The following is a 72089-nucleotide window of genomic DNA, read 5'->3' as shown; positions in this document are numbered from 1 at the left end:
TGCAGGGTGCCGCTTCCAGATCTCGAGAACGGCTGGGCCGATTGTGCTCAAATTTGGCACATCGCTAGAAACCGGCCAGTAGGGTGCCATGCACAAGTCAGTTGGAGGTACCCCCTCGAAATTTCGCACGTGCAAGACTCACCCCCTCGCTCGCTCCGTTAGTCGCCCCAAAAGGCGCTATACTGGTAATACCGGGTTGGTTCGTGTTAAATTATGTCTTGCTGGAGCGCAAGGCGTTGTTCGCTGACCGATGGGGTAAAACGCCCCAGTAGGTCGCGGGGCAAAAAGTCCCATGGGGCGTTTTACCTCATGTGTTGTTCGGACTATCCACTTCCTAATGTTCGGTAGCTGGCGAACAGCAAGTTTCTATGCATTTATATGTATTTTTCTCAGCAACTGTATGGCAAAGGAAGTGTATTGTTAACCCGCGCACCGACGGGGGGGGGCGGATATCCGCCCCCCTGAGGTTTTTCGCGAATAGCGGGAAAACCGCGGCGCGTAGCGCCGCGAAATTTGGTATGACTATTCCCTCATCAATTTTACACATGGTGTGCAAGTTTGAACCTCCTACCTTTCAAGGTCAGGTCACCAGGTCACTTTGAATGACCCAACCTCAAGTCACTTTTTTGCAACTTTGTCACCGTGCCAGAGCTACAGTAGATGTCGGAGGCCTTTGAAAGTCGCAGGATGTTATTAGGTCATTAGTAGCTACAATTTGTATATCTCGGAATTTTGATATCGGTGACCTAAGGTCAGGTCAATTTCGCGACCTCCCCATTATAAGTCAATGGGGGAAAAATCAACTCCCTGTTTTTACCACTAAAACGGGTCGGAATGGCCCCAAATACCATATATGACTTCATATACGATCAACCTTCACTACCTTGAGGTCTGTTTTGCTGTTGGGCAGCTGTGAGGTCATGTGACGTCATCAAAGGTCACCAAAGGTTTTTGGCCAATAACTCCGTACAGGAACAAGATACAGACGCGTGGATGGTCTCATTGTGTTCAGCTCGTCAAGACGCATCGAATGATATATATGATGACCTCGAGGTCACGTGACCTGAGGTCAACCTTTGACCTTGACCTTTCGAGGTCAACATATATATCATTCGATGCGGATTGACGAGAGGATCACGATGATGCCCTTAGTTTGTTCCTATCTTGACTAATTCGAAAGTTATTCGAGAAAAACTCTCTCCATATCCAGCGCCGCCATTTTGACTTTTTCGACCCCTGTGACGTCATCTTTGACCTGACCTGAAAATGACCTTAGTAAAAATTGTAGATCTTGACCGTGCGTATCCGATGCCGTTTACCGCTTGTCGCTATCTTGCTTCGTTCTCGAGATCTCAGGGGGGGGCGGTCATCCGCCCCCCCCCGTCGGTACTAAGTTGGCGCAGACCCCCGTCGGTGCGCGGGTTAACTGATTTGCATTGCAATAATTTATTATTTGGCCTTATGAGGCACGTGAAAAACCTGCTCATACAATAGTGTCATAGCTGAACACCTGATAGGATGGAAGGTGCTAACTTCAGTGCCGTGCCTCCAGCGGTCTAACGGACCTCTCATATAAGCTTTAGCCAACTACCATGTTTAATATCTTTAAGCTAGACTCTAGAGTATGGGGCTTCTTGCCTCAGACCGTGGGGCGTTTTGCCCTGGGGTTGGGGCAAAATGCCCCATTTGCAGTTGCTTCACAAATCACTTCCTAGCTGGGAGTCCTAACATAAGTGAATGAATTTGACGGGTGGAATTTAAAGTAAAATGTCCAAAGAACACATTGAGCACAAATTTGGCCTTCCAGGTGATGTAGAACAAAATTTAGGTAGGCCTATGTAGCAAAATAAATTATCTGGGGCGTCTTGCCCAAGGTCATTACCTTGCGTCTTTACCCTACTTTATCCTACGTACATTTGCTATATGTCCTTTTGTACGTGACGTACTTTTGTCCATACGTTTACGTACCTACTTTATACCCTACGTACTTCTGCCATACGTATTTTAGTCCGTGACGTACTTTTGTCCATACGTACTTTTTACCCTACGTACATTAGCTATACGTACTTCTGTCCGTGACGTACTTTTGTCCATACGTTCTTTATACCCTAACCCTACGTACTTCTACGATACGTACTTTTGTCCCTGACGTACTTTTGTCCATACGTACTTTTTACCCTACGTACATTGGCTATACGTACTTTTGTCCCTGACGTACTTTTGTCCATACGTACTTTATGCTGTACGTACTTCTGCGATACGTACTTTTGTCCCTGACGTACTTTTGTCCATACGTACTTTATACTGTACGTACTTCTGCGATACGTACTTTTGTCCCTGACGTACTTTTGTCCATACGTACTTTATACTGTACGTACTTCTACGATACGTTCTTTAATCCTACGTACTTTTGCTTACGTACTTTTGTCCTACGTACTTTAGCGATACGTACTTTTGTCCGTAACCCCCCTGCAGAGGATCCACTGGCTTGGCTTCAATTAGCTGCGCCAAGTGTGCACTATGCACTCACTGTCCTATTGGGATCTGATACCGTCCTGGGCTTCTCGGGGTCACTCGGAGCCACAATCGCATGCCAGCTTCACAGGGCCCCAGCCACAACAGCACATAGGGGAGACTCGGGAGGTATGGGATGGGCCCCCTGGAGGTATGGGCCATCGCAGTTTTGAAGAAGCGTTGCGTATTTTTACACATTTGCCGGCGTTAACTGGTAGCAGCCATTCCATTATACACGCCACGCGATTTTCAAAATCTTCCTCAGTCTTCTTTGGCAATGAGCGGTGATAAAACGTTTTTGCCCTCTTCGAGTAAAATACGGTAAATACAGAAAATTCGTAATAAATTTGAACCAAGCTCGTTTTATGATGTCAGACCATCGCTAACATAAAGTTTAAAGCGTGGAAATTATGACTGGATAGACAATTTGAAGCTTTCTTGCAAGATTATGAGCTTAGATGCTACGCACATTCTGGCGTCCTAACCGGGAGGTTCGGGCCACCCACCCCGTTGATCCTAAATAAATAAAAAGATGGTTTCATTGAATGTCCCCGTCAGTAAGTTTTATTTCTGTCGCGCAAGGTCGAAAATTTAGCTTCAAATTTCATTCGAACAGAACAGTGGCGGCGGAAGGTATTCTAGGATAGGGATGCAAACGATATTGAAGCGCCCCTTCCCGCTGGGCGCCCCTTACCAGTCAGAAGTGCTAGTGTGAGGCCCTGAGAGACGCCAGTGAGGTTCCTCACAGGCGCCGTTGTGGGCCCTTAGAGACACTGGTGTGGAGCCGTCACAGACGAATGTGGGGCCCAAAGAGGCTAGAGCTGCTGGTCTGAACTCTGAACCCCTTACAAGCCGGCAGGGGGCTCTCAGAGACCAACAAGGGCCCTCAGGCCAGCAAAGGGCTCCCATAGGCCGGCGATACCTTCAGAAGCTCTGTGGGGTCCTTAGAGACCGGCACAATAATTTCAGACGCCGGTGGGGCCCTCAGAGTCGCCGATGTAGGGCATTCAAAAGTCACCGGTGGGTGGCCGTCAGATGCGCTGGTGTGGGGCCCTCAGAGGCGCCGATGTTGGGTCCTCAGAGCCGCTGATAAAGGTCCTAAAGAGGCACGGTGTGGGGCCCTCAGGAGTGCCAGCGTGGGGCCCTCAGAAGCAGGCTCAGAAGCAGGCAGAAGGCTCTCAGAGGTGGCAGTGTGGGGGCACTCAGAACTAAGCGCCGGTGTAGGACCTGCACAGTCGCCGGTGAAGCCCTTCACAGGCGCCAATGTGGAGTCCCTCAGAGACACAGGGCCATCAGAGGCGCGAGCTGCTGTTGTGGACCCTTCATAAACCGAAAAGGGGATTTCAGAAGTCGGTGGTGCCTTGAGGAGCCCTGTGGGGTCCTTAAACACCGGCATGGTTTTCTCAGATGCTGCTGGTACCCTCCGAGTCACCAGTGTGAGGCCGTCAGAGCCACTGGTGTGGGGCCCTCAGGACCGTCGATACCGAGGGCCTTTAGAGACACTGGTGTAGGCCGTCAGAGTTGGGGGGGGACCCTCAGATACGCCGGTTTGGGACCTCATAGGCGCCGGTGAGGGCCCTCAGAGTCGCCGTTATGGGCCCTCAGAAATTTGTGTGGGGCTATCACAGGCGGGTTCGAGGCCACTAGAGGTGGCCCGTAATAGGCCGGTAAGGGCCCTCAGAAGCCAGCTAGGGACACTCAGAAGGTGGCGTAGGGCCTTTATGGAGAACTTAGTGTGGCTACTCAGGAGCCCATGGGATGTCCTTACGAGCCCTGTGGGGCACTTCTGAGTCGAAATATGACAGAAATATGGTCAGTAAACCCTCAACGGCCAATTGGCGCCACAGGGCCCCTCGTGCCCGTGTGGGGGACCTTCGGGACCTGTTAAGGCCCTCAGAGGCGCCGGTGAGGGCTATCAGTCGCCATTACGGGGCCCTCAAAGAAATTGGTGTGGGACCGTCACAGACGGGTGTGGCCTGGGGCCCCTAGAGCTGGCCCCTAATGGACCGGTAAGGCCCCTCAGGCTGGTTACTGGTTAGGACGCTCTGGCCGGTAAGGGCCCTGAGGCCGGTAAGGGCCCTTAGAGACCGCTGAGGCCCCCCCGCTTTCGACGCCCATGGTCAGATCCCATTGCAATTGAACTCACCTGAATGAAGTGAACTATTGAAGAGTGTGCCTATCATTTATCAATCCGGTGCGTAGTAGCAAAGTCAAACTGCCAGCAGCGGACTGACCACCCATCTTACGCATGCATATCTACCGCATAAAGTACCAGTATCTCGAACACCAGAGCTGTGGCGTGTTCTCTGCGTCTGCCCCTTATAACGTGTAGTCAGTTGACTGCTGATTATTGTTCGTATTTCACAAAGCGTAAGAATTTGACACACAACAGCGACACAGTAAATGCCCTCAAGTACTCACCTCTGGCTCCCGAAACACAAATGCCGCTCTTCCCTTGGCATTTGATGCCGCCCCCGGAGGGAGTTATTTCCAGCCCATTTTTTGAGGAGTGATTACGCCCCTGTTTCAGCTTGATCGGAGGTGTCCCGAATCTGGGCTGAATCCGGGCTGAATCTGGGCTAAATATGGGCTGTCTTGATGGACATCGGGGAGCTCGGCTGCGGGTTGTAGTTATGGATTTATATGGAACGTGGTTCAGATTTGCCGGACGGCGTGGAATCTTCGTCGTCTGCGGTCAGTGGGTGGGCCACAATCTGCTGTGCAAATTTGGGCCACGTGACCTTTGCTGACCTCTGTAGGTTAAATGGCTGGGAGTGCCGACGAATGACTCGGACTGTGGATTGACCCATGTCATGGCCTACATTATGTGCGAGTTTCAGCTTGATCGAAGGTGTCCCGAATCTGGGCTGAATCCGGGCTGAAACTGGGCTGAATATGGGCTGTCTTGATGGACATCGGGGGCTCGGCTGCGGGTTGTAGTTACGGATTTATGGAACGTGTTACGTGATTCAGATTGGCCGGACGGCGTGGAATCTTCGTCGTCTGCGGTCTGAGAGACATCGAACGCGGGGCTATTGTCTACACCAGACAATCCAATTAAACCTAAACCTAAACCATATATGAAGGAGAACTTTTCATCCATGCTGTAACTCTCCTTGCAGTAAATTAGCAATCTGCAGATGTCCGTGAAGTTAGCGTCAGCAACAGCAACGAATACAGCGTCGGATTCAGAATCGCTTAAAAAACTCATATTTGGTCAATTGGGGGACGGGGAGCAAGAATATGACCTTTATTTGGCCCTAGCTCTTACCCCTTACCCCTTAATCGGCCCTTAAAGGAAGGGGCGCGTCAAAAGTGCCTCGAGGGTTCGTCTGATCGCCAAAATAAGGGTCGCAATCGATTCCCCGGGTCAATATCTAGCTGCAGCCTCGGGTTCCAGATGTGTGCAACTTACCCCTTACCCCTTAATCGGCCCTTAAAGGAAGGGGCGCGTCAAAACTGCCTCAAGGGTTCGTCTGATCGCCAAAATAAGGGTCGCAATCGATTCCTCGGGTCAATATCTAGCCGCAGCCTCGGGTACCAGATGTGTGCAACTTACCCCTTACCCCTTAATCGGCCCTTAAAGGAAGGGGCGCGTCAAAAGTGCCTCAAGGGTTCGTCTGATCGCCAAAATAAGGGTCGCAATCGATTCCTCGGGTCAATATCTAGCCGCAGTCTCAGGTTCTAGATGTGTGCAACTTACCCCTTACCCCTTAATCGGCCCTTAAAGGAAGGAGCGCGTCAAAAGTGCCTCAAGGGTTCGTCTGATCGCCAAAATAAGGGTCGCAATCGATTCCCCGGGTCAATATCTAGCCGCAGCCTCGGGTTCCAGATGTGTGCAACTTACCCCTTACCCCTTAATCGGCCCTTAAAGGAAGGGGCGCGTCAAAAGTGCCTCGAGGGTTCGTCTGATCGCCAAAATAAGGGTCGCAATCGATTCCCCGGGTCAATATCTAGCCGCAGCCTCGGGTTCCAGATGTGTGCAACTTACCCCTTACCCCTTAATCGGCCCTTAAAGGAAGGGGAGCGTCAAAAGTGCCTCAAGGGTTCGTCTGATCGCCAAAATAAGGGTCGCAATCGATTCCCCGGGTCAATATCTAGCCGCAGCCTCGGGTTCCAGATGTGTGCAACTTACCCCTTACCCCTTAATCGGCCCTTAACCCGCGCCCTGGTGGGGTCTGTTTATAACGCGACCTGGTGGGGGGGGGGCTATTTTTTGCCCCCCCCCCCTCGTATCTCCGAAACTACTGGACGGATCTGCAAAATTCAAACGGTGTTCGATAGCCCTGTCAAATTTGTCGAGGGAAACTAAATTTTATTGACCTCGGGGTCACCGATGACGTCACAGGTCAGGTCAAAGATAAAATGTTTCACCGTTCACGGGGCTTCTAGGGAAAGCGCTATAACACCGAGTAAAACGCATTTTGTCGAAAATCAGCGATAAGACGTCAGTTGTCTAGTACATATGTTGCTATTAGAGGTCACTGGTCATACCAGGTCAGGTCACAGGTCAGGTCACCAAAGGTCACCAAGGGTCACCACATAAACCCAACTTTACTAAGGTTGTGCGATGCATGTTTTATGGCCAGTTTTTCATTTCCAACCCAATGGTGTTGGTTATAAGACCATCAGGTACGGTTTAGGTCAATTTCTGGTGGAGGTCAGGTCAAGGTCAGGTCAAAAAAGGTCAAATTTCAAAGTTGATATTTTTGCATAAAATGGGTATCGATTCGATGCAGCTCGTCACGGGGAGTCTAATGGTGGTCTTTGTTTTGCACTACAAGGTCTAGAATTGCTAAAAATTGAGTTTGAAAATTTGACGTCATCAATTTTGAACAGTTTTTTCGCTATAACTTCGCCAAAAAAGAGGTATCAATCTAAAATTTGGTATGTGGATGGAAGGCGGTAAGGACTATCACATATATTCCGGTTTTTGCGAAATTCAAAAAACTTTTTGGATTTTTTGACTATTATATCCCAAAAATCTATTTTTTGATTTTTGGGGGTCAAAATAAAAAAAAATCAAAAATCCGAGATAGCAGTTTCGTAGCCCTGTCAATTCTACAGCTTTTATGTCCTAAACATTTTTCTGTATTTGCAAAGCTATAGGCCTGACAGCTCTTCCCGCGAAACCCTTTTTTGGGTCGAAAACGGCAGAACATGACGTCACTCTGACGTCATTTCCGGCCAACCTATCATAGCTTTTGGAAAAATTTTTGGTCACAATGTGTAAAATTGATGTCCGGGAGGGTACTGAAAGTTTGGTGACGATCGGCGCAGCGGTTCTGGAGATATATCGAAAAGTCTGGAGGGGGGGCAAAAAATAGCCCCCCCCCCCCCACCAGGTCGCGGGTTAAAGGAAGGGGCGCGTCAAAAGTGCCTCAAGGGTTCGTCTGATCGCCAAAATAAGGGTCGCAATCGATTCCCCGGGTCAATATCTAGCCGCAGCCTCGGGTTCCAGATGTGTGCAACTTACCCCTTACCCCTTAATCGGCCCTTAAAGGAAGGGGCGCGTCAAAAGTGCCTCAAGGGTTCGTCTGATCGCCAAAATAAGGGTCGCAATCGATTCCTCGGGTCAATATCTAGCCGCAGCCTCGGGTTCCAGATGTGTGCAACTTACCCCTTACCCCTTAATCGGCCCTTAAAGGAAGGGGCGCGTCAAAAGTGCCTCGAGGGTTCGTCTGATCGCCAAAATAAGGGTCGCAATCGATTCCCCGGGTCAATATCTAACCGCAGCCTCGGGTTCCAGATGTGTGCAACTTACCCCTTACCCCTTAATCGGCCCTTAAAGGAAGGGGCGCGTCAAAAGTGCCTCAAGGGTTCGTCTGATCGCCAAAATAAGGGTCGCAATCGATTCCCCAATCCCCGGGTCAATATCTAGCCGCAGCCTTGGGTTCCAGATGTGTGCAACTTACCCCTTACCCCTTAATCGGCCCTTAAAGGAAGGGGCGCGTCACAAGTGCCTCAAGGGTTCGTCTGATCGCCAAAATAAGGGTCGCAATCGATTCCCCGGGTCAATATCTAGCCGCAGCCTCGGGTTCCAGATGTGTGCAACTTACCCCTTACCCCTTAATCGGCCCTTAAAGGAAGGGGTGCGTCAAAAGTGCCTCAAGGGTTCGTCTGATCGCCAAAATAAGGGTCGCAATCGATTCCCCGGGTCAATATCTAGCCGCAGCCTCGGGTTCCAGATATGTGCAACTTACCCCTTAACCCTTAATCGGCCCTTAAAGGAAGGGGCGCGTCAAAAGTGCCTCAAGGGTTCGTCTGATCGCCAAAATAAGGGTCGCAATCGATTCCCCGGGTCAATATCTAGCCGCAGCCTCGGGTTCCAGATGTGTGCAACTTACCCCTTACCCCTTAATCGGCCCTTAAAGGAAGGGGCGCGTCAAAAATGCCTCAAGGGTTCGTCTGATCGCCAAAATAAGGGTCGCAATCGATTCCTCGGGTCAATATCTAGCCGCAGCCTCGGGTTCCAGATGTGTGCAACTTACCCCTTACCCCTTAATCGGCCCTTAAAGGAAGGGGCGCGTCAAAAGTGCCTCGAGGGTTCGTCTGATCGCCAAAATAAGGGTCGCAATCGACGCGCCCCTTCCTTTAAGGGCCGATTAAGGGGTAAGGGGTAAGTTGCAAACATCTGGAACCCGAGGCTGCAGCTAGATATTGACCCGATGAATCGATTGCGACCCTTATTTTGGCGATCAAACGAACCCTTGAGGCACTTTTGACGCGCCCCTTCCTTTAAAGACCGATTAAGGGGTAAGGGGTAAGTTGCACAGTGGCACACATCTGAAACCCGAGGCTGCGGCTAGATATTGACCCGAGGAATCGATTGCGACCCTTATTTTGGCGATCAGACGAACCCTTGAGGCACTTTTGACGCGCCCCTTCCTTTAAGGGCCGATTAAGGGGTAAGGGGTAAGTTTCACACATCTGTAACCCGAGTCTGCGGCTAGATATTGACCCGAGGAATCGATTGCGACCCTTATTTTGGCGATCAGACGAACCCTTGAGGCACTTTTGACGCGCCCCTTCCTTTAACCCTCGCCCGCACATGCCATTTTCCCATCCTAGAACGCACATGGGGGGGGTGGTTGCCACCCCCCCCCCACGCCATTTCGTTCCTGTTGGAGATAGAGCTTAGCGGTAAAGACCAAAAAGATTCTTTGGGAAGAGACGAATCCAATGATACCCAGTTTTACCTTCTCAGGTCAGTCATTGACCTTCCAGGTCAGGTCAAACTAAAAAATGTTGCTGTTTTAGGTCACCGTTGGATATCAAGCGCGCTGCTTGTCATATACCGATGGCGATGCCGTTTTCTGGTGCCAAGCCAGCTAGAACCTCTTTGTCACACTACCCGACCAGGTTTTTGCTGCTGAGGTCATCTCAGGTCAAGTTAGGTCAAGGTCAATAATATGTGTTTGTATGTTTGTGTGTGTGTGTGTGTATACTGATGTGTGCACCGATTGTTTATGTGTCCATATTACATGAAATCATGATCTGAGAAGTTTTACCAAAAATGTAGTCAAAAAATTTCAAAAAAAGTAAATTCAGCTTGCCTAAAACGCAATTATCTTAGATGACCTAGGTTGACCTTGACCCTGACCTTGACCTGTGTACATCGTCGACCAACATGTTTCATGATAGGTGGGAGGTAGGATTGGCATAAAAGGCCGAAATCAAGGTGTTAAAAGCTCACAAGGCCCATAGCCAACGCAAGATGTTGAGAATTGGCCATTTGGGTCATGACATGACCTGAAAAACAAGGTCATATCTCCGAAACCAAAAACCACAGAAACTTGAAATTTTCAGTGGACATCAAGAAAGGATAGAGGAGCAGCTATACGAAAAATCAGCTTTCTAGCTCCAAAAATGTTGAGTGCAGAGCAGAAAGACTACCTGGGGGGGGGTGGCAACCACCCCCCCCCCATGTGCGGGCGAGGGTTAAGGGCCGATTAAGGGGTAAGGGGTAAGTTGCACACATCTGGAACCCGAGGCTGCGGCTAGATATTGACCCGAGGAATCGATTGCGACCCTTATTTTGGCGATCAGACGAACCCTTGAGGCACTTTTGACGCGCCCCTTCCTTTAAGGGCCGATTAAGGGGTAAGGGGTAAGTTGCACACATCTGGAACCCAAGGCTGCGGCTAGATATTGACCCGGGGAATCGATTGCGACCCTTATTTTGGCGATCAGACGAACCCTTGAGGCACTTTTGACGCGCCCCTTCCTTTAAGGGCCGATTAAGGGGTAAGGGGTAAGTTGCACACATCTGGAACCCGAGGCTGCGGCTAGATATTGACCCGAGGAATCGATTGCGACCCTTATTTTGGCGATCAGACGAACCCTTGAGGCACTTTTGACGCGCCCCTTCCTTTAAGGGCCGATTAACCCGCGCCCTGCTGGGGGGGGTGTTTGAACACCCCCCCTGTGGTTTTTCGCGAATATCTCAAAAACGGCTGCGCGGAGCGCCGCCGTTTTTGGTACACCTTATCATACATCAATTCTACACATGTTGTGAAAATTTCAGACCAAGATCATTCAAGGTCAGGTCACCAGGTCACTTGAAGTGACCTCACCTCATCAAAACTTTCAATGTCTGTCATAGCTACACCGAGTGACCGATCGCTTTGAAACTTTCAGCGATTGCTAAGAGCAATAGCATGTACAAAATGTATATCTCAGAATTTTGATATCGATGACCTAAGGTCAGGTCAATTTTGCGACCTCCCCATTATAAGTCAATGGGAGAAAATTGAAATACGCCTCTTTTGGATGAAAGACATTATAAACACTCCCAAACACCGAATTACAAGTGGTTTAGACACACTGAACTTGAAAATGGTGTCCGTGACCCTTGTTTATGCCCTGAGGTCATCTTAGGTCACGAATGGTATCTAACAGTTTTTCGCAAATAACTTTTGATAGAGGCATGCTAGAGCGATGAAAACGCCTTAGATGTGTTCAGCTCGACGATACGGATCGACTGATATGCAACATGACCCTTTCCGGTCAGGTCATGACCTTGGCCTGAGGTCAAATTTTCAAGTTGACCTTTCAAGGTCAAGTTATAGTTCATTCGATGCGTCTTGACGAGAGGAACACGATGCCGGTAAAAGTAAGCTCGTACATGGCTTGGGTCAAAAGTTATTGCAGAAAAACTTTTCGAAAAAATCGGTTATTTTTGCAGTTTTTGCCCCCTGCAGGCAAAACCGTTGACGTTAGGTCAAATCTGAGAGAATTACTCAGAAAGGGCGTTAATAGGGCTATCGAATGCGCTTTTCTGCGGCGCTGTAGCTCTATTGGTTCCCGAGTTATGCGTTGGCTTCTTGGAAATTTTCGACATTGGACCTGGAAATTGGCGAAATTTTGCCTTCAATGACCTCTGGTGACCTGACCTTTGACATGACCAAAAAATTGACCGAAGTGATTTCGTCATTATTTTTGACGCTCTTTCGAACGCCGCCTTCCGCGTATCGCTACGTGGCCCAGGAGCCGAGTTACAAGGGGGGGGGTGTTCAAACACCCCCCCCCCCAGCAGGGCGTGGAAATCCAGGACCCCCAGCAGGGCGCGGGTTAAGGGGTAAGGGGTAAGTTGCACACATCTGGAACCCGAGGCTGCGGCTAGATATTGGCCCGAGGAATCGATTGCGACCCTTATTTTGGCGATCAGACGAACCCTTGAGGCACTTTTGACGCGCCCCTTCCTTTAAGGGCCGATTAAGGGGTAAGGGGTAAGTTTCACACATCTGGAACCCGAGGCTGCGGCTAGATATTGACCCGAGGAATCGATTGCGACCCTTTTTTGGCGATCAGACGAACCCTTGAAGCACTTTTGACGCGCCCCTTCCTTTAAGGGCCGATTAAGGGGTAAGGGGTAAGTTGCACACATCTGGAACCCGAGGCTGCGGCTAGATATTGACCCGAGGAATCGATTGCAATCCTTATTTTGGCGATCAGACGAACCCTTGAGGCACTTTTGACGCGCCCCTTCCTTTAAGGGCCGATTAAGGGGTAAGGGGTAAGTTGCACACATCTGGAACCCGAGGCTGCGGCTAGATATTGACCCGGGGAATCGATTGCGACCCTTATTTTGGCGATCAGACGAACCCTTGAGGCACTTTTGACGCGCCCCTTCCTTTAAGGGCCGATTAAGGGGTAAGGGGTAAGTTGCACACATCTGAAACCCGAGGCTGCGGCTAGATATTGACCCGAGGAATCGATTGCGACCCTTATTTTGGCGATCAGACGAACCCTTGAGGCACTTTTGACGCGCCCCTTCCTTTAAGGGCCGATTAAGGGGTAAGGGGTAAGTCGCACACATCTGGAACCCGAGGCTGCGGCTAGATATTGACCCGAGGAATCGATTGCGACCCTTATTTTGGCGATCAGACGAACCCTTGAGGCACTTTTGACGCGCCCCTTCCTTTAAGGGCCGATTAAGGGGTAAGGGGTAAGAGCTAGGGCCAAATAAAGGTCATATTCTTGCTCCCCGTCCCCCAATTGACCAAATATGGGTTTATTAAGCGATTCTGAATCCGACGCTGTATTCGTTGCTGTTGCTGACGCTAACTTCACGGACATAATCTGCAGCTGTCATCTGCGTATTTGGAATTTCCGACCTCGACGAGCGTCTGTGGTAGAAAACCACCACTTTGGTAGGGGAAACTACTGCTGTCTGCTACTGTTTGCACTGCATGTCTCGCTGTAGTTGCGACCGATGCGACATCTATGCAAGTCAGCAAGGGTAGTGGGTACGTACCTTAGCGATATACGTGGCGTAGGAACAGGGGGGGCCAGGTGGGCAAGTGCCCACCCACTTTTCGAGGTGGGGGGGCCAACCATGTGTTTTGGCCCACCCACTTTTTACTCGAGGCCCCTCGTCTCGATTTGAGAGGACGTCGTCACCTTCCAGAATAAACAGACTCGGTAAAAATAAGTTCCACGAATCTCCACGCACGGACTCCAAGGGGCCGTGATGGATCCAAGGAGGCCCTCTGTTCATACTTGTCAGTCGAAGCCCCTGAGACTGATGGCCTGAGAGGCCCTAGTGGATCTGAGGAGGCCCCAATATCCACACTGGTCTGGGGAGGCCCCTGACACTGGCGGTCTGGGAGGCCCCTCTATCCACACTAGTCAGAGGTCTGAGACTGGTGGTCTGGGAGGCCCCTCCATCCACACTAGTCAGAATAGGCCCCTGACACTGGCGGTCTAGCCGAGGCCCCCTACCCTCACTAGTCAGAGGAGGCCCATCTATCCTCAATAGTCAGAAGAGGCCCCTGAGACTGATGGTCTGGAAGGCCTATCCATCTACACTGTAGTCAGAGGAGGCCCCTGAGACTGATGACCTGAGAGGCCCTTATAATCACACCAGGCAGAAGAGGCCCATGAGACTGATGGACTGAGAGGCCCTTCTATTCATACTGGCCACAGGAGACCCCCAAAACTTTCGGTCTGGGAGGTCCCTCATTCCGGCACCAGTCAGAAGAGTCCCCTGAGACTGATGGCCTGGGAAGTCCTTATATTCACACTAGGCAGAGGAGGCCCCTGAGACTGATGGTCTGAGAGGCCCTCATATTCACACCAGTCAGAAGAGGCCCCCGAGGCTGATGGCTGTGAGGCTCTTCTGTTCATATAACTGGCCACTGGAGGCCCCTGAAACCGGTGGTCTGGGAGGGCCCTCTATCCACACTAGTCAGAAGAGGCCCCTGAGACCGATGGTCTGAGAGGCTCTTATATTCATACTGGTCACAAGAGGCCCCTGAGACTGATAGTCACAGAGGTCCACTCCTAATGAATCTTAGGGGGGGCCTCTATCCACATTTACACTTTTCTAGGGAGGCCCCCGAGACTGATGGTCTGAGAGGCCCTTTTATTTATACTGTCCACAGAAGCCCCCTGAGATTAATGGTCTGAGAGGCTCTTCTATTTATACTAACCAGAGGAGGCCCCTAGGATTGATGGTCTAACAGGCCCTTCTATTTATACTAGCCAGAGGAGGCCCATGAGACTGATGGTCTGAGAGGCCCTTCTATTCAAACTAGGCAGATGAGGCCCCTGAGAATGATAGTCCGAAGAGCCATGCGGCGGCAACTGGCCGTGGCCATATTTCGGCTCGGTAGGGCCCCACAGAGCTCATGAGAGCACCTCAAAGGCTCCTAAGTAGACACGCTTATCCCCATAAGGGTGCCACGCCGGCTTCTGAAGGCTCCTTGTAGGCATCTAAGGGCCCTTTCCGGCCTCTAACGGCTCCACCCGCCTGTGATGGCTCCACACCAGTGTTTATGAGCGCCACACAGCGGCAACTTTGAGGGTCATACTAGTGTCTCTTAGGGCCCTATATCGGTGGCTCTGGGGGCCCCACACCGCCGCCTCTGTGGGCCACCACACCTGTGCATCTCAAGGCTCTATAGGTACATCTGAAGGACCCACACCGACACCTCTGAGGGCCCCACACCAGTATCTCGGAGCTCTGAAGGCCCCACACCGGTGACTCTGAGGACTCACCGGCTCCTGAGAGCACCATGTTGATGTCTAACGGCTCCACAAGGCCACTGAAGGCACCACACAAGCTCTCACTGAGCTCAATGTCCATGTACCGGCCTCTGAGGGAGTTAAGCCAGCGCATTCATAGCTCCACACCAGCAATTGTAAGGGCTTCACACTCAAGTATCTGAGGGTTCCACACCGGTGTCTCTAAGGGCCACATACCGGCATCTCTGAGGGCCCCATACCGGCGTCTCCGAGGGTCCACATCTGGCGGGCACCCATCAGCGACTGAAGGTCCCACACTGTCGACTCCGAGAGCCCCATCTGCGTCTGGGAGCACCATGCCGTCTCTAAGAACCACAGCGGCTCCTCCGTACGAAAGATGGGCGTCTGCATGCCAAAGGGAGCGGTTCTGAGACAGTAGGGCACCTACGTGCAATAGAGGGGCGCCTATGAAGCCCATAGGGGCGCCTCAATGCGAAAGAGGGGCGCCTCTGAGGCCTGCATATATGGGCGTCCACATGCAATAGAGTGCAAATTGCAATTGAACAATGCCATGGGGGTGCATTCATAAGAAACAGGGGCGCCGGCATGGCAAAGAGAGGTGCCTTCAAGTGTCCATAAAAGAGAGACGCCTATGATAAGCGCACATTGTATGCGACACCGGGGCGACTGTGGGACATATAGGGATGTCTCTAATGACTATACATAGGGCGCTTATATGCCAAAGAGCTAATGGGGGCACCTGGGAAACGAGAAAGACATTTGTGTAAGGGTTTTCAGGGGTCATGCGCCGTTTGCGGCAAAACGATTCTAAAAAAAATCGGAGGGGGAATAAGTTTTAAAAATGGTGCGGACTTTCCACACTGTTCGCTTAAGCGGTTACGCCCCTGGGTACATCTGCCCGATCTCAGAAGCTAGATTTGGAGGTCATACTTGAAAACAGCCAGCAGGACGAGGCAAAAGTTGGAGGCCCCTGAAAATAGGAGGCCCCTGGAAAAGGAGGCCCCTTGACAGGGTGGCCCACCCACTTTTCATGACGTTCCTACGCCCGTGTAATTTACGTACTTTTCGATGCGTATTTTCGTCTTTGACGTACTTTTGTCTAGGTATACGTACTTTGTACTGTACGTACCTACCTCTGCGATACGTCTATCTTCTGTCCTTGACGTACTTATTCCATACGTACTTAATACTCGACGTGCTTTTGCGATACGTACTTTTGTCCTTGACGTACTCTGGTCCATATACGTCCTTTATGCTGTTCGCACTTTTACCGGTTTTACGATATGTGCTTTTGTCCTTGACGTACTTTTGTCCATGCGTACTTAATAATGCACCTATGTATAAAGTACGTCAAGGACAAAAGTACGTATCGAAGAAGTACGTATACGTACTTCTTCGATACGTACCTACTTTTGTCCTTGACGTACTTTTATCCATTCGTGCTTTATACTGTACGTACATTTGTCATGCGTACTTTTGTCCTTGACGTAGTTTTGTCCATGCGTACTTAATACTGTACGAACATTTGCGATACGTACTTTTGCCCTACGTGCCAGGGGCGTCGCCACAGATTTTCGATAGGGGGGACGGATCGGCCGACTAAAAACCCAAAATTAGGTATCGTTACCGTACTTTTTCAGGCCGATGCATTATCTGTTCAACGATACTGGGCTGAATTCCTACGCGGTACGCGTCTGAAGTCCTATTCATTTTTACACGGTTAACCAGAGCCTCCGGTCTTCTATCAGGGTATAATTGTTGACACATGCTGTCAATCTGATAGTTAACTGTTATCAGACATGTGCATGGATCCGAGTGATGGATCTATGATCTCAGTGGATCTCGAAGCAAAGCACAGGTTGGGATCTATGATCCCACCGGATCCGGCGTGAAAAATACATCTTGGATCTATGATCTCATATGATCTGACGATAAATTTAGAACATGGATCTATGATCTGAGTGGATCCCACCATGCACCACATTTGAAACCATGTTTTAAAGGGTTTCTATGCCAATAAGTGGCACAAAACTATAGATTATGACGTGCGATCACATAAAATCACTAAAACAGAACGTTTGTGAGTTGAAACAAGTGCTTTTTTGAGATATATGTGTCGACAAAAAATAAGTGAGGATCTATGATCTCACTGGATCTCAAGCAAAAAATGAGACTCGGATCTGTGATCCCTGCGGATCTCTCGATAAATTACAAAGCTGGATCTATGATCCCGTCGGATCCGAGATCAGGATCCGTGGGATCAGATCCCAGATCCATTTTCTCGGATCCATGCACATGTCTGACTGTTATGTTAATGTATATCATCATACGTGGTGGTTGATTTAGGTATTTGTCACAACTCTGAACTCATAATCTCCTTTGGTCTCCAGTATGAATGGGCGGCGCGGGTCGGCGCGAAGCGCCGCGAGATTTTCGACAAGGTCGGAAATGTATATGCATAGGTGTCGCTACAATAGCTTGACATGCAGTGCAAATTGTAGCAGACAGCAGTAGTTTCCCCTACCAAAGTGGTGGTTTTCTACCACAGACGCTCGTCGAGGTCGGAAATTCCAAATTCGCCTCGTGACTCAGAAGTGGCTGACATCTGGTGGCCGTTTCCTGAACTACTATAGGTAGGATCCGGCGGCCGCTCCGCAGGCAGAGCGGCCGGTCTAATCTCACGAGACCTCGGATTTCCACTGGCGGTCCCAGGGGGGGGGGGCCACGGGGGCCATGGCCCCCCCTTTGGTGCTGAAAGGTGGGGCCATACTATCTTTTGGCCCCACCTTTCAGATCGAACAAAAGTCCTAGAAAGCTTTTTGTATGTTTCATTTTCTTTCTTGCGCCATCAAAGGACGTAAATTTCACTCATGGAGTGGGCTCAGTTTCGCATTCTGTCAATTTTGCGGTCAGCGTCCCTGGCACCGATTCACGAGTATGGCCGGATCTTATATGGAATATCAGCGTGGGTTTACTTGAGGCTCTCGTATGCCCAGCAATGGCTGGCATGAAACCCTCTTCGGCAGTGCCGGGTGGGCCCTGCCAAATGAGCGTGGCTCTTCGACATGCTAAAGTAAGACCTCATGGGTTGATGCTGCGCACCTCAGAAGCCCGGTGGTGACGCCGTATGCTGGCTTGGTTTCTTAAAGATTAGCGTGGGACCTCCGGGGCCTGCATAGAGTTTGCATGAGCTAGTAGGTATGCAATCTCAGAGGCCTGTGTGTAATGTGTACACGGTGGCGGTCGCGGGGGGGGGGACATCAGGGCCATGCCCCCCAAAGGCCAATAAAGAGGGCTATCATATCATTGCCCCCCCCCCTCAAACAACCGATGGGCCCCCATAGGTGTATGGGGCCCTGGCCCTTATTCGATCGTCACGAGGCCTAAAAAAAAAACCACTCCCAGCTATTAATATAGCTCCCACACCGGTCTTTGAGTGCCCTACACTGACCTCTCAGAGAACTTCAGTGGCGGTCAAGCGCCCATGTTGGCCGCCAAGAGCCCACGTCGACCTCTGAAGCCCCACATCTGGCCTATGAGGGCCCCTAACCGGCCTCAGGGGCCCCAACCGGCGTCTGAGCGTCTCACACCGGTCTCTCGTGGCCTTATTTCTGTCTCTGGTGTCCCAAGACGAACCTTTAGGTGCCAATGAGGGCCCCGCACTGGCTGCTAAAGACCTGATGCCGGCCTCTAAGGGCCTGTATTGGCCTCTGAGGAAGGCCCATCTTGGCCTTTGAGGGCCCTTTGCTGGCCTCTGGGGTCCAACGACGGCTCATGCCGGTCTTTTAGAGCCCCACGCTGACCTCTGAGGGCCCCATGTTGGCCTGTAATGAGTAAGGACCCACATTAGCCTCTGAGAGCCCAACTCGGTCTCTGATGGTCTCAAACTACTGGCCTTTGCAGTTTGCAGGCCCTGTACTGGTCTCTGAGGGCCTTAAACTGGCCTCTAAGTGAAAACATACATGGGTGGGCTTCTGAAGCTCAGAGGGCTTACGCAGACTCCTGCACAGCCTTACGTTGGTCCTGATCGAGATCACTTTACGTCCTGATGGTCCCGCGTAGATTCCCTCATATTTCGACGTCGGGACCCCATGAGCCGTTGTGGGTCCTGGGGCTGGCAGAGACTGACGAAGTCCTCAGGGCTCAGGGCCAGTCTTTTTAGCATGAGGACTAGGCATTTGAGTGAGCCCCAATAGAGCCGTTGCGAAGCCCGCAGGAGTCGCGCGCGGCCCTCAGATGCCAATTTTGAAAGCCAGGAACCTTTGGTCTCTAGAGGTCGGTGTACCCACTCTCTCCCGCCGCCACACAACTACTCGTATATGAGTAAATGTCATAGTCTGAAAATGCTCTCTGGGTTTCACATGCTTGTTCAAAGCAAGAGGTAGGTATCTGTACGTACTTTTCCGAATTGTTTTATAGTGGTAAGGTCATGAATCCGCGTGCCCGACCTTCCAGTATATGCTACACCGATCCGTCGCCATGGTGCAGTGGCCCGACCGGTGGAAACACCGTGGGACGAGAAATGGAACTGGTGATTTTGCCTTAGATTGAGCTTAAAGATTCCACGCAAGAACGAGATGGATGAAGCATAAGTATGGCCAACTGCGCGGCGCCTCGTGGACGTAAAAATTGAGCCGATCACCCTCCGGTGACGGATAAATGTTATGCCCCGCGAGTGTGAGTTTGGCCCCCCCTTTTGCTAGCGGCTGCGACCGCCAGTGCGGATTTCGAATACTTTTTCTTTCAAAATTGGAATGCAATGCACATAATTCGACGACAAATTCCTCATAGATCACGAATAATGATTCTCATAGCCCATCATACATCCTTTCACAGTCAAAAGGGCCCTGAACAAAGCGTCCCGTGGCACTTCGTAAGCAGTATTGGTGATCACAACCAATGTTAACGGTAAGGGCGGCCGATAAGTATATTGCAATCCGCCGAAAGAGCAAGGTTCCGGACACATTGTCTGAACCCTCGCCGTAACGGTTTTCTACGTAGGTAGGTACCGCCCGATGCTTTGGAACCGCCCTGAGATCTTAACCCGCGACCGCCTGGGGGGGGGGTCGGATCCGACCCCCCCCCTCCGTTTTTCTTGAATAACTCATGAACCGCTTGCGCTATCAACTTGAAACTTCGCATACCTTCTCCCCCATCAATTTGACGTCTCCTGTGCAATTTTTAAGAAAAAAATTTCAAAAATTTCTGAGATATATCGATTTTAGTGATGTAACTACATGGCGTTTTCAGTCAAAAAATGGTAAATGTTTAAAAAATCGCCAAAAATCGAGGTTTTAAGCAAATTGCAAATTAAGGACATGAAAAGACGCAGCTCAACGAGCTCTTTAAAATGGTTATCTCGGATTTTCCATAAAATGCGTTTTTCACCCCTAAAAATTCAAAAAACTATATTTTTTGGAAAACAGCTAATAAAATCCAAAATTTTGAGAATTTCCAAAAAACCGGAATATATGTTATAGAGCTCTATTAGAACATTAGATGTCCCAAATTTCAACTTTCTATCTTGATTTTTGACCCCCAAATTGTAAAAAATAGCTCCAACATGCATAGGGCATGGTGACGTCATAAGCATTTTCGCGAATTAGAGGCACTTCTGAACATCGCATGTGAAAACAAATGGCACCACTAGATTCCTGGGACAAAGCTCGTCTAGAAAAGTGCATTTTCATGTCAAAAATAAGAAGTTGAAAAATTGACTTTTTTTCTTAGCCCTCGTATGGTACCTATAAACGATTTTTTATGCTTTCAATGCACACTTATCACCAGCACAGTGACTTGGGGTCACATATAACCATTACCATCGGATTTGGCGTGAAAAATAAGCCATAAAACATGTGTCGCACGCCCATGTAGCAGAAAGTGAAGACAGTGACCTTTCGTGACCTGACCTGACCTTGACCCGTACTTAGTATGACCCCTATACGCACATGGTACCTTCACTATGTCTTTGAGGTCATTTGTGGTGAGTTTCGAGCAGCAGCTATCGATTCCGCTGTCCGTAAGCCTAATCATGCAAAACCCCTGAATTTGACCTTTGACCTGACCTTGACCCGAAAGTTGACCTCAATCTTAAAATCTTAATAGTGCTTTGGGAAGGTCTCGTAGAGACCTTTCGAACGCCGCCTCGCGGGGCTCGATACGACCATTGGTTCTCGAGATAACAGGGGGGGGGGGGTCGGATCCGACCCCCCCCCCCCAGGCTGATGTGGGTACGGAAATAGCCCAGGCGGTGCCGGGCAGGGCTGCGGAGTCGATGGATTTTCGGCGACTCCGACTCCGACTCCGACTCCGGCTTTCAAAAACCAGCTCCGACTCCGACTCCGACTCCGGCCAGAATTGTCGACTCCGACTGACTCCAACTCCCGACTCCGACTCCGCAGACCTAGCAGGGCTGCGGAGTCGACAGATTTTCGGTGACTCCGACTCCGACTCCGGATCGGGTTTCTAAAGCGACTCCGACTCCGACTCCGACTCCGGTCACAACTGTCGACTCCGACCGACTCCGACTCCGACTCCGACTCCGACTCCGCAGCCCTGGTGCCGGGTTAAGAGCATTCATATGCCGGCATAAGACATTCACCTTTTATAGCCCGTCACAGGCCGACGTGGGGCCCTCAGAAATAGGCATGGAGTTCTCGGAAACCTGCATAAGGTCCTCATTGACTACCGTCGGAACTTAAATCTGCGATGGGCCCCAAAACGCCACCGTGGAGCCCTCAAAGACCTGTAGATTGCAGCCTTCAGAAACCAGCGTGGACGCTCGGGTGCCGATGTAGAATGATCAGGGATTGGTGCGGGCCAACGGTGAGTTCAGTGCGGGTTCGCTCAACCTTTCAAATGACCTGTTGACCAGTGGGATGGAATGGAACAGACTTACAAAACCAGCTGCTCGAACGGCGCCCCGGAAGACGAAGGGACATGTTCATTTCACATTGCTTTTTGCTAATGATATCTGCATGTCAGGGCCAAAAGGCAGTAGCTACTAGCCTGAGAACTGAGCAGGGAATGAGGGATGTATTTGGTTCAGAAGAGGCTGATTCTGCTCCCAATGATAGGGGGTTGGATATGTTATCTGTGTAATTCAAACTCAGTTCTGAGTTATCACTTCAGATTCATAAGGCTTCAGAGGGTGGAGCCTTATGACCAGTGACACAAAAAATTTGTGACTTTTACATTCTTCCATTCAGTTATCAGTTACATATGTGAAAGATAAATGGCCCTGGCAATGAAAATAACTTTAAGGGTACCCCAGGCTTGTTGAAGGGAAGGTATGAATGAACACCCGAGGACATCAGATTGCTTCCCTCTCCCAGGTACTATGGACGTCAAACCCCTTGAGACCCCACTTTTTTGCGATAATTTTTAAATGCGTCAACTCTCGTTGACAATATTCTGGCAATGTGTGTTTCAGAACCTGCCGAAACTTTTATTACTAAGGTATTTTGACGCCAAACGATTATGAAAGGTACTTCTCATTCACTCGTAATGTTAAATTTCACGGAACGAATCTGCTGTTTGGGTAGAGGCTACGCGCTCATGAGGCGGAGCCACGTAATGACGTCAGCGCTAAGCTCCGCCCTACCCCTCCGGCGCTCCTTGCCCGGCGACCGGTCACTCGCGTCTCTCGCTCCATTCAGGCTTGAAGGTGGGCGGTAGCTGGTAGCGGTAGCGGGCGCTGATAGATGGCATTTAGAGCAGATGGCGCTGGTGGCGGGGCTCGAGTGTGGCCGAGCGCAAGCCTCTACCCGGGCCTGAATTGACCTTAACATTACGAGTGAATGAGAAGTACCTTCCATAATCGTTTGGCGTCGTCAAAATACCTTAGTAATAAAAGTTTCGGCAGGTTCTGAAACATGCATTGCCAGAATATTGTCAACGAAAGTTGACGCATTTAAAAATCATCGCCAAAAAGTGGGGTCTCAAGGGGTTTGACGTTCATAGTAGTATTCTCACACCATTGATCATATGATGTTGATATAGTTCAGGAAACAAAAGAGATATATGTGCAAATTCAGGGCAGCTGTGAACGTATCATTGATTACAATGCCTCTAATGCCACCAATACTGCACCAACTTCTAAAGCACTGAGCAGAGGTTGTAACTAATAAAGCAGACCATTTGTCGATTCAATGCTGAGTAAGGGGGTGACTGAGGTGAGGTGCAATGAGCTAAATATGTTCTGTGCTCTGCTGGACACATGTGCAGAACACATGTAGCATATTGTGCTGCACCACACATGCCAGCAACAGCCTTAATTGTAGGTCTAATCTCTTCAGCTACCTCCTTGAAACAAACAGCCATCTCAGCAGCAAGTGGGTTTTGAGGGTTGGCAGCAAGACTCCTCAGTTCCTTCCTTCCAGGGCTGCAGCCTGCTGCTGGAAGCTGCCTCAGAAGCCCTAGCATAGTGGAACAGCTGCTGTTGGCAGTGGAATCGGGTTGGCAGCCATCACTTCTGACTTCCGATTTCGGTCAAATGCCACTAGTTGTAGTCTGAGTCCTGTCTTTTGTACTTGTGTGGTCATGTCATTGTCATACCATGCTACTGCTACAACATGAAAGATTGCATATGCACCTTATTGCCTGAAATATATCCATTCTAATAATGGAAACAAGATCATTTAACGAATTGCCATGCGTCTTTGTAAGCTGCTTCAGACTGAGATTAAAAGTCAAAGGTCATAGCGATTTCTGCAGCCAAATGCTGTATGATATTCACTAGCGATAGCAGGGTAATTTACTCCAAAGGTCAAAAACCCAAAACGTTACATAAAAGGGATCAAAATCGATAATAATCAACCTCCCCCAACCCCAATTTCCACTGAAGCTGATAGAGAAATACATGTTTACCGGCAGTGATGCCATCCACATTTTTGCTCCATCCCAAGATCTCGACCAGAATTTCCCAAGATTCTCGTCTCGAATCCCAAGACTGCTTATCACATACCTAATATCTATCCCTAGGTGTACGTCAAGTAAATCCATAGCTTATTTTTCTACACGTTAGTGTGGTTAGTATTCAACTTTCTCTTAATCGGGTCCACCCACGTCCTCATTGGCGTCTTTACAGCAGCTAATGTAGAGGTCGGGGGAGGGGGAAGGGGGGATCGATCGGACTCCTACAGCTGATCGGTTGGCAGGTCAACAAGGACCCAAAATACAAAGTCGGAATCTGTTAGAATTTCTTGGAAACGATAACGAAGTCTGTGGCATTTTGTTTTTTTTTTATTTCGAATTTTGTTTTTAACATGGCACATTTGGACTTTGGAAATGCTAGGGTCAGGTGAGGTCAGGCTGTTTTAAAGTGTTTTCCACCAATGACAGTTTTGAAATATGGACTCCAAAACAAGGGCGCTGTTCGGTCGCAGTTTTTTGTCAGCAGGCTGCGAGCATGCTGCTTCGTGGCTCCTCATTGATCGAATTCAAGTTGTCTATTCGTTAGACCAATGAGAGGTCAGGAAGCGCAAGCAATAACTTCCTTATATGGGAAAACCGAGAGCACACTGATAAAAACAGGGACCGAACGGAGCTCTGCTCTCAAAAGCTTACATGAATCCCGAAATCGTGACGCCTAACTATGCTGTGAAACTGCATGCGTGCATGCGTGTAACTGCTGGGGCCCATGAATTTTCAAGCCGACGATGGCGAGGGGGTCTAAACGAGCACCTAACTCGTCCCCTGGACTGAACAGTGACAAGTCGTCAGCAGTGTTGTAAGAGTCGCAACTCGCAAGGATACACTTTAATCATTTTTTTTAGTCAAGCAGAGGTCAGGTGACCACACACTTTTCCGAGGTCATTGCCCTTATTTCGGTTCGGGTCAACTTGATAGGTAAGCCTCCAAAGAGCAAACCCATAATATGAAACGCTTTGTGCGGGAGCCGCTTTCTGAAACATTTTTTTTTTGGCATAATGTTTGTTAATGCTTTTCATAGCCAAAGCCACCCAACATCATGTCGCCAAACCACCCATACCCGTTGATCGGTAGTTGGAAAATGAACAGATGGGCGCCAGTCGCCAAACGCCGACTGAGAGCTGCTACTGTACTCATAATAAGTAATGATACAAAACTAATCCTGCTATCTCGGGAAGATGATGCCTGCTAGAAACACCGCAAGCTTGGTCCGAATATAGCTTACTTCAATATGTTTGAATGCTCTTAACCGTCGGCGAGGCAAATCCATCTCAAATTTCTTATCGTCTGAGGAAAAAGCATTCGAAAGCATGAGAAGACAAATTGAAATCAGCTTCTGCCAGATCCCAAGATATACAGTGCAAATCACAAGATCCCAATGTTGATGTCCAAATCCCAAGATCTTGGGACAAATCCCAAGGAATGGCATCGCTGTTTACCGGTATTCGTAACTCGTGCGCCACATTCGCTATCCTATCTATACGGTTCTACGGTGCTGCCACCTAGCGAGGTGTCACGAGGCGAATACGCCTGTCATCTAGCGTACGTGACCTTGAATTAAATAGCAAACCTTGGTAGTGGCGCGCACGTGCGCTTGCACGTGGCTACTGCGCATGACTGCGCGTGTTCATGCAATTTTTTCAAGTGTTTTCGCTCGAAGCAAGCCGGCTCGAAGCGCTCGAAGTAGGTGGTTTGGCCAAATTTTAGGGTGTGAATTATTCCTGATGAATTTCATACTTGTGCTTTGGAACTAGATATTAGAACAGACAACAGTGTCTTGCTGTGGAACTTGCCTTATCATATAAGGAAAATTGGAAATGCATGATTTCCATGGACAAAGCACTTCAACCTACTCAATTATGTCGGTGGCAGGGTCCGGCAATAGCACAACGGGGCGTGGATTTGGATTAATAATTTGAAACTCAATGCTGTTATTTTTTTCAGATTTGGTCAAGATATGCATTCTCTCAAGTTCTCAACTATCCTCAGGAAATTAGAGGCTTGTCAGCCTCACCCTAATTGGGTTCTTTCACTTGTTATTCATAGAAAGGTTCATGCTGTCGGTAATACCGTAGATGAACTTTTACAGCACTGGAAATCTGTGTTTGTTGGTGCTGAGGTCTCCGAGCCAGAAGCCTCCATACAGCACTTAATGGGTGCTTCTCTGCAGTGCTCAACGGTAAGCACAAAACAAAGCAAATTAGGGCAGTGCTTCATGTTATGCTGCCTGTGTGCTGATGTCATAGTGGGCAATTCTGGCGCATGATTGCCTCTATTTTAAGTGACATCAATTATGTGGTTAAAGTAGACATCCTTGTAAAATAAAGTGATGTCTTCAGCAGCATCAAATTTTACTTCTATGCTGGTGATGTCATTCAATACCTATTGTTGCAAGCATGCTCCAAAATTGCACACTATGAAGTATGATGTCAGCAACTTTGACAGCAGCGGCTGTGGAACACCGCCCAGGTACCTACTTGGATGTCAATATTCAATATCTTGCTTGGTTCATTTTTTCAGGCTAATGCTAAACATTTTTTTTTTTTAAAGTCTAAGGTCTTGTAATCCACATCAGGGGAAACAGAAGTGATGCAGAATTCTTTCTGTTTAAAGGGCCCTGTTCAAGTGTCCGCGGCCGCCGCGGCTCCCGCGGCCAAAAAGGCGGAGCTTAGCTGGCGGCCAATCAGGCGAGAGCAGCATTCTGGGTAATGCGTAGCTCTTCCTGCGGCTCCCGCGGTCGCTCGGGAGCGACCGCAAGGAAACTTCGACATAAACTGCGCGCGTGAGACAAAACATTGCGGATTTCGCTCTTTATTTCGGTTGATTTTATTATGTTGTTAAGGTATAATTGCTTCAAAAAGGTACTAATTGAAGTAATAAAGCCATTATAAAGCAATTACGCACAAAATTTTGATCAGCATCTCCTTTCAAAACAACCGTGCCATTCTCGTCGCCGGCCGCAGCGGCCGCAGCCGCAAGGGTGTTCAACCTAACCGAAATTAGGCTCCGCCTCCCGGCCGCGGGAGCCGCGGCGGCCGCAGAGCACTTGAACAGGGCTCTGAACAGTAAATTTTTGAAAGATTTCAAAACATTGCAAATTTCGGAGCTTCATCTAAATATTCGGAAAGTGGCAGGAAATGCTGAATAACACAGACTTCAGCGCGATGTGGCTGGGGTATAAGATAGAGGTAAGAAATTTCTGCCATTTTTCCCTGCAACTCCTCAAGCTCATTAACTGTCAGACTGTTAAATAATCTTTGGACATGCTCTGAGTCTGCTTCCACATGGGATAAGGCTTAGCTGTTTTCAACAAAGCAGGGCTGCAGTGCACACACACACACATGCCATAATGCTTTTCATAAACAATGTTAAACATTACATTTGTTTTGATTGGTTTTTGCTTTCAGGGAGAGCTACGCCATATGGGAAATGCTGTTTTGACTGCACAGCAGTTGAGAGATCTAGAGAGACGCTGTCTTTGTCGCCTGCAAAGGTAAGTTAGCTTGACTTAATAATTGTATTCGCTGGTCTGTTGTATCCCGACGGTTAAAATGTACCGATGTGCTGTACCGTGTGAGGTGTTTCGCTCAAACACATGAGTGTTATCTGCAGAGAATTAAATTAAATGATATACGCTTGATGGTCTCAGTTAATCAAAGGATATCACATCACTTAAACATAAGTTGATAATAACACATCTTTGCAGTAAGTAGCAAAACATCCTACAAACGTACGAGTGAGGGGCAGTGCTTTCCGCGATAGCTAATTTTCGGACCTGCGATAACGATAAAACGATAAGAAAGGTTTGCGATAACGATAAACAATAAAACTTTTCAAAAAAAATTAACAGCGATAGCTATAAAGCGATAAAACGATAACGATAATTGTTTTTTTTTTTAACAGCGATAACGAAACGATAAAACGATAACGATAATTGTTTTTTAACAACGATAACGAAACGATAAAATGATAACGATACTTTTTTAACAGCGATAATAAAAGCGATAAGAAATACAGCTTGAATAAGTGTAGTTACCTTCTTAAAGTATATTTGCGGGCCATATACTCAATGGCTGCTGCATTGATCCAGTATTGAGTAGGTATATACTGCAAAAAAGGACAAAAAAAAATAGTCAAGCTCAGCAATCAGCATCTGTCTCATGCTCTGTGTCAGTGTTGGCCTCCCTCTTCTCCCTCTTCAAGATAGCCGGGCCATGTTGCCCTTGGTTCCATTTTTCCATCATCCCGTTTTACATTTTACCTATCGTTTATCGTTCATATTTTTTGTAACTTGCGATAAGTGGATGAGCGATAATTTTGAAAATTTATCGATAAACGATAAAGATACCGTAAAACGGGGCGACTTTGGACAGTTTTGAGACTTATCGGTGATTATCTTGAAAACTACTGTAGATAGGAATGTGAAACATGGACTATTTTGTGGGCTGAGTCTGGCCTTATCCATCCACGGTGTCAACAAAAAATTAGGTATAGCCATTTCCCTATTTTTTAAAAAAGTGTCTGGTGTTCAAAGTCACCATGCAATGGGGTGACTTTGAACAGTCTGTGTTTTTCATCATTTATCTCAGTAGTTGTGCAATTCCTCGTGCCGGTTGGGGTGGCTTTGAACACCCTGATGCTTTTTAAAAAAGAGGCCAAAAACAATTTATACCTGCAAAAGTCCTTCTGGGGGTAGTAGTCAAAACAAGGCGAGCTCATCAAGCAAAAAACACAACTTCTTGTAACAGCCTCTGCTGATGAATCAAACAGCATATTCACAGAAATTAGCACACAGACAGTGAGTAAAAAGAAGCATCTTTCATGGCAAACACCTTACTTACTCACCTTAACACTTGCTTAGGCACTGTGGACCAACACTCACAGGATATGAAATCACTCGATTCAACTCAACTCAAGTGTAATGCATGCACTCGACTAGGTCTGTGCATGAAATACACCTGAGACCACCTGAGTACAGAGTATCCTTGGACACAGTTAACACTTGACACCCGACTTAACACCTTAATACTAACACTTAACACTAGGTACACTTGCTAGCGTCAGAACACGTCAGTCATGAGTTTACCCCAGCATCAGTTTGTATGGTGAGAGCTCCTCACTCTTGAAGTGGAGCCTGCCCTTCCTGTCCATGTCAGACTGGCTTAGCTTGCACACCAGCTAGTCGATCTCTGTTACACCCCTATTTTGTAGCGCAAAATGTATGCAGTGTATTTTGGTGGGGTTACTTTGATCAACAAGTCTTTTGAACAACAAGTTAGGCATGCATGTCACCGGGGCTACATTGAACACGTTCAAAGTCACCCCAGCGAAGTTCCAAAAATGTCATGCTTTTACAAATCCCTTCACTGCATTGGCCATGCTCAAGCAAGCTAAAAAATTATGATGGGGCAATATAGGCCAACCATCGAGGATGGCAAAAATATGTCATTCCGTTCCATGACCATAATGACTAGTCCATGCCATATGGAAGTTTACGGGTATATCTCAAAAAGCTAAAAACATTGATTTAGTTTTTGATTTTTTACTCCTATGTACTAAGGTACATATCTTCCAATATGTCATGTACATTTTCAAAAATGTGCATTCTTATCTGTAAAAAAACATGGCTGCATTTATAATTCACATTTGTAAGATATTTGTGATTCCCTCTAAGAAGTGAACGGCGTTCAAAGTCACCCGGAAGTTCAAAGCCACCCCAGTTTACGGTAACCGGTTTACTTAACAGCGATAATTATCGTTTATCGTTTATCGCTCATCCTATCGCATGCGGAAACCACTGGTGAGGGGCCGTAAAGGCGGTGCCGCTGCGCTCCGGATGTTGGCCGCTGCGCGTTCCGGACGGGGTCCGCTGCGCTCTGGACGTTGGCCGCTGCGGGTGTCCTGCTTAGAGCCTCGGGAGCACCTCGCGGAAACCAACCTACTGGCCCATGGGGCTTGAGAAGGCGTACCGGATGGACCACAGCACACAGGCCAGCATGCGTTGCCAGCTGCCACGGCTTTTTGGGCTCTGTTTAACAGAGTCTGCCACATTCCGAATGGTTTCCTCTGTTCTCACGCTGCAGTTTCTACCGGTTTGTCTCCTGGTTGAACTGCCTTCCTTCTTGAACTTTTCCACCCACCTTCTTACACAGCTTTTGGTTGGCGCTAAATCGCTCTAAGATGGTCAAAATTAAACTTTTTAAGGAACAGTCGCCGAGCCTTTTAGATTTTTTTTCTTTAACAATATAGGCCTCTGCAGTAAAAGCCATCTGTACGTCCGTCCGCATCCTAAGACAGTTATTTTATGATTTTCTGTCATGCCGTGATGTCTTTTATCAGCACGTGAAATTTTAACAATATAGCTCTTGCGATAAAAAATCACGAGCATAACACATGAGTACCATTTTAAAACGGACACCCGGTACCTACATTCACGATACATACATCCATATGCTTCTACATGTGTTGTACGTCATACAACATACCTTCGACGTTCGGCTTTGATGGCGTGTGTCCGGGGCAGAGTTGGAGTAAGTGCAGTAATTTCCTGATATTTTCTCAAGGAAATATTATTTTCGTCTAGTATCCGAGCGGCGACGACTTTTGGCGAAGCCTTCGAGGCAGCCGTAGCGCAGGACGTGGCGCTGAGGTCGAGACCATAGTGTGAAGCTGTTTGCATCAGCTCCTTCTTTCGTCGTTTGTGGCGTTCGGAATATTCTTCAGGGCACTTCCTCTTACGAGCGCGCGGAGTTTCTGACGTATTTGGCGACGACCGAATGTTCTGGTGATTCCCAATTGGCTTCAGAATTGGTCGGCCACGCTCGGCGATAAAGACAACTGGGTGTTGATGTTGACGACCTAGCGGCCGGGGCAGCGTTGGCGTGGTCGGATTCATTGGCTCCCATGGACGCTCTGTTGTGGCTGGCGGCTCGGGCGCCCCGTGGTGACCGGCAGCTGAGGGCGTCCCGTCGCAGCCGGCGGGTGAGAGCGCACCGTCGCGGCCGCCAGCTGAGAGGTCTTGGTCTGCGGATTGGGCCGCCCCGTCGTGGGCAGTGGGTGAGGGCGCCTTGCCCATTACTTAGCTTGCAAATTAAGCTAATACTCAGCCGCCACTGACACACCAATCCGGTGACCCGGATGGACCGGGAGGGCGTGTGGACAGAGGAGCCGACGGGTGGAGGCGGCACCCTAGGAAGTGCCACTGGAGGGGAGGGTGCGCGCGCGCCATCTGTAGTACCTACGGTGGCGCGCACCTCCTCTAAGGACATGCCATCCACCGCTGCCTAACAGAAATGAATTAGGTTTTGAACGGTAATTGGTAGAATCGTCGCATGACAGCCAAAATTCCCAAAAGGCATGTCGCTGTACAATCATTTTAAATACAGCTACACATCTTCATAGAATCTGGAAGCCCTTATTTAAATTGGACGCTGTGAAGTGCGTAGCACATGGATAATAGACCAGGAGCAAAAGGACATTTACCAGTGGAATACCGTTAATAATTATACCTACTTTTGTAGGCACGTCCAGTAGACTGCAGCACACAAAGAAGCCACACACATACCAAGTACAGTTGGCGATTTGTTTGTAACAGTCATGGATCTTAAATGTTCAGTATAGGTATAGGGTAAGAATCATAAGTCCCCATTCCCATCCACATCCCCATTGCAGCACATATTTTTGGTTGCAGTTGATATTGTTTGAAAAAATAACTTAGAATTATTACTGATTCATCAATAGCACATGTGACATTAGGGAACTCTTCCTACTGAAAAACATTGACAATTGACATAAATAAAGATAAAAATATCATTGCGTTTGAAATAGCTACATACAACCAACTGGGCATCATATCCTCTCTACAGGGCTGTTTAGCGTTCTCCACGCTTTTGGAAGCAAAAAGAAATAATAAGAATCAATAGTATTTTGATTTGTTAATAAAGTAGGTTATATAAAGAACAAATAAGAAAGAGCCAAATCAAAAAGGAAAATAGAGCATAGAGCATAGAGCATGAGGATGAATAAATACATCACAATTCACAATCACTAACAAACTTTGATATGTAAGCTTGAACTTTTCTTTTAATTCTTAGTCTCATTTTTAAAGAAAAAGAAAAATAGCTAAGACTTCAACATAGAACTATGTAGGTTGTAAAACTCAACTTTGTTAATCAGTTATGCAATTTTTTTTAAATAACTTGTGACCTAAGAATGAAACCAGCAGCATAAAAAATGAGACTGACAAGTGACAAACAAGAGAGTAGGAATCTTATGTACCTACCGGGCTTTGCAAAAGTTCTGTTACACTTTCTTTTTCTTTATTTTGAGGGTTTACAGGTCTGGGCCAAACCTTTCGGCGATATCAATTGAAAATTCTGCTTATTAGAGACATGGTACCATGACGAATTTAACCTTCTTTTGCAGTTATATCAAAATGGAGGCCAAGAGAATAGAGATAGCCGCTTTGCTCCGCGCGCAGCATACCAAAGCTTTCATTGCCAAGCACCTGAAAGTCAGTTGAAAGAAAGAAAGAAAGAACATCATCACGGAGGCCGGATGTTTGATCTTTGACACGCGGCGGACCTCGGAAACATCGTTCCCAAAGGTGGCGACGCGGTCGTTCTGCTTGCTCACGACCGGATCAACCGTGAAGGTTTTCTCGTCAGAGAAGATGAGGACGCGTTTTCCGTTGCTCTTCAGGTCGCTGAGCAGGCGCTGACAGCGGTCGCGGCGCTGCTCCCGCATTCGGGCAGTGAGCAGAGGCCCTTCCAGGAGTCTTAGGCTCTTTCCACCCTGGTTCTTGACGGCCCTGGACACCGTGGCGACCGAAATCTTCTTGCGTTTCACGACCTCAGTCATTTTCAGCCTTGGGTTGCGTTCGAATGCCCGTTTTACGGCCAGTCGGCTCACTACTCGAGGTCTGCCGGTACGGGGTCGATCTTTGAGACCTTCTCCGCTCTTGAGCCTGTCCGCAACTCTGTGGACGGTCATCCGACTGACTTTCAGGTGCTTGGCAATGAAAGCTTTGGTATGCTGCGCGCGGAGCAAAGCGGCTATCTCTATTCTCTTGGCCTCCATTTTGATATAACTGCAAAAGAAGGTTAAATTCGTCATGGTACCATGTCTCTAATAAGCAGAATTTTCAATTGATATCGCCGAAACGTTTGGCCCAGACCTGTAAACCCCTCAAAATAAAGAAAAAGAAAGTGTAACAGAACTTTTGCAAAGCCCGGTAATGCATGGTCACACTCGCGTCTGTGGTATTATATATTCCCGACCGGGGCTGGGAAAATGCGTTTTATTCACCGAGGTTTTTGTGCGGAGGACCGAGTGCCGGTAGGCACGAGGTCCGTAGCCAAAAACCGAGGTGAATAAAACTGCATTTTCACAGCCCAAGGTTGGGAAGAGATTTACCACATGCCGTACCGGCGCAACAGTTAAAATCATATTCATTTGGTATTATATATTATATTCTTAATATGGTGTTTACGGAGCGAGCGAAGCGAGCGTAGTCTTTCCTTAGATTAACGGAAATTTCTGAGTATGAGCGGCCGGCCGGCCGGCCGGCCGGCCGGCCGGCCGGCCGGCCGTGGTCACGCTTCTGCGACGCTTATATCTCAGCACCCACTTGACCGATTTACACGCGGTAATTTTTGTAGGGTAGCTTCATTCCTTCTACCAAGTATTGGACTATTCCCGATGCATGTGGGTGACCCCTTATGCACGTGCCACGTGCAAAACGAAGAGGTGTCACTTTTGTAATTGTTGCAATATCTCGGTAACTACTTGGCCGATTGCGCTGAAAGTTGGCATGTAGGTAGGCACCCACTAGGCACTGCATATCCATGTGCCAGAGTTGGGGTGCTGCTGCACGTGCGCACGTGCAGGGGTCGATTCCAGATCTCGAGAACGGCTGGACCGATGGCGCTCAAATTTGGTACACGGTTAGGGACCGGTTAGTAGGGTGCCGTGCAAAAGTCACTTTGGACCCATTTTGCACGTGCGCACGTGCAGGGTGCCTCTTCCAGATCTCGAGAACGGCTGGGCCGATTGTGCTCAAATTTGGCACATCGCTAGAGACCGGTTAGTAGGGTGCCGTGCACAAGTCAGCTGGAGGTACCCCCTCGAAATTTCGCACGTGCAAGGATCACCCTCTCGCTCGCTCCGTTAGTCGCCCCAAAAGGCGTTATACTGGTAATATTCTATTAACACTATGTTCATATTTCTCGTCACCGTGATTATTTTTTTTGTGTTTTTTCATTATTGGGCGGCGTTGAGTATGAAAGATAAAATTTCCTACTCAACCTTATTTAGGGTTTGAAAAAGCTGAGGATGAAGATGGTGAAGCGCCAGAAGTTAGAATAAACTATGAAGATATGGAGTCCAGCAGGAGTGAGGAAATCGTGAAGAAAACTGAAAATTGGGTGAAACGCTGAATCAAACGCGTCTTAGATCCCAGCTGGAACAGTATCAAATGTTTCATTGTGGCTCGCTAAGATGCTTCGCGCATTTAAAGTGATCTTTTTTGCGTGCATTATGTTGTAATAATGAGTACTCTGACCATGTTCTGCAGCAATAAATACTTGGCATTGGAACGATACCTACCCTTGTTTAGTTGAATTACGTTGACAGCAAAAGTAAGTGAAAACGCCGTCACTTAATTTTGCTCACTTCTTCTGTTGCTGTTAGTGAACACAATCCGTAAATATCTTCTTTGGAAATGGTTCTTCCACTCAGAATATTCAGTAAAATTTTGTCTGGGAAAATCAAAAAGCCCTAGGGCCGAATCGTTTCCCAAATACCTTCAACATTAGCCGAGGCGGGCCGAAGCCATTTCCCAAATGCACGTGCTAATGTTAAAGGGATATCTCGGCATGTGGTAAAAAATAAAAGTTGAAAGTGAAGGAAATTTGTAACCAACCTGCGGGGAGTTGGACGGCTGTACAGATTGGCTGCAGCCCGTGACTAGGATCTTCTATTTCCTCTGTTGAAAATAAATAATTTCATGTTAGAAACAATATAATTCACCAAGCTACAATTAGCAGGTGTAACGTTTTTGAACACCCATTTGATGATTATATATCGGGTGCTCATTAATGAACGGAATAAAATATACAGCACCAGAATGGCATATTTTCATCTCACGTTATCACTTCACACAATGCATTTTCAGGGGGGTTAGCATTTATGATTACATCATCGAGATCACCGCTTGCCACTTGTGTCTCCTACAGGAGGTGCTCAAACTAGCACTTTCGCTGGGCCACGCACGGCTCTGCCCGGCGCTGTGTGTGCCGGACCATCTTCCTCAGCTGCTCCCTGCTTATGCTTCTGCCGAAGTCCTCCACGACCTGCTTCAGTTCTTTGTTTCCGGCTCCGATTCCACCACGCGATCCAAAGCTTGGGTCCAGAACGATCGGCAGGACAGGTCGGGACTGTATGCGGGCCAGTGCAGATGGCACTTCCGCGCGAGATGATCCGATCGTTGAACTTCGATCAGGTCACGGAACGTACTTGTTAGGGTGCGATATTCCGTAGCACTATCCCCCGACCCCCACCAAAAGGGGGACCCCACCAAAAGAATCCGTCCCGGATTCTCACAGAGAACAGTAATACAAGACGGCGTGTACAAATAGCCGCCACACACACAGACGCGACGCTATTCGGGATCACTGGTCACTCCTACTATTGCAGCCACGCGGGAATCCGCTGGAGGACAATGTCCTCGCCTTCACTGGACAGATGCACACCATCCGACACAAAGTACCTCCTTGAGTCCTCTCCGACGAGGTGCCAGCGCCTGTAGGCCTTGGCAGAGCCCTGCCCACAGACAAGAACTGAACGTCGGAGTACTGCTCGCAGATGCGCTTCGTGGCTTGTTAAGCCCGGGCAGTCCGCCCAGCACTCGCCAGCATCACACCCATACCTGGGTAGGGGACCCAGCACAATTATCCTCCGAGCCGGCGCCCATACAAATGCGATAACCTCGTCGACGTTTGTCTTCAGATCCCCCAGACGGACCAAGTGAGCTTGGTCTTGGAGATTGCGGGGATATACGTCATTGCCCGTCATCCAAATGACGCATGCTCCCAGCGTACAGCCGAAAGCCTCCGCTGCCTCCTTCCACCGGACAATCTCCTCGGCTCCTTGGCTTTCCTTGACACGAGTTTTGCCCACGAGTCACCCGGCCTACTATGATTCAGCAGGATGTCCAACGGCTTGGCGTCTAGACGGTCACGTAGCCGATGCGGGATTGAGTCCCCCAGGATGACGTGCAGCTCGGGCTTCTCTGTATCAGGCACTGAAGCGGGGCGCATCTCATCCAAGTCTGCGTCCTCCAAGAGAAGAATTTCAGGGTCGTAGCTATCCATTCTCAACACCATCTCCAAATCATCATCAACACCATCTCCAAACAGCCTTGCGAGCTCCAACCATGAGTTAAGCTACTTATGTTTGTCTTTGTAGGAAGGATGTTTGCAATCATAGAGCCATGAGTATTCCTTGATTGAGTGGATGAGGCGCTCCTCAGCATGCTCTGACCACTCAAAGGCCATCACCCACAAAACCTGCAAAATATGGACGTATATGCATTATCAGATCACAAAACCAGCTTGAGCACCTCTCACTTAACCTAGTAGGGAAAGGGGGAAGCGCACAGCGTCCCTGGCGGTCGGTGGACGAATCAGTCTCAGATGATCAAGTCAAAACCTGGGTCACCGGGCGAGCACGCGGCGGCTGACCCATAACACTATAATAATCGAAATGTCAATTTGTCGAAAAGTCAATTAGTCGAAATGTCAGTTCGCCGAAATGCTAATTTGTCGAAATGCTAACTAGCCGAAATGTAAATTTGGGTTGGCGAAGCATGTCTGGTGGGGCGATGGCGAGAAGGCACTCGTCACGCCCAGCTCAGCCCAAACACGCTGGTTGGACTGCGCCATGTCGCTCCCGGCAGCGATGGCCGATGGCCTTCAGAGTACTGATGGACTCCGGACGGTCGATGGTGGACCGCAGCGTGTCGGCTGTCATTGCTTTTTTTTTTAAAGGTACTGTGCGACCTTTTAATGATTTCCCATTTTATTTTTCCTAGGATAAGAAGCTTCTGTTTTTACCTAATATCGCAAAAAATCAAAAATGGGCCTAAAATAGTGCTTTTTTCGCCTAAAAGTCTATCGGTTTTTCGATATGTATAACAACTGTAGTGGGCTCACTTGCAAACAGGCGTCGGCAACAATCGCGAATGCGGCGCACATGTGACAATAAGCAAAGGTCATTATAGAGTTACGACGTACGTACGTAGTAACCTGGTTTCTCTATCGTCTTTAATTAGGGCAGGAGAAGCAGCTGAGTAGCCCTCTACATTGACTCTAAGATCAAGGCGCTTAAGGGTTGATGCGCGAAATTATGCCGATAATCAAGTTTCTGGTGTCAGTCAACGCACAATTAATGTACCTACAACATACCAAAACCGCATTTTGGTCAAGCTTCTAAAACTGCCCACCAGGTGGCGCGAACATATAGCAACTTAAGCGCCATCTAGCGGAAAGACGAAAAAAGGCAGGTTCTAAATTGATTTCAGTTTTGTGTTCCATCATGTTGTCATGGCATTCGTAGGCATTTCACCATCGAAAACACCGTCATCCATTTTATCATGTATTTTCACAGTAAATACATAGTACATTTTTTCTTTTTTTCTTTTTTTTTGACTTCGCCGCAGGTACCAGCGCCGTGTTCGAGTAGTTAAGGCTGGGTCACGGACGCCTGCTTAGCCGCGAGCATCTGAAAAAAGAAAACAGTGTACAATTTCACATTGCGGAGCAGGCTGAAACGGACGCGTGATTTATGGAGAAAGTGGAAGCTGTAGCAAAGGATCAACAAAGGAATGTGATTAATGGGATAATGAAAGATTTTTCCGAATGGACAAGGATGTTCACCTGCTCACGGAGTAGTTTTGAGGGCGGGCCGCCCGGATAGGGCGGCAGCGCCTGGGTCACGGACGCCTGCTTAGCCGCGAGATTCTGAAAAAGAAAACAGTGTACAATTTCACATTGCGGAGCAGGCTGAAACGGACGCGTGATTTATGGAGAAAGTGGAAGCTGTAGCAAAGGATCAACAAAGGAATGTGATTAATGGGATAATGAAAGATTTTTGCGAATGGACAAGGATGTTCACCTGCTCACGGAGTTCACGGAGTAGTTTTGAGGGCGGGCCGCCCGCATAGGGCGGCCGCGCCATTGCCTTCTTTAAGATCTCCGACGGAGGACCGCCGGGATAAATGTCACTCTTAGGAGGCTCCTTGGCAGCCTTGGCGGCTGCCGGCGGCTCCTCGTAGATGGTTGGGAGTGTTGGTTTGAACCTCATGTTTTTTCTTTCTTTTTTTTCAACCTAAGGAAGACAGATTTTCAGACAGTTAAGACATTTTAAAGGATGAGGCGGCGGCGGCTGGCGCGAGTGAGGCGGCAGCGGCGGGCGCGAATGCGGAGGCGGCGGCGGGCGCACCTGAGGCGGCGGCGGCGGTGGGCGCGCCTGAGGTGGAGGCGGCGGGCGCGCGGGAAGCGGCGGCAGTGCACACTTCCACCCACACGTCCGTGCTACGGCCCGGTAGCCCCTCCTGCATCATACGTCGCGTTGCTACTCGGGCTCCGACCGGAGGTTGACCTTCCATGTCCCAGTCGGAATCCGACCAGTCGTCCACAAAGGACGTTGATTTTGCAGCTTCAGGAAGCGACATGCTGTCCGAATCAACATTTAAACACAACACATACACACGCACACAAACACATTAACATACATACATACATACACACAAACACAATTCCTTTGGTAGATCACAGCTTAAATCACAGGAAAATCGGATTGAGCTCCTCATGAGCGTCGGCAGCGGCGGCGGCGGTGGCTGTGGCAGCGGCGACTGCTGCTGCGGCGGCAGCGGCAGCGGCGGCGGCGGCGGCGGCGGCGGCGGCGGCGGCGGCGGCGGCGGCTGTGGCGGCAGCGGTGACTGCGGCTGCGGCGACAGCAGCAGCGGCGGCAGCAGCAGCGGCGGCAGCGGCAGCGGCGGCGAAGGCGGCTGTGGCGGCAGCGGTGACTGCGGCTGCTGCGGCAGCGGCGGTGGCAGCGGCGGCGGCGGCATAAGAGCTCGGTGGTCCATCGGCGAAATATGAAACAGAAAGAAAACAAAACAAATTAAACACAATACGAGTTCTCAAGCTACAATCTGTTTTTGATTGACTTTGTTTGATTGCCAGCAATGCTTAGCACGACCCGGGGGGCGGGTAGACCTCTGTAACATTTGTTAGAAGTGACCTGCATCTAATGACACAGGCTGGCCTGGACCCGATTGCTGGCTGTATGCCAGGCTAAATTAAGGCATACACCCCCCAAAATTATATATATATACACGTCTCTGCCCAATCAGTGGGACCAGCGACGATTCTTTGCTTTTTTTTATAAAATAAATCACACACAGCAGCACAACACCCACGACGAAGACACCACAAAACCACCTTAATACTTCATACACAGCACCTACCATACAGACGCAAACACACTCACACAAACACAACATCCAATCCAGTTACACACCCCAAGTGGCCCCGAGGCGGGCCCCTTTCCGCCCGGCACATCTTCCAAAGGTGGCGGTAACTTTACCAGCCTCGGGGCCGGCCTCAACAACCCAACACCTGTGGGGAGGCCAGGGACACAAGAACAGACACACTAACACAAACACCAATCAAGTCACACACCCAAGTACACGCCCAGGTGGCCCCGAGGCGGGTTTATGCCGCCCGCGTTTCTGCTGGGCGAGTATGGAGTACACACGATGGTCTGGCCCGTGCTTGGGCGGCCATCTCCCGTATCTCCGCCTCGGTCAGTCGGTGAAAATGGTCCATGAAACGGCGCGGTCGCTCGGGCGAGGGCCGCAGCTGTGTCAGGTCCACTGTTGGAGGGCCATGGTAGTCCTCTCCGTCCGATTCCGACTCGCTGACGGAGGCCTCCAGCAGGCCATCCCCCTCCCCCTGAGTGCCGCCCAACAGACTGTCCAGGTCGGACAGCTGGCAGCGGGGGAGGGGGTGGCGAGGCCTCCTCCTCTTGCTCGTCGCCCAGCAGACAAGCTTATCCGCGTTTGGAATGTGGCGGAAACTGGCGGAGGCCTCCAGCAGGCCATCCCCCTCCCCCTGAGTGCCGCCCAACAGACTGTCCAGGTCGGACAGCTGTGGCAGCGGGGGAGGGGGTGGCGAGGCCTCCTTAAACACCCAAGTGGCCCCGAGGCAGGTCCTTTCCCGCCCGGCACATCTCCCAAAGGTGGCGGCAACTTAACCAGCCTCGGGGCCGGCCTCAACAACCCAACACCTGTGGGGAGGCCAGGGAAACATACACCAACGCAGTCCTAACACTCACACACAAGCACAAACAACACATCTATCCATCTCACAGACAGCCTGCAGCCTTTATTTCCCACCCAGTTTCAGGACTAGGGCGAGAATTGACCGGGACGAGATACTCTCCCAGTCGAGTTCGAGGCGCTCGAGCGCTTCTCGCACATCAGTGCGCCGTGCTGGGACGTTTTCCTCCACAAGGAGGTCCACGACGGCCTTCTCCTCCGGCGACCATCTGCGCGACCCCTTCTGCTCATCTCGGGCTCGCGCCGCCCACGAGGCCCGGTGGAGGGACACCAACTCCGCGTATCGGCAGCGAACCGAGCTTTGGATGGGTCCTCGAGGCCGTCTTTCCTCGGGTTCGCGAGGCGGGGGGGGGGGGGGGGGTCACGCCTGATCGCACCGAATCAGGGGCACGACAAGCTCCTGAGGAGCAGTGCCATCGTCCTCCTCACTGCTGCTATATATAGCAGCTGCCCTGTCACGCCGAGCCACCGCCGCAGCGTCTGACTCTGTGTCAGTGCCTCTTTGGCGGGAAAATGCCGGCCGCGCCAGCAGGTCACGTCCCTCTGTGTCTGTGCTCCCCAGGTCACTGTCGACCGGAGAATGAGGGCGGTTGGAGGGGGACGCTGGGAGCCCGGCGGACGTCTCCGCCGCCTCCAGGGTGGAGGGGTCCTCGGATGCAGCCTCAGCACCGATATGACGATTAAACTCCAGCGCCGCCAGATAGTCGCGCTCTTGGCGTGTCATCAGGTCGTAATCCACTTTAGCCGTCTTTCCGGAATGTCGGCGGAAGGAGCAAAGGTCGTCGCGGATGTGATCCGAAATCTTTCCTAGACGGTGCAAGCGTTCCGACTGCGTCACGTGCCATCGGCGAAGCTGCACGCCCATCAGGAATATCAGCTCCTCCCCAAATATGTCGGCAACACTTTTTAGCTGCTGCGACGGGTAGCTGCGTAGCCCGGGGAACAGTGCGTTGCTGCTTCCGGCGGCTGGCAACAGGTGACGGAGCTGACTGGTGAAAAAATCAGCGAATTCAGCCTCCTCTGGAGGGAATATGGCCGTCGCTGGGCCGTACTTTGCGGCCTCTTTCCCTGCGAGTCGCGTGGCCAAGCGCGCCCCGTCCGGGCAACCACAAAAGGGCGGGAACGCCATAGACAGTGCTGGCGCAATTGAGACATTTAGAGCAGCGAACAACGCAACTAAATATTAAGAATGATATCTTGGACACTACAGCATGGGGATATGACATTTTCCATCAGTTTTCAGTCCCGGTTTTCCAATCATTCACGATATCAGGAATCAGGATAACTCGTTTTCTTTCCTTTGATTTCTTCCTCCACACTTTTCTGAGTGTCTGTGTCCCGGATGTTCTCATTTGTCCTCATTTTTTTTTTGTTTTGGTATTGCTCCCATCTCTTTGTGACAAGTTCCAGCTATGCCTGGTTTCTCCACTGTTTTCTTCACTGTCATGTCAGTCAGTGGCTTCTTTACTTTTTCCTTGTTCATTGCACTTTTCATCTTCTTGATCTAGCCACTCTGTCCCGGTGGTTCCACTACGACGATCGGCGCGTCAGCTGTGTGGACGAGGCCGACGTTCTGGACGAGGCCGGACACCAGAGGAACGGCTACATCTTCTTCTACCTGCACAAAGACCTTTGCGACCAAGTGGTCAGTGTGGAAGAAGCCGGCGGGGCGCTGTGACCGCCACTCTGTTTGACATGCTGTATTTTTTCTTTCAAGCTCAATTTGTGAGCCATTATTCACAGTCACTGACTAAGTCCTGTTGGTTTCCTTGTTGCTCTTGGCTTTCTCTTCTTCCATGTGCAGTGGAAGGTCTTCAGTTGTCTTCCTTGGAACCTTCATTCCCTCTTTCAGTAGTTCTACATCCACTCGAGTTTTTTTCAGTATAGCAGACACATTTAGACTGTCAAATCCTATTTGGGCAGTAACTAAAGGTTGTGGGCCACGAACATAGGTAAGTCAGCCCCCTTCTCTTGTATAAGCCTCATAATGTCTTCCATGTGTTGTATGGATTTCTTGGGACCCTTTCTGATGATCCTTCTAGGAGTTTCATGACTGGCACACAACCCATACAATAGTGTCTTAGAATGTTTAATGTCTGATTCTCCAAAGGTGGAACAGCATAGCTGTGTGATTGATTCCATAGGCAAAATGTCCCATTTGTTTGCCACAAAGTAGAGCGCTTCATTTATCACAATACCTGCTGAGCTTGCTCTGGCCATGACATCATGGCTAATCTTCACAAATGTCGTTATACAGGACTTGCCCAGAAAGTATCAGTAGTAGGGTTCATTCCCTATGAGAATTGATCTACATTTACCAGACAGGTTAACCAGACCACATGCAATATTCATGCACAAATCCGTGAGTGGTACTAGGCGGCTGTTGATGCACGTATGGGGCCGCAGCATCTCGAACTCACGCACTCGGCGCATTGCGCGCTCGACGTGAATGCGAAGACTGGCTACTTGCTTGCTGACCTTAACCTCGCTAGCCTCGTGAACAACTCCCGCTTGAACACTTCGGTCGTATCAGGGAACATCTGTCCTCACGGAGGAGGCTTTCAATGACTTTGAATCCCCGGTCGCCCATAACAGTCTCCCGGCTTTCAATGGCTCAGAAAGCCACAGGGGGCTTGAATTCAGGGTGTGGAAAATCGATTGATTCTTCCAGTTATACCGTGCATTTCTGACTTTCTCAATATAAAACACGCACGTTAGCACATAGTCATACCTGGTGGTAACCATGTTTTCGTTTGACGATTCTTGCTTTCGAGAATGAAGTCTCCGTCCTCTCCTCGGGTTGGTTCGCCAGAGACGGAGTAGGGCGCTCTGTCGCTGGCAAACGTCCTCAGCTGCGGTGGCACTTGTGCGCTTTGTATTATGTGACGCACGATCACACGCTGGTAGGTGTGGTGTGGTCCGGTGGAGAAGGCTGGCGCCAGCTTGTGGCGCCCGGTTAGCATGGCCTCATCGTTGTTGCGCTTGATGCCAGCCCGCATCACCGACTCAGCCCGGACCAGATCGCAGAGCTTGTCTATCAGCGCGTAGTTGTTGTTTTTGACAGACGCTGCCCTTAGTACATAGTATGTCCTCAGCACTCATGTCTTCGGTCATGGCCAGAGTGACGGACGTACGATACAGCCAGCTCCTTGGACAGCGACTCAAGAATGACCCGGATGATCTGCCAGGTTACGTGATGGTTGCCGCGGTTCTTCAAAGGCTACGCGGTGTCGCTGGTAAAACCCAGCAGCTCAGAGACACCATACACACAAAAACAGACACATACCCAAAGCTACATATTTGCATCCATTCATGTAGAGATCCAACATGCAAATGTAACTAAAAAAGAGTAAAACAATTTCCCAAAGCATGTGCGAACTGTCGGCCGCGTCTTTCAGGCTCAACTCGTACAAAGACGTCTGTCGAAACACTATGTTTTGGCGTTGGATGCATGGCATGATGGAACAGCGTTAAGGGAAAGTGTGAGTAAATTCGTACTCATGCGTGGCCTGCGCGTTAATATGTGTCGTTGGAGTCGTTTGCCCGATTTGGCTTCAACTCTGTCGTGCCGGTGCCCATCCTAATATACGGCATGGTAATGGTAACCGAGCCTAGAATACGAACCTGTAGGACGTTTCATTCCACGTCCTACAGGTTCTGTAGGACGTTTCCATCCCATCGCCCATCGTTCCAGCGAGGCAGCAGGCTTTTGCTTCTTGGGCTGGAAAGGGCGGCTGTCTCCGGCGGGCGGTATGACGCCGCCGTACGGGCCGCGTAGCCCGGGCGGCTGGGCGGGGCCTGTGTGTACACTCGACCGGATCGGCTGGATCGTGGTATTCGCTAGGGTAATGGGTGAGCAGTGTCCATGGCTGTCTCCTCTACGGCCGCCCGAATGTGCGGTAGTTAAGGCGGTGGAGGTAGACTCCGTCGGCGTCAGAGTCCTTCACCCCAGCCTTGGGAAATCCTGTGACAGGGGGAGAGGGGCCAGGCGTCGCCGAAGCCTTCCTTCGGGACCCGAACCAACGTACCACCCAGAAGGCCGTGGTATGAGACGCGGCGGCGCCCGATGCCCGGCTCCGAGCTCTCGGCCTTCAGCAGCCGGTCGACGTCTAGCAGGACGCAGCGGGGAACGAGGTCCGCCGCTACGCCTCGCAGGGAGTCTGAAAGGTGCCGGAACGGGTCCGTATCAAAGCGTCCAAAACCGCTGCACCCAAAGTACGCAACATCCAAAACCGCAGCGTCCAAAGTACGCAACGTCCAAAATACGTCCAAAATCGGGTTTATAGGGGGCATTCACAAAGTCCAAAACCGAAACATCCAAAACCGCAACGTCCAAAAACGCATCATCCAAAAAACGCAACATCCAAAGTACGTAACCTCCAAAACCACAACGTCCAAGACCACGACATCCAAGGCACGCAACATCCAAAACCAACCTAACCTAACCTAACCTAAGCTGTATTGTGGAAAACCGGTCTTGGACTGTGGAAAAACGGTCTTTCCAAAAGACCGTTTTTCCACATCCGTAAAACCGCTATAACTCCTAAACCCCTGGGTTAATTTGGTTTAGATTCGATTAACTGGGGGTTCAAAGACCCCTCTACAACCTAAAGGGTAACAAATTTGAGTTATACGACGATAAGGGGTCCAAAACTCAGTGCAAAGTCAAAATTTCGAAATCGACCCCTTGCGTCGTGGAGTCCGAACTTTAAACCCCTATATCTCCGAAACTAAGGGTCCTATCAAAAAACGGAAAAGAACCTAAGGGTGAGGAAAAGGTCCCAAGAAACCTAAGCAGGCATTAAAACCCCGAAATCGCAATTGTTTTTCCGAGAATCAGCATGAGAATGGGGTAAGGGTACAATATTTCTCATACGCCTGTAGCTTCAAGCTCAGTACCTATGCAGAATACCATATTGAGATGAACGTTTTTTGCTTATATCTCCGAAACTACTTATCCGATTCGCTTGATTCAAAAAAATTTGGACTCCTCGTAAAAAACTGCACCAGAAAACGTTGGTTTCAAAATTTTGGGACAAAAGGGGGCCAAGATCCAAAAATTTTCCAAAAATCATGAGTGTTGTAACTTTTTTGTTTATGCTTCTTTTTCAAAACAAATGCATGTATTAGATGAAATTTGACCTGAGCAATTTTTGCTATATACAATTTTTCAAAAAAATGACGTTTAAGGGTCGAAAAGTAAAAAAAAAAATAAAAAACGTCCGTTTTTTATTTTTGTTATTTTTGTTACAAACCTAATGAAGAAACGGTACATAAATAAAAGAAAGAACGTGATTTTAGACATTTTTTAGTGAAAAAATCAAAATCCATTGAATACTTTTTGAGATATTCTTTCCCAAAGGTCCCATTTGACGCGTCAACCCTCAAAGTTTGAGGGGTTTTGGGGACTAGGTTTATGAATCAAAAAACGTTTTTTTTTGGTGGATGGACCCTATTTTGATCCATTCTATCGAATTTGGGGGTCAAAATCAAAATTTATTTTTTTTTCGGTTTTTGCCCCGAATTTGATTTTTTTTCATTTTTTTTTGAAAAAAAGGTCACGTGTCGATTGGTCTCGTTATGACACATACACCCTGCAAGTTGCAAAAGGATCGGTTTATAAACGAGCGAGTTATGATTTTTTTAATGAATTTTGACAATTTTTTGGTCAAAAATCAAAATGGCGCTAGAGCAAAAATCGACCCAGGATCAGATGCAGAATTTGATGGCGCATCTAACCCTGGTCTTGTTTTTGCGCTAAACTGACTCAAAACCGAGTTAAATCCAAAAAGCAGCAAAATCACTCACTTATCACTATTTATTGAGCGATTTTTTTAAGAACTTTCTGATATCGGATTTTAAATTTTCTTGCAATGAATCGGTAGTGCCTGACGAGATCTTTCCAGCCATGGGTGTTAAAATCTTGTAGGTGTTCAGGTTTCAGAGAATTAAACGTCCAAAGTTCGAAAAAATACATGTTTGTCAAACTCAAAATTTTTTAATTTTGGGCAATTTCAAGGCCAGGGTTACAAAGATCTTGTCCAGCCGATTCTACTCATAGTCAAAATTTGACTCTAGCTTGTTTCGTTTTGATTCTACAGGGGTTTAAAGTTTCGGAAAAAAGCACTCCTGGAAGCACTTTTTCTCAAACATGTGTTTAGTTTTATGCTCATATCTTTGAGTGTTTTAACCTAACGCCAATTTTTTTATTTTCTGGTAGGCAATTGAACGGGCCACCGATTCCTGGGTAGTAAATCTGATATGCGTTTTTTTTTGTTTTGCAAAAAAACTCACCTGAACTTTAATTAAAAAACTCATGTAAAGGCATGTTTTGACGTGTTTTCTCTTTGAAAAAAGGCGCTGCAAACTTTTACTATATATGAATCGATGCGACTTTTCAAGGGCTATCGATTGGTACCCGATTTTTTGGTGTTTGACCAAAATTTCGTGAGTTATTTATATAAAACCACTTTTAAAAGGTCTTTTTTCAAGTACTTTTTGTTAACCCATTACAATTTTCTTTATAACTTCAAGGGTTTTGAAGCAATTTTTAAAAACTAATTTTTTTTGATAGACAATTGATTCCTATATCTTTTAACTTTTTCCTCTAAGGTATTTCTTTCTCAGTATTATAGCTTTTTTACCAGAGCATATCATATCTGTGTGATAATTTTCGGGGTTAGCGATTTTGAGAAAAAACGGTCCTATATACTTTTCTTTCTATCTCTTTTGTTTTTTAAGCAATTCTTTAAATTCTATGCTTAGCAAATAGACAATGAATTGGCGCATCTTTTTGGTAAGATACTTTTTTCTCACTAGCGCAGTTTTGGCGCCAGCGGTGATTGAATTTGACCAAAAATATCAGTAAATAGGTGTTGGAGACCTAATTAGCAAGTTCTCCATAAACCGGTCCTAAACATACCCTTATACTTTTCTTTTTAACTTTTTTGTTTTTAAAGCAATTCCTAAAATTTTATACTTGGCGGATAGATAATGAATTGGCGCATCTTTTTGGTTTTAGATATTTTATTATATCTAGCAAAGTGTTGGCACCAGAGGGGTTTGAACTTGACCAAAAATATCAGTAATACCACTTAAAAATTTTTGCCTTCCTGCCTAGCTCTCTTTGGATTCGACTTTTTGGTTTCTAACCATGGACTTATATGTTATCTAAGGTGCTGATTCAGAAAAACTAGGTTTCAAAACAATATTCTCAAAAAATTGTGACGTCATAATTATTGTCATATGACGATTTCATATGTCATATTATATAATTGTATCTTTGAAGATATTTCCTAACACAACTTTTCACGCTGCGTTCAACGGTGTTGTTGGATTTTTTTTTTTAAATAGAAATTGTGATTTTATGACGTCATAAACTTTTCGATATATATGAAAATTTGGATTTTCAAAATTTTCTTTTATTTTCGGATAGAACTTTAGTTTGTGCGTCAGAAAGTCAAGTAACATTTTCCCCTATCTTCATAAGTTATTGAGATATAGGTGGCGCCACCAGTATATAATGATATAGTTATTGACCTTAGAGAAAAAAACACGTGTCGGCTATTTTTTGACGCTGATGCCGATGCTGTCATTGAAATTGAGCTAACTCAAAGTGATTTGAAATTTTGATTTTATGACGTCATAAACTCTTCGATATATATGAAAATTATGATTTTCAAAGTTTTCTTTTCATTTTCGAATTGAACTTGAGTTTATGCGTCAGAAAGATAAGTAACATTTTCCCCTATCTTTATTAGTTACCGAGACATAGGTGGCGCCACCTATATAATTTATATCATTATTTACCTTTGAGAAAAAACACGTGTCGGCTATTTTTTGACGCTGATGCCGATGCCATCATCTAAATTTTCACCATCAAAAACACCGTCATCCATTTTATCATGTATTTTCACAGTACATACATTTCACAGTACATTTTTTTATTTTCTCTCTTTTTTTGAAAAAAAAAATTCAAACTAACAAGTTCTAAACAAGTTCTTGGCTAAACAAGTTCTTCTTCCTGCTGTCTTTTCACGTCCGGTGACTTCGCCGCAGGTACCAGGGTGCTTGCGGCGGCCGACGTAACGCATTCCTGGCGGCGTCATCGCCGCCACCAGAATGGGCATCTGCGAAATAGGAAATAAAAACAATCAGCGTAGATATCCGTAACCGTCAGAATAATGTCTTTGGAATATATTTCGATAGCTTTTGTCAGATCTTTTGATTGCCAGCAATGCTTAGCACGACCCGGGGGGGGGGGGGGGGCGGGTAGACCAGTGCAACATGTGTTACAAGTGACCTGCATACAATGACACAGACTGGTCTGGACCCGATTGCTGGCTGTATGCCATTATATGTATATATATATATATATATATATATATATATATATATATATATATATATATATATATATATATATATATATATTCGTTCTTTCTATAACCTTTATTAACAGCCTCATTACTTCAGTACATTTTGTGATGAGAGAACAATCGTCAACAGAGAATAGATTGAGGCTGCAATGTAATAATAATCACACTTTTGCATCCATCAGATGATGTAACTTCTGAACTAGAACGAGTTTCGATTACTTCTGAACTCGTTGACTATTTAAAGCAATGGAAGCTGCTGGATTATAGTCGAGTGCTCAACGTTTGCACACTTGGCTACGCAGCACGTTTGTTCACACGTCCTTTCCCTCATCATCACCACCACCACTCCTCGTCGCTTTTTAGGAGCGAGTAGCACTTGGCCAGCTTCGCTGCCTTTTGCACTCCCAGTCGGTTCCGTATCTTACTGTGAACGTTTCCCAGGGTAGAGAAGGACCTCTCGATTCTGGCAGAGCTGCACGGCACCGACTGGACCTGCTCCATGAGCTGAGTGAACTCCTCTGGCACCGCATCTGCACTCTCTGACTTCTTCATCCTGTTGCACAGGATTCTCCACCATGCACCGGGCTTTACAGTTGAAGTTGACGTTTCGTTAAACAATGCCTTGGGCAGTTTGGGATCCTTCGCTTCAAACAGGAGCAGTGGACCAACGAACGCGGGGTTCCGCCCCTCCAGCCACGTGTGGACTTCATCTTCCTGCTTAGCTGACAGCTTCTCGCCCCTATACACAGGGTGTAGCTTGTAAGCTACCAGATGCACTGGTTTCAGCCATTGCTGAAACCTCTTCTGGATGGCAGGTCTGTGAGACTCCAGTTCTGAGTTGGCTAGTAGCTGCATCCACACATCCACGCCCTCATCCGCACAGAATGCATCAGACTGCAGTCGGTTCAGTGCTGCTGCTACTGCGATCAGTTGTTTCTCCAGGTGTGTAGCTGACCGGTACACGCCACTGTTTTCAACGATCCTTTTGATTTTGTCGTCAATTTCTTCCTCGTGCTCTGTCGCGATATTCACATAGTGAGGGTAGTTGCGCACGTATGTCTTGACGCACTCTTCATGGCTCAACCAGCGCGTTTCGTTTGGCAGCTGTGGTTTCACAGATGTTGGCTTCTCAGCTAGCCAAGCCGCTGGAAGGTGATGATTCCGGAAGTACTTCTGCACTTCAACGACCTGGCCTATGAGAGGCTTGGGAGAGATTTCCTGCAGCGCGAGATTGACGTAGTGTGCTGCGCACCCAAGTGTGATGAATCCTGGTCGAAGCTCTTCCAGAATCTTCCTCACCGCTACCATCTTCGCTTCGTTGTCGCTGATGTAGCCCACCACAGTGCATCCGTACTCTTTCTCGCACCGCTTGATCTCCTCGTCAGCAAGCTGGGCGATGCACTGTGCTGTCTTCTTGTTTGTGCCTGTGTCGACGGCACCGACAAAGTACGATTTATCTCCAGTATGGAGACAGGATCCTATCACTGGCTGGTTCTGGACATTGGACCAGCCGTCTTGAACCAGAATTACGTTTTTTTCCTACTAGTTGCTGACGTAGCTTCCTTTCGCACTCATCCGACACTGTGTCCAGAAGATGACCTGCCAGTTCTTTACGTCCCGGTGCGACATACGTCCCTCCACGTGTCATTTCGATGAACTTTCGCATCTGAGGGTTGTCAGCCGCATTGAAAGCGATATTACCCGCATATATGCCACGGGCGTACTGCTCGTCCAGTTTTTTCTTCATTGCTCCTGTCGTGCGAACCACCATTTGTCCAGCTTGGGTGCGGTGGTGGGATCTTCCACGTCCTGCTCATCTTCAGCGTCGTCCCTCCGCCTCTTTGAATTGCGACACTTTTCGAGATGCACTCGCACACTCTCGATCTTCTTGCTCACCTCCGTCTCGCACTGTTTGCATCTCACTTTATTAGGGTCTTCAATCTCTTCAAACAAGTCCCATTCCTTGGCTTTGCTCCTGCCGGGTCGATACGCCGCCATGTTTCAGGATATTGCAGCTACAACACTGAAAGCGGTGAAGAAGGACACACAACACTCCTCGCGTGATGGGCTGGTCCTCAGGACTGCATCAGCTCATGGACGCCGCTCCCCAGCGCCGCGATCATCAGATGACCGGCGCCGCCATAGGATCCGTCCGGCCGCCATCGTACGCCGACTGCGCCCTGCAGTCCTGGCGCCGCTGCAATGGGTTCACAGTCCATAGATGACACTTTTGGTTTACGGTTCACTCCCCTTGAAGATACACAAACCTGGTTTCTTGCGGCAGTTCAAGAACACCTTTTTTGGTAAAAAACCCGGAGTGGGTTATTTCGATGAAAAACCCATAGAAAAACCCAAAAAACCCGGGCAGTGGGTAATGGGCAGTGCCAACCCTGGGCCGGCCTCAACCCGACACCTGCGGGGAGGCAGGGACACAACAACAGACACATCAACACACACACCCATGCACACAACAACAACAGACAGACACAACAACAGACACATCAACACACACACACACACCAATGCACACAACAACAACAGACACAACAACAGACACATCAACACACACACCCATGCAGTTACACACCCAAATACACACCCAGGTGGCCCCGAGGCGGGCCCCTTACCGCACGGCACACTCAAACGGTGGCGGAAACTACCAGCCTCGGGGCCGGCCTCAACCCGACACCTGCGGGGAGGCCAGGGACACGAAAACACACATACCGAACACTCATCACACAAACTAAAACAACACATGTTCACACACACGCACACACACGAGGTCTGTTCAGTGTTTACGGCGCACTGTCCCGCAGCTTAAGGACAAGCGCCATGATTGTTCGTTTAGATATTTCGGCCCAGTCCAGGTCGCAGCGCTCTAGCGCTTCTTCGACCTCGGCTCGCTGTGGTGGGACGTTCTCTTCTACGAGAACGTCCACCACAGCCGACTCCTCGGGGGTCCACCGGCGCCCTCCCGCCGCTCGATCGCCCGCCCCCCACGCGGACCGGCGGCGGGACACATACTCGGCGTATTTCCGAGCGGCTGTTTTGGGCTCGCGGACTGGCGGGGGCGGCGGCGGACTGCAGGGATCGTCGCAGCGACGAAGCGGGACGAACGAAGCGTATGCCAGACCCTCCGCGGCTGCTGGCACCGAGGAGGTGCCCGCAGTGGGTACATCGTCGGGGAGGGGCGACGGCAAACCCAGCCTTTCTGCCGATGGGCTCCTAGCCAGGGGCTCGAGTTCAGCGAGGGTTTCAGTGTCTATGCCGTCGGCGTCATTCTCTGCCATGCGGCAAAACTGGTCAGTCGCGAGAGTGTCTCGGGTCTGCCGCGACACCAGCTCATAGTCGGCTTTCGCGGTTCCGCCCGAGCGTCGGCGGAAGCTGCAGAGGTCATCGCGCAGCTGCTTGGTTACTTTGCCCTGCCGGTATTTTTCCTCGACCACTGTGACATGCCAGCGGCGAAGCTGCTTTCCCATCAGAAACTGAACCTCCTCCCCAAAGATTTCCGCTACTGCCTCTGACTGCTGTGATGGATAGACCAGCAGGCCGGGGAAGAGGGCGTCACTTTTGGCCTGGGTGGTGAGATACGGCCGCAGCCGTTCCAGGTAGAACTTTGTCAGTTCCACCTCTGGGGGGAGGAAGACGGCGGTGGCGGGACCATACATCGCCGCCTCTTTGCCCGCCAGCCTGACGGCGGCGTAGGACCCGCTCGGTTGGCGCCGCGCATTCTCGAATTCAGCGACGGTCAGCTGTGAATAGACCTGGGTCCGCTGTCCGTGCATCAGCCCCGCGGTAACGAAAAGAACCTGCCTAAAGGTGGGAGCTAGGCTCTCCGGGTCGACTAGGGCCGCCGTCTCCCCAGTCCCCTCCAGGGCGTCTCGCATCTGGGTCATCCAACGGATCGCCGAGCGCCGATCCTCCACCCGGCGTTTTGTGCCGATGTCGGCCTCTAGCTCGAGCTGGCGCTCGGCGACCCGTTTGACACGTTCGGCGCGTTTTTTCGGGCGTGCGCTCACCTCCTCGCCTTTCAGTGTCTCGGTGACGATATTGACGAGCCCGCTCCACTCCATCGCCAAATCGTCACCGAGCACAAATACTCGACGGGGGATGATGGACAACACATGTTTTATCGCGTTCAGCATGATGTGAGCTGTCCCGCTGTGGTGCAGAAAGGTGGTGCTCAACACCTTTCGAACTTTATCAACGTTTGTGGGCGACCCGAGCAGGTAACGGAAATCGAACAACTCGAGTCCGTCTGTGTCGGTGAGCAGGTCTGCCTTGACCAGCAGTGACTTGAGGTGATATTGGTAGTTGCGGCGGGTTGCCTGGGGCATACCCTCAGTCATGATTTCGACGGTCATATGAGGGCAATGCTTGCCGATTCGCGAAATGGATTTGCCCAGAACGCGTTCAGCTTGGGACACAAACCGCGTCCCGCCCGAGGTACCGGTGCTGGCGGAGGCGCGAGCTCCACCAGCAGTTTCGGGGTCACAGCTCGGGGCGCGACGTGGTGACCGCGACGGTGACGGTGGCGGTGACGGTTTCGTCTGTATGACACGCGGAAAGCCGGTGGTAGCTGCGGTGCCCTTGGATGTCGACACAGTTTTGTACGCGCTGCTTAGCACCGTGTCGGTCGTCGATGTTACGTTTTCGCCTTTGTGCGCCTTTGTGTTATTTACGTGCCGCTGCAGTCTGCACGCACTTTCGCAGGCCGTATTTCTCGGTTTTTCGTATGACTGTGTCACAGGAGCATGTGATCTGCTCCTCGGCCATCGGCGCCTGCCACGTCTGGACCTCGGCTAGCGCCTTGCGCTCGAGGTCCAGGGGGCAGGACCGGCAGAAACGGACATGATGCGATAGCGATCGTCTGCTGAAATCCCTTGATGATTTAGGGCACCACAGCCATCTCCGTTTTACCATCCAGTCCGACGGGGGCACCCAGTCTGTGACTGGCCCGGCCTCGACGGGACTGGTGCCGGCGGGAGGACCCGCCTCACGGGGAGGCGCTCGGCGTGAGTTTTGTGGAGGACTTTTGCTCTTTGAGCACTCGGACGACGCATCCGAGTCGTGAAAGTTAGGGTCTCTCTCTGTGTCATCAAAGACGACCCAGTCAAACCGTTTGGCCTCGTCATAATCCATCAAATGAGTGTGTGCGAGAGAAAAGGTCGGTGGACCATCAGAGTCGTCCGACTCGCTATCGGTCTCGCGGGTCACCGGGGGAGGGAGTCCCGATGGTCCCGGCTGGTCAAGGTTGGGGGCGGAATCGCCGGTCTCAGAGTCGCTGGAGCTATAGGCTACCAGGCTCGTTGGAACAAGCTCCAATCGTGGAGCCTTACGTGGTGGTCCCTCCTCCACCTGGTCTGTCTCCGGGGTGGGGGCCCGGGAAGACGTATCCGACATGGCGAACACAACACACACAGACACAACACTACAAACACCACACACGAAACTCACAACACACTTGCATACACATACTCAGCACAGTCGGACAGACCACTTCGTTCTCTACATTTTGGTTTTTAAAACAGCAAAATCGGACAGAAAACACCAGAGTTACAGACAAAAAACCACACACACACAGCAAACGCAAATAGCAGAGAGCGACACAGAGAGCACGTATAGTCGGTCAAATATGTATCTTTCCCGGCCGCCAAGTGGCGCTACGGTCTGGATTCGATAGTTGGCTGAGCCCACATCCCAGCTGCCCTGGCGGCTCTGGCGGCCCTGTGACGTCACGCGCGGGGGGCGGAGCTACACAGCGGCCGGCTGGAGAGTGACCGCAGACCAGCACTGGACGGCCTCGCCGCCGGGTGCTCCGGCGGGTCTGGCCGGGAGAGGCGAGCAGGCGGATGCGTTAGGAATCTAACGAATATGAGGGCAGCGCGATGGTCTAATGATGGCTGTGCTTTCATGCGCCGTGTAAATTGTAGACTGAGTGCTATGAGCTATCAAAGGATTATCTGGTGTTTCAACAGGGGTCGCTGACCTAAAAATTAAGATGGTTGCTCTTGATACGATCGAATGCTTGGTGATATGCTGATTAGCGCAAGAGAAATATTTAATCGAATTATGACCGGTTATTTACGACCGGCCAATTATTTATTTATGACCGGCCAACTTGATGTGCGATTTCTGCAACCGTTCTACCCTCATCACTCAACTGAATAATTCTCCCCTTTTCAAAAACGGTGCAGTGATACGGCATCTCAAACCTAGAGCGACTACACTCAAGTTCAAGCTAACGGTCTCCACTCTCCAATTCAGATACCTATCGAAACCTTTCCGCGACCCGGTGCTGTGGCTCAATCAGTGGGCCAGCTGGCCGCAGACCATACCCGCAGGGCATGAACCTTTGACCATATTAGGTCAACACGCCGTGGCCCCAGCCCGCTCGCCAGGTCCGCGCTCATTGGCCGACGCGGCAACCGCACAACCTGTCCCCTCCCCTCCGTAGTACTCGCAGCGGCCGGCGGATTCAGCCAAGTTACCGACCTGCCCAGCGTGGGGTGGGCCGGCCGGGAAAGATACATATTTGACCGACTATACCTCGAGGGCGTCTCGGAGCCGAAAGAGAACGCTACTCTGATGCACCCCCTTATATAACCTCACTAGAATCGGCGAAGAAGTATCAGCTTCCGGCTTCCGGCTTGCCCAATATCCGGTTTGTCCCGGAAGTTGCTATAAAACTGCCTAAAACGGCTTAAAACACAGCCAAAATCGTCCCACCTCAGTAGATGCACATAACACAGTCACTTTTTAAAGATGCCTAATTTGAATCAAAAGCAAGTTTTTTAGATGTAACTTGAGGTGCTGATTCCGAAATAGTGAAAATTAAGATGATTTAAGGAGAAAAAAATGACGCCATAGCTTTATGTTATTGACGTCATCCAATTTGTTTTTTTTTTCTAGAATCACGTTAAAATGGCGTTCCTCGTGGCAGTTTTTGACGCTGATTTCAATGGCGTGATTGGTTTTACGATTAATGTACATCTTCGACTAGTGGCGCCACCTATAATTTCAGCAAGTGTCAAAACGTCATATAATGTTAAACAAGATGTGTATTCTGAGTATATTAGAGATGACAAACGTGATGCTGTTGTCGAACTTTGAATATCTTTGTTAGTTACTGAGATATAGGTGGCGCCACCTATATAATGAGTTATTGACCTTAGAGAAAAAACACGTGTCGGCTATTTTTTGACGCTGATGCCGATGCTGTCATTGAAATTGAGCTAACTCAAAGTGATTCTAAATTTTGATTTTACGAAGTCATTAACTCTTCGATATATATGAGAATTATGATTTACAAAGTTTTCTTTTCATTTTCGAATTGAACTTGAGTTTGTGCGTCAGAAAGGTAAGTAACATTTTCCCCTATCTTTATCAGTTACCGAGATATAGGTGGCGCCACCTATATAATGATATGATTATTGACCTTAGAAAAAAACACGTGTCGGCTATTTTTTTACGCTGATGCCGATCCTGTCATTGAAATTGAGTTAACTTGAAGTGATTACAAATTTTGATTTTATGACGTCATAAACTCTTTGATATATATGAAACTTATGATTTTCAAAGTTTTCTTTTTATTTTCGAATTGAACTTGAGTTTGTGCGTCAGAAAGTCAAGTAACATTTTCCCCTATCTTTATAAGTTACCGAGATATAGGTGGCGCCATCTATATAATTTATGTCATTATTTACCTTTGAGAAAAAACATGTGTCGGCTATTTTTTGACGCTGATGCCGATGCTATCATCTAAATTGAGCTAAATCAGCGGTTTGACTTCTAGAGCCTTCTAAGTGAACCCCTGTTTGGACATCGAATCGCTAAAGCCATTTTGGGGTGTCTTTGGAAGGTTCTGGACTCAAAACCACTGAACCAATCATCAAGTTTCTGGTTTCATTCGATGCACAAGACATTGCGCTACAACATACTGGAACCACATTTTGGTCAAGTTTCTAGAACTGCCCAACAGGTGGCGCTAACATATAGCAACTTTAGCGCCATCTAGCGGCAAGACTAAAAAAGGCTGGGTCATTATTTTCTGACATGTTTAAGGTACATTCAAGGTCTATCGAATGGCAGTAACCTGGTATCTGTATCTTTCATAGCTTAGGCAAGAGAGGCCGTTGAGTAGTCCTCTGTATTGACTCGTATGCCAAAAGACCACTTAAGGTGTGTATAGCCAAACATTGGTCTCTTTGGAAGCTTCTAGACTCAAAACGGCTGAACCGATCATCAAGGTTCTGGTGTCAGTCCACGCACAACTAATGTACCTACAACATACCAGAACCTCATTTTGGTCAAGCTTCCACAACTGCCCACCAGGTGGCGCGAATATATGTCAAGTTTGGCGCCACCTGGCGGCAAGACCAAAAACGTCAAGACCTTGATTTTACTATATGTTGTAGATACATTCAAGGACTATCGAATAGTGGTAGCCGGGTTTCTGTATCTTTGTTAGTTTAGGCAGGAAAGACTGTTAGGTTGACCTCTGTATTGAATCGTATGCCTTAAGACCACTTAAGGGGTCTATAGACAAACATTGGTCTACTTAGAAGCTTCTAGACTGAAAACGACTGAACCGATCTTCAAGTTTCTAGTGCCAGTCGATGCAGAATTGATGTGGCTACAACATGTTAGAACGGCGTTTTCGTCGAGCTTCTACAACTGCCCACCAGGTGGCGAAAATATATGTCAAATTTGGCGCCACCTGGCGGCCAGACCAAAAACGCCAAGACCTTGAAATTCTTATATGTTGTAGATACATTCAAGGACTATTGAATGATGGTAACCTGGTTTCTGTACTTTTCTTAGTTTAGGCAGGGGAGACTGTTAAGTTGGCCTCTGTATTGACTCGTATGCCTAAAGACCACTTAAGGGGTGTATAGACAAACATTGGTCTACTTAGAAGCTTTTAGACTCAAAACGGCTGAACCGATCTTCAAATTTCTGGTGTCAGTCGATGTAGAATTGATGTGGCTACAACATATCCGAACTGCATTTTTATCGAGCTTTGCAAACTGCCCACCAGGTGGCGCTAACATATAGCAACTTTAGCGCCATCTAGCGGCAAGACTAAGAAAGGCTGGCTGTTCATTTTCTGACATATTTTAGGTAAATGCAATGGCTATCAAATGTCTGTAACCCGGTATCTGTACCTTTCTTGGTTTAAGCAGAAGAGGCATTTGAAGAACCATCCACATTGGTATTCAGGCCAAAACAGCCCTTAATCCTAAAGGGTTGGAATGCTTTACATAAGTGCATTTGAAAGGCTCTGGACCCAAAACTTCTGAACCGAGTGTCAAGTTTCTGGTCTCATTCAATGCAGAATCAACGTGGCTTAAACATATTAAAAGCGCATTTTGATCAAGTTCCTAGATCTACCTATCAGATGGCGCGAACTTTTTGTGTGGTACGTGTAATTAAAACTAATAGTAATGCAGATGTGTCTGAAATATCTTACAACAGCTTTTAAAGAGCTTTTGATGGCCAGCAATGCTTAGCACCACCCGGGGGGGGGGGGCGGGTAGACCTCTGTGACATTCATCACAAGTGACCTTCATCCAATGATGGAGGCTGGTCTGGACCCGATTGCTGGCTGTATGACAAGTCATACACCCCCCAAAAATTAGGTCTATTTACAGGGAACGACCAGCCCGTCTCCGCCCCATCAGGGGGCCAGAGACGACCGCCAGACTGGGTTCCCGCGCTGGCTGGAGCGCAGTAGGGTCGGGGTGACCAGCCCCTTCCCTGTATCCAGACGGCAAAGTGCCGCAAAGGGAGGTTGACGGCTACGTCCACGTCCAAGTGGCCCCGCGACCCCCAGCCGGGTCTTGGGGCCTCCTCAGCTCGCCCCAGTCAGACACCTGCCGACCGGGAGGCGACCAGCCAGCTGAGGCCGAGCGCGTGCCAGCGGTGCCTGGGAACACCCTACCCCCCTACCGGCCTGGCGGGGGGGGGGGGGGTACGGGGGACACCGCCGGCCTTCAGAGGGGCTGGCACCCCTGGAACAATGCGCCGCCCCGACGACGCGAAGCCGCACCAGAAACAAACACTAACCTTCTCCGCGACGCGTAGCTGCACGAGCAACAAACACAAACCGAAGAACAAACACTAAGAATGCGCCGCCCCGACGACGCAAAGCCGCACCAGAAACAAAAGCTTAACTTCCCCGCGACGCGAAACCGAACGAAAAACAAACGCTAACCGGCCACGCTAGGCAGGTCCGGAGGGCACCCGGTCGGGCTCCACCAGCTCCTCCGCGGCTGGCTACTCCTCCAGCGCGGAAGCCATGTACTCCTCAATCCGAGCGAGCAGCTGCCTCTCGGAGGTGATGTCTACCTGGCGCCGAAATCGCTGTCCGTACACCCGTTCGGCGACCTGTGTGGCATGCCGTCTGTAGGCCAGGAGGCCGGTCGCATCCGGATCAGCGGCGACAGAGTCGTACAAACAGGCAGCTGCCAGCTCTGACCTGGCAGCAGCCGGGCTGGAGGCAGCCGCCGAGTCGCCGACACCATCTCCCTGGGGCTCCGCCGCCTCTTCGTCACTGTCGGAATAGTTGGTCACATCCGGATCAGCGGCGACAGAATCATAAGAACAAGAAGCTGCCAGCTCTGACCTGGCAGCAGGCGGGCTGGACGCAACCGCCGAGTCGCCGACACCATCTTCCGGGGGCTCCGCCGCCTCTTCGTCACTGTCGGAATAGTCAACGAGCCGGACCTTTTTCTTTGGTACAATGTCAGAAAAAGAGTAAGAATCGCTCAGGAAAAAGTCGGATTGAATCGAATCCAGGGAAAAGTCGGCGAGAGTACAGGGACTCGGGAGAAAGGCGTCCAGTTGAATCGAATCCAGGGAGGTTCTGCCCTCAGCCTCGGTGTGGGACTCCACTTCTGGATCGGAAGAAGCGAGTGTCGGGGGTTGGGACATCGTGAAACGACTTACGATTAAAGCAAAAATATTTAACTCTTTTTTTACTATATTTAAGTGACAAACGATTAAACAGAGACGTGATATTTAAACAAACACGACAAAGCGGTAACAGCAAACCGGTCGTGAAACGACTTAGCTTTTTTTTTAACTTCGCAGTGCGGGAGCGTAGCGTCCTCGGCAGCAGCCAAACCACGAAAGGGACGCCCATCGGCATGCCAGCCCTTTTATACCTGATCTGGCACATGCGCAGAGCAGTCCTTTTTTGCGCATGCGCATTCATACTAGAGTTGCAAAGTTTTCCCCAAAGGCTGCTACCGGCCCCACAAAAAGCCGGGACGCATCCAGTTTTTGGCACAACACTATTGGTGTGCGAACCTCAGGTGAGCTTTCTGCAGCACCATCATCCTCTTCATCGGGCTGCTGGTCTTCCGCAGCACCATCATCCTCTTCATCGGGCTGCTTGTCTTCCGCAGCACCATCATGTTCTTCATCGGGCTGCTGGTCTTCCGCAGCACCATCATCCTCTTCATCGGGCTGCTGGTCTTCCGTAGCACCATCATCCTCTTCTTCGGGCTGCTGGTCTTCTGCAGCAGCATCATCCTCTTCATCGGGCTGCTGGTCTTCCTCTTCTTCACTATCGGAATCAGAGATTCCATATAGCTTGTTCGCCGACTTCAGGAGTGCCTTGCTCGCGCGGGTGGCCCGATCCGCCTTACTTCTGGCATCATAGTACCGGGTTGCTGTCGCCGTCGAGTGGCAGCGGAGGGATGCCAGCTCCCGCAGGTTTGTCCCTTCCAGCTTTTTTTCCTCGTCCAGTGTGTGGGACAGCTGAACGTGGTGCCTGCGGGAGTGGTTTCCTCGCATCAGTTTTGGGCACGGGATACCCTCGAGTGCTTCGATGGGGAGGTCAAGCATCTTCGCGTCCCACACGTTCAAGTAGGGCAGAAGCTCTGTCTTGGCAGCGCTCTTCATTATCAGCGCTGGGCGGAGCTCTTGAACATACCAATGCATGATTGGTAGCAGTTTCTTTGGCACAGGTATTTGTACCGTTTTGTGCTTTTTCCTCGTCTTACCTCCCACATGGCTCATTGCGAATCCATGGGGAGTCTGGACCGCTTTGGTCAGCTCATCCGTAGTCATGTTTTGATATACACCTGTTCGAAGCCCTTGGACCACACTGAGCGCCACGTAGATCGCCTGGCGTACCCACACGGCCTTCTTCCGCAGGGCCTTGGCGTCGCTGGGAAGCGGAGCTCCCTTCGTCGTCTCCAGCTCTTGGATGACGGTTCGCTGGATCTTCACTCTTGTTGGGTGTTCGATCCTGTCCTCTGTCATATACTTTGCCTCACGTCGTCCCTAGGCCTTTGTGACGAGTTCTGCGTGCTCCTTCATGACCGTGTTCACCAGATCACGTAGCATGGCCACAAGCGGCTTCCAATCAGACCCTCCATCGACTTCAGCGAGGTGGCCGCTGATGAAGTCGAGGTAGCGGCGAACCGCATGACCGCAGACAAAGCCAGTCTCCCCTGACTTGTTATAAAACTGGCTGAGAGTCTCCCTGACCCGCCGCCTGTGCTCGGAAACCGCGATAATTTGGCGCCAATCCACTACAGACAAGTTGAGACGTCTCTCAAACATTTTCAGGTGCTTCATACTGTTTTGTGATCTTTGATGTCATCAATTGGTGTCATTATTTTTCGTCAACTAAAACTTATTTGAACTTTCCATTCAATCGACTCAATCATACGAGTCACTCTAATTTTCGGGAATCAAATCAGTCAACCAGTCGCTAAAGTCAAACCAGTCAGTCAACCAGTCATCTCGAAAAGTCAATCGACTCAATCCAATCAACTCAAAATACGCGGTGAATCAAATCAATCAATTCAATCGACTTGATTGGTATACAACCCTGCTTCACATATAACCTATCTACCTTCGTTGGTACTGTTGGTAGCCAGTGACACATCTAGACACATCTAGGCAGGTAAGTAGGTACCTACCTGCTTTCCTGCTGTCTTCATAAAGCATACCTAATGAAGTTGTCAAATTTGTAGCACATTTTCAACACTTTCATATGGTGTCAGTGTGGCATGAAACCTAGCTAGGTTCATTATGTTCAGGGTTCAATTCAGAAGAGCTCCGCATAACTCGCATAAGAGACAGACGGGGGCTTTACATGGGGTAGATGGCCTGATAACTTAGCTGGAATATGGCCAAAATTAAATTGACAACTTTTAGGTGAAAGGTGGTGTTTTGGGTTAAGGGGCGTTTGTTGAAGTCAACTACTGGGTTATTTTGCACCCATTAAATAAAACTTCTGCTCCAATTCTACCCATTGAACCTCAATATCATGATCCACCTGTCCATCACTAGATATCCTTCCTTATTACATAGAAACTTTGAATGGCATGGCAATTTATAATTTTAAATGACAATATTTTTATGTTTCTTCTGTAGGTAGGTAGGTAGGTAGGTAGGTAGGTAGGTACACCAGACTGCTATGGACACTTTTCCAAGTTGGTGGGGCAAAAAACCTAATGTATATCTTGGTTTGAGTCGTTTGATTGAGTTGATTGATTCCTTTCATTGTCGCGTTTGAGTCGATTGAATCAATTCCCGAAAACTGCTCTGACTTGATTGATTTGATTGGTTTCCCAAATTTGTCGTGATTGAATTGATTGCTATTGATTGAGTCGTATACAACCCTGCGCCCAAGGCACAAAGTTACCTTTTTAAGCACGGACGTCGGGACAGCCGGCGGCTCGAAGCCTGCCGCCGTCAGCTCTGCAGCCCCGTCCGCTGGCTCCTGCATCATCGCGTCGGCCGGGCACAGTGCTCCAAGCCACTCGCCCACGACCCCGCCATTCATGCATATGTTGTGCAGCAAAAAACAAACGTCAATGTCCGCCATGCTAAAGGACATAGAGTTCAAACGCAGGCCATGTTGAAGAGCACCAAAACGCATTTTTAGTACACCGAAAGCGTTTTCCACCACCACACGAGTGCGCGCGTGAGCGGTATTATATGCGCGCTCCTCGGCAGTGGTGGGGTCCGCGGTGGGCGTCATGAGCCAGGGTGCAAGGCCGTAGTCACTGTCACCCAGCATCATGCCGCCCATTACGGGATTTCCATTGCGGAAATACTCAGGCATCCCCGATGTAGTGAGCACCCGAGCGTCGTGCACCCGACCGCCACAATGTACGCTCAAAGTGATGATTGAACGGTCGGATGCAGCGACGGCCATTACGTTCAGGGACGGGAAGCCTTTACGGTTTATTTAGGTATGCTTATCGCTGCTCCCTGGGGACGGTTAGGCTGATGTGGGTCCCGTCAGTACATCCCACGATGTCGGGCGGAGAGTGTTTAACACATTCACTCAACTGCATTATATTCTTTAGGTTTAACCTTTCGCATTCTTAGGATTGACTGTTTGCAAAAAAAAAAAAACGTTGATAGTGACACAAATCCACAACCGATTGTTATTTGTGGCGAAAATAAATAGCAGAACTCACTATAATGCAGGCAACAGGTTGAATTACACACAATAACTGTATAATCGTCCAGGAAACTTACTCCGAGCGAACGTCCGCATCAGCGCCTCCTGGTATTCGTTGGGCACGCGCTTGTTCATCGCGGAGTCCGTGAATGTGTCTTCCAAAACTTCATCAGCAAACGTCTCGAAACGGAACGTTTGCCTTGACGAGCTGGGGTGAAGACCCAAGAAGTGCAATGTGATGACCACTTCCTTGTAGGATGTGCACCTTAAACAAAAGATTCAGGCGTTCGTTACCCACGCATACATTTTCCCCTCTATCATCCACCCCTACGGCCTATTTTTTTCCTAGAATCCGCTGTTCTAAATCCAATTACATACCTTCCTCTTGATAGCCTCGAACACTTTGTCCTGATTGTCATCGCGGAGCTTCTTGCCTTTCCTCCGCTGCTCTTGTTGACGTGCTACACGAAGAGCTTGCCGTTGTGCCTCCAAATCATGCCCACATGAGCATATCCTATCTCTTCCGCGAACTCGTTGTCCACAGGATGCACACTCTTTCCCGGCTGAAACGAGAATGAACGGGTCAGGGATGGGGACTTTCTGTGAACCTCAGATCCTTAACCCTCGCCCAGGACAGCATGCGTTGCCAGTTGCCGCGGCTTTTTGGGCTCTGTTTAACATAGTGTGTGCCACTTTCTGAATGGTTTCCTCTGTTCTCACGCTGCAGTTTCTACCGGTTTGTCTCCTGGTTGAACTACCTTCCTTCTTGAACTTTTCCACCCACCTTCTAACACAGCTTTTGGTAGGCGCTAGTCGCCGAGCCTTGTAGGATTTTTTTTTTTTACAATGTAGGCCTCTGCAGCAAAAGCCATCTGTACGTCCGTCCGCATCCTAAGACAGTTATTTTATGATTTTCTGTCATGCCATGATGTCTTATCAGCACTTGAAATTTTAGCAATATAGCTTGTGCGATAAAAAATCACGAGCATAACACATGAGTACCATTTTAAAACGGACACCCGGTATCTACATTCACGGTACATACATACATATCCATATCCATATCCATACATCCATATGCGTTGATGGCGTGTCTGGGGCAGATTTGGAGTAAGTGCAGTAATTTTCTGATATTTTCTCAGGGAAATATTATTTTCGTCAAGCATCCGAGCGACGACTTTTTGAGAAGCCTTCCAGGCAGCCGTAGCGCAGGACGTGGCGCTGGGGTCGAGACCATAGTGTGAAGCTGTTTGCATCAGCTCCTCTCTTCTTTCGTCGTTTGTGGCGTTCGGAATATTCTTCAGGGCACCTCCTCTTACGAGCGCGTGGAGTTTCTGACCTATTTGGCGATGGCCGACTGTTCTGTTGATTCTCAATTGGCTTCAGAATTGGTCGGCCACGCTCGGCGATAAAGACAACTAGGTGTTGATGTTGACGACCTAGCGGACGGGGCAGCGTTGGCGTGGTCGGATTCATTGGCTCCCTTGGACGCTCTGGCTGGCGGCTCAGGGCGCCCCGTCGTAACCGGGAGCTGATGGCGTCCCGTCGCAGCCGGTGCGATACTTATGTGCGATACTGTGTTGCTCTTGTTATGTCGCCTGATTGCTTGTTTACTTATAATATGTACTGCTGTGTGTAACTTCACTGATGATGTCTTTGTTCAGAGACGAAACGTTTGATTTTACATGAAGAATATAACGATATGCCTTGTAATAAGGTTTTTACTGCTCCTGAAGCCAACAAAAGAAGCTATCAAATTGTAATAACAGCAATCTTAGCCACTGCAAAATGCATTCTGTGGTAGAAGTTTCATTGCTAAGAGTAGGGGTAACACATGGACCTCAACATTTCACAGGTTTGGTTATAATTACAATTGTCAAGAATCTACTGTGGTCTGGAAGAGGAAGAATACTCATTCAAGTTGCAAAAGTACAATCAATTAGTAATTCAATTAGGTAGGTAATAGGTATAATACAATGAAATAAATAAATGTTCATGACAACATTCCATAGGGGAAAGGGCAGATTCAAAACACCACAAAACACATAGTTTGGAAACTGGCCTTGAGTGTCCTGAGGTGTGGTCTGAGATACTCTACAAAGAATTTGACACTGAACATCCAGCTGAAAAGGCAGGTGTTAGGTAGCCCTGAGCCTGACTTTGGTCCCAAAATGAAATGAAAATGAATTTAATTGGCATTTTGTCTTCTGTCTTTCTTTCTGGCGTCTGAGCTCTGCAGGCCGACGAGAAGACAAGACTGCTCCAACCGTGAGTAGATGGCGCTGGTGGTACGCTTCATCGACAGCCGTCAGGGAGAGCTGGTCGTTAGGGAGGATCCTATCGGATTGGTGGATGTCTTTTAGACACTTCGCCGCCTCACTGAAGGCGCTGAACTGCGAATGTCTGGCGTCAACCAGGCCCGCATCATCACCGCAGTGCTGAACGACCTGAGGCTGGACAGTGGACATGGCGGCCATGGTAGCGCAACTCTCTGGCCTTCATGACATGAAGGTCCAAACCGACCTCCTTGCCAAGGCTAACCTATGCCTCGCTGAGGCAGAGAAATACGCCAAAAGCAAGGAAATGGCCGGAAGAAGTCAAGAGGCCATGCATCAGGAGGACCTCGGAAGAATCAGGTATTAACCATGTAAAATAGATAGTGGAACCATGTAAAATGGATAGCCTCCGGGTCTTCGCACAGCAGGTCTTGCACATACCTGCGGTAAATCTGCGCAAACTTCGGTACTTCGCCGTCGCGAGCACGAAGCGGTCCCAGTCGGTGATACAGGCGGCCCTGTATCACAACAGATGGCGTGTAACCGCCGTGACCGGGAGGTGGCCGCACCTCCTGCACGGTCTGTGACGCCAGTGCCAGGGCGGAATTAAGATGCCGGACATGCTTGCGGAAAATCCGAGCGACCGCCGATTCGTCCGTCCACAGCTTGCGTAGGCTAGGTGGAGGAGCTGGCAGAGGTGCGAGCCGGACCTTGCCGGCCGCACAGCAGAGGCTGGGTCGCTCGGCTGGCCACAGCAGCGCTCCACAGTGCTGGCAGCCGCGGTCTCTGTCGCCGACGGTGCTGAGCGGCACGGCCTGCTCTCCAGAGAGGACGGCGGCGGCGTGGCGCGCCTCGCGAGACGGCGACTGGTCACGACGCTCCCGGCGACGGCGGTCTGCCCGGTCTCGATCTCGCCCGAGGTTCGCCTCGTCCAGCTGGCGCTGCTGCTGCCGCTGGCGCTCCCGCTCGCGGTTCGCCTCGTCCAGCTGGCGCTGCTGGTGCCGCTGGCGCTCCCGCTCGCGATAGTCGTCGTCTTCACGCAGCCGACGGAGGCGCTCTGCGTCGGCTGCACGTTGCTCCTCGTCGGCTTCCCGCTGCGCTCTGCGTCACTCCAGCTCGGCCTGGCGCTGTTCTTCGGCACGTGTCGCCCTGAGCCGTCGCATGCGCTCGGCGGCCCGCCGCCGGTCGGCCGCCGTTGGCGGACCTGCCCTCGGCATAGCGCGTTGCTCCTCGTCGGCTTGCCGCTGCGCTCTGCGTCGCTCCAGCTCGGGAAGCGTCGCAACATTAAATCCGAACCTGTAGGACGTTCCATGGTGGCATCGCCCCTCGTTCCAGCGAAGCAGCAGGCTTTTGCTTTTTAGGCTGGAAAGGGCGTCTGTCTCCGGCGGGCGGTATGACGCCGCCGTACGGGCTTCGTAGGCCGGGCGGCTGGGCGGGGCCTGTGCAGCCTGCCTTAAAAGTACCGCGCAAAGTAACTGTGGATCCATCAAGCCTGACCGAGGTAGGGCCTGCTATAGTTTGAAAGTCACCAAACCAATTGACCTGGGGAATGGACGAGGCTTCCGTGACTCAAATTTAGCAGTCCTTCCTCGGTCAGGCTTGATGGATCCACCGTCACTTTGCGTGGTACTTTTGAGACAGACTGTACACCTTCGGCCGGATCGGCCTGATCGTGGTATTCGCTAGGGTAATGGTTGAGCAGTGTCCATAGCTGCCTCCTCTACGGCCGCCCGGATGTGCGGTAGTAAAGGCGGTGGAGGTAGACTCCGTCGGCGTCAGAGTCCTTCACCCCAGCCTCGGGAAATCCTGGGGCAGGGGGAGAGGGACCAGGCGTCGCCGAAGCCACCCTTCGGAACCCGAATCAACGTACCACCCAGAAGGCCGTGGTATGAGACGCGGCGGCGCCCGATGCCCGGCTCCGAGCTCTCGGCCTTCAGCAGCCGGTCGACATCTAGCAGGACGCAGCGGGGAACGAGGTCCGCCGCTACGCCTCGCAGGGAGTCTGAAAGACGCCGGAACACCGACAAGTCGGGTCTGACGACAACTGGGCCCGCGGGACCCCCGTCATGAGAATGACAGTGGCCTCCGAGGTGCCCAACATCAGCAGGCACGTGATCAGCCATTTGATGTTCTGGGCCACCGACGCAGCCATGGCGGGGGCGTCGGGTAGGGCACTATGTGGTGTCGCCCGGGGGGTGAGAGCGTTCCCCCTAGCGACACCACGATTACGTCTGGGGCGGGAACCACAGGCGTGGGGGAGGGGCCCAGCTGCCCTCGGAGGAAAGCTGACAGGATCTTTCGGCAGTCCTCGGCGGCAGCCCCACCCGTCGCGTCCCCGGAGGTCACATGCATGGCCTCCACCACGGCCCCTGTGGTGGAGGTGGCCGGCAGGCACTGGGCAGCACGCCTGGCGTGGCTCTCGCCCAAGCAGACAATCTGTGTCTACTGGCCCTCCGGCGCGCCCAAGCTCGCTGCTGCGCCGCGTACATCTACATTTTCTTCAGGTTAATAATTGTTTTCTTTATTTTCGGGCTATACTGATGGAAAATAATTTCCTAGAAAAATGAAATCACGGGAACCCAGTGAACGAGGAATATCGATAAAGCCGAAATAGGTTTTTAATCTTTTTTTCTAATCTTTAATCTTTTTCCTCAGTGTAGCCCGAAAATATAGAAAGCTGAATTTGTGCAATACCAAAACAGTTGTAATGAGCCTCATGGCCTTGATCATTCTCCTCAAAAGCAGTCCATATCATACTTACACACTCATTCCCTTCTCCACTGCGCGTCGCCGTGTTGAATATAGCGCTTGGGGCAAGCTTTCCCGATTCTCGTTTTTCACGTGAAATGGCGCGGGAGTTCAGGTGAAATTCCGCATGTAATCCGCAAAGAACGCCTTGATTGCCGATTCCACGTGAAAATTCAGCCGAAATCTATCCAAGAATTATAAGTATCTTAACCTCTCGGGGCGGCTGGGTTTGCGTCTCGCGATGCAGCTCTGGCTGTCCAAGACACCCGCCTGGCGCCACATCCGCTCGTTGCTTGGTGCCATGTCGGAGACCGCAGCAATGACACGCAGACCGGTGGCCTCGAGGTCGTCAACGACGTCGTTGATGGAGGTCATGTTCATCGGCGCACTCATGCCGTAGCAGCACGGCTGCCTCCACGACGCGCAAAGGCCCCGCACCATGAGAAGCTGGAGCTTCGTGGCTGACATGGCACGGTTTGTCATCTGGTCGTAGCACTATCCTCCGTTCAGCGACATTTCGTCGAAGCACAGGACGCTGAGCCGTTCCATGCCGCTCATGCGCTGTACAGCAGCAAGCAGCCAGGACAGTCTTGCTCCTTTGGAGATCCATTAAGTAAGATATAAGCCGCGGGCTGACAGGGTACTGCATGACGGCAGAGGGAAGTGCATGACTGGCTGGACGAAGGCGTATGCCTCGTGACTGATGCATCGTAGTCCAACAGCCACGCCAATCTCGTCGGCAGACCAGCGGTGGCGCTTCTCAGTTGCCAGACGCCGCACCTGCTGACTGCTCAGCGTCCCCGACTCCTGCAGTCTTGTTATAGCGGAAGCCTTCTGGTCCGGGCTCCGGATCCTGGCTCAGAACACATCTTTCTCCTGCTCCACCGCAGTCTCCGAGACTGGAATTGAAGTGCACCAAAACGCATCTTGAGGACACCAAAAGCGTTCTACGCCACCACTCGAGTGCGCGCGTGAGCCGAGTTGTAGGCTCAGTCTTCTGCGGTATTGGGGTCCGCGATAGACCTGTCATGAGCCAGGGTGCAAGGCCGTAGTCACTGTCCCCCAGCATCATGCCGCCAATTAGGGGATTTCCATCGCGAAAATACTCAGGCATCCCCGATGTAGCCAGTACTCGAGCGTCGTGCACCCGACCGCCACAATGTACGCTCAAAGTGATGATTGAACGGTCGGATGCAGCGACGGGCATTACGTTCAGGGACGTGAAGCCTTTACGGTCTATGTATGCCTATTGCTGCTCCTTGGGGACGGTTAAGCGGATTTGGGTCCCGTCAATTCACCCCATGATGTGGGGTGGAAATCGTTTTACACATGGTCCTTTCGCAAGACCGCTGGAGGAGTCGACGGCTATTTGCGCTTGGGACGTATATGAAGTATTTTGCAGAGTCAAACAATATTTTCAGGTTAAACACAAACATGTCACAAGTAAAGTTTATTCATAGGCCAGCCTCGAGCGTCTGCTGCGCCGCAGCGACTTACGCACCTCCGACAGGTACTGGTGCATCGCCGGGTCGTCCGCCTGCCGACAGAGTCTTGGTCAGAACAGCCGCCAGCAGAAACAAATCGGGACCGGAGCAAAGGTGGAGGGGACCATGCAGAGAGGGCGATTGAAAACGACTGTTAAATCAATTCGTCAAAAAATGTCTGTCTTCATTAGTGATGTCATTTTCCAAAAAATGTCTGACCGATACCGACCGAAACCAAAATTTGGGAAAAATTTCCGACCGAATTCCGACCGATAAATCCCAAGCCAAAATTTGACCGAAATTTGACCGAAATTCTATTTGCTATTACTCTACCCCAAAATTAAAATATTTGGTAAATTCTGATGGAAAATAATGGGAAATGGCATTTCAGTCCAAGTTCAGTCAATTCTTAGCCACTGCAAAATACATTTTGTGGTAGAAGTTACATTGCTGAGGGTATCAACACATGGACCTCAGCATTTCACAGATTTGGTTAATTAGAGTTGTCAAGAATCTACTGTGGTCTATGTAAGGAAGAATGCTCATTCATGTTGCAAAAGCACGATCAATTAGTAAGTCAAATGGTTGGTAATAGGTACCTATGTTCATGACAACATTCCCTAGGAGAAAAGGCGGGATCAACACACCACAAAACACATCAAAACTGCTTGGAAACTTGCCTTGAGTCTTGAGATGTGGTCTGAGATACTCTACAAAGAATTTGACACTGAAAATCCAGCTGAAAAGGCAGGTATTAGGTAGCTCTGAGCTTGAATTTTGTCCCAAAAATGAAATGAAAATTCATTAAACAGGCACTTTGTCTTATCTCTTGTTTTTCTTATCTTTCCAAGAAAACAAAATATGCAGACAAAATTAATACAAAGTGACGCCAAAGTGGCGCAAAAAGTAATAGAAGAACCAAGGATTGACTTTTAAGATCCTCTCTTCCCTAACGAAAGGATGTATGCTGATGACGTAATATTTATTTATATGCCCTTTTGGTCGAATTATTGGAGGGAAATTAATTTTCTTGTAGTGAATTACACTCACAATGTTGATTTCATTAGAATTAAATATCGTGTTGGATCATTTACATCAAAAAAAAAAAAAATCACGAGGCAGCATGTATGTAACAATCCAAAACTTTTTTGCAGCAACTTAATCAGCTGGTTTAAAGTCTCTGTTATGGCGCATCTGTTTCGAAATCCTTCCTTGTGTTTGGAATGTGGAAGATTCCAGAAATTGGACATGGGCCGAATCTGTAGTTTTTGTCAAGATTCCTATGTTTTTATGTTGTGGTCATCTAGATTTCAAACATTTGGTTGGTACCTGCAATATTTAAGGAGAATGTGGAATAGTAGAACACCTGTGAAATGTAAATGTGATCACTGGTAAGTACTAAGTGCTAACTGTCCAGTCTTCAGAAACACATTTCAGTAATTCAAGTTATTTTTGTCCTTGCATTTTTGATGACTGTATAATGATTTTTGTAGCCAATACTTCTTTGATTACAGGTGAAATTTAACAGCAAGACTGGAATAGAGTTTCAAAATTGTGTGTACTTGTGGGGCCAACTGAGTCAAAATCAGCTTGCTTGTAGTTGTGGTTGGACAATGGGTGGCTCCTGCCTGCTGGGTGGGATGGCTAATGAAGTTGCCAAAATGTGGCATTTGGCATTTGGGGGAAATTTTGTAACTCTATCATTAACATCCCAATAAATTTCATTTTAACTAGGCAAAAATGGAATACTTTCTCTTTTTGAAAATGGTTTCACTGGCAGGGTGACCGAAAGTGTCCGATTTTTGGGGGGCCTGACCGACCGATTACCAAATCGGTCAGCATATATTTTCGGTAACCGAAATTTTCGGTAACCGATTGACACCACTAGTCTTCATGGTCATGCTTAAACAACCCAACGTTAAAGAACACTTACATCGTGACTCCTCAGTGGGAGCTGCGAAGCTCCTTGGTCTTGATCCAGGTCGCTCCGACAGTGCGGCTTGGGAGGTTTTGCTTTACAAAGTCCTCAACGTCGGATCACCCCTTCGAACGGTCGGCCGCGAAGCGCCTGGCCAACGCCAGCTCAGGCACCGACCATAGGCGGCGTCCCGTCTTGGGAGCCTGGAAGGTAAACGAAACATTTATGTCTACACCTTTTTAGCCGCGATTTAAAACAGTTGAACTCCATTTTAAAAAAGCTGATCTGTGATTTAAAACTGTTGAACGGGGTTTTAAAACACATGACTTCCGTTTTAAAAAAATTGAATACGATTTTAAAACAACTGACGACGATTTTAAAACAGTTGAATTTATTTTTAAAAGAACTGAACTGCATTTTAAAAAGCATGATAGGGTCGGTAACACTCCAGCTACACTAATAATGATAATAGCTATTTGCTCCCCCGTTTTGCGTCGTCTGCTAGAATTGAA

At 49.3% G+C, this 72089-nt stretch overlaps 1 long non-coding RNA gene across 2 annotated transcripts; it reads left to right on the top strand.

Moving 5' to 3' along the window:
* The first annotated feature begins 25534 nt into the window (after window positions 1-25534).
* On the top strand, window positions 25535-69747 carry LOC122391518. Of its 2 annotated transcripts, none has more exons than XR_006258363.1 (4): window positions 25535-25620; window positions 25882-26116; window positions 27345-27430; window positions 69686-69747. It is a non-coding gene; the product is annotated as an uncharacterized LOC122391518 (long non-coding RNA). The 2 variants fall into 2 exon arrangements; XR_006258362.1 differs by lacking the exon at window positions 69686-69747 and adding an exon at window positions 64294-64903.
* The last annotated feature ends 2342 nt before the right edge of the window (window positions 69748-72089 follow it).

The sequence above is a fragment of the Amphibalanus amphitrite genome, unplaced genomic scaffold (assembly GCF_019059575.1).
Source record: "Amphibalanus amphitrite isolate SeventyFive unplaced genomic scaffold, NRLGWU_Aamphi_draft 000441F_arrow, whole genome shotgun sequence".
Classification (NCBI taxonomy): domain Eukaryota; kingdom Metazoa; phylum Arthropoda; class Thecostraca; order Balanomorpha; family Balanidae; genus Amphibalanus; species Amphibalanus amphitrite.
This window is presented reverse-complemented; position numbering and strand designations above follow the sequence as displayed.